General features: G+C 42.0%; 1 protein-coding gene across 1 annotated transcript; it reads left to right on the top strand.

Annotated features, from left to right (window-relative positions):
* Positions 1-24,680: 24,680 nt before the first annotated feature.
* On the top strand, positions 24,681-54,911 carry LOC149272689 (uridine phosphorylase 1-like). The gene is given in 6 exon segments (XM_089506811.1): positions 24,681-24,736; positions 26,406-26,523; positions 48,083-48,256; positions 48,258-48,297; positions 52,535-52,681; positions 54,760-54,911. Coding segments are annotated over 6 exon segments (687 nt in total).
* Positions 54,912-72,089: the final 17,178 nt, after the last annotated feature.

Here is a 72,089-nt window from a genome sequence, read left to right as displayed (position 1 = left end):
GTTTCTTGAGTGATCTTCTAAGTCTGCCAGTTTTTGTTCTAATATTTGGAGTTTTGTGTTATTCTGTTTAATATTATCTTGGTGGCTTAAGTCCATCATCATTAGGTTTTCAATTTTTTCTTCATTAGATTTTACTCGAGTTGCAACCGCTAAGAGATCTATTTTCAGGTCTTGAATCTGTGTGTGAATTTCTTGCTTTATTCTTTCAAATTGTGTATCAAGCGCTATTTTCAAATGTTCTTGAATTTGAAATGTAAGTTCTACTGATGGTACACTTCTAATATGTTGTTCCTCTTCCCCCGAACTAGATCTGTTCATCATGAAATCTGGATCTGATCTCTCTGTTTCAGGTTTAGAGGTTTGAGGAGAGAAGAAAGACAATCTTTTGTCTGGTCTATCCTTCTTTTCATCTCTCTTTTCTCTCTTTGAGGCTTTTTCAGTTACCCTTTTTGTCGCCATCGTTATTTCTTCTTGGGTATTCTCTTATACTTTGATTTCAGTTTTTTCAGAGCGTATTTATTTAATATTTACTTAGAATACAATTATTACAAGACTTATTACTTGCAGGGAGGTCAACAAACTCCAATAATCTTTAGATATATGTAACAGTATATCTAGAAAATGTATATATATCCATATGATTAAACAGAGTATATAGTTAGTGCTTGTAATTTTATCCTGATTGAGCCTTCTTGAAATATACTTGAAATTCACACACAAAAGTGCGTATTATAAAATATCTAAGACATTCATAGATCCATATAATCGGCTTAAACAGTCAACTCTTCTTGGGAATATAAAAAAATAAAAAATAAAAATATATATAAATATGATTCTGAGAGTCTATATAGCTGTATCCTTGTGCAATCTTGAGATTTGAGCATATAGATTTATATTAGAAGTATCTTCTTAGTATAACTTAAATTTCAAGTTCATAAAATAATCTTGAGGAGGTGTATATCAGAGATTTTAGTATGCACATATATCCGTTAGTTATACTACCATATAATAGCTGTAACCTTGAGCAATCTTGAGATTTGAGCATATAAATTTATATTAGAAGTATCTTCTTAGTATAACTTAAATTTCAAGTTCATAAGCTAGTTTTGAGGAGGTGTATATCAGAGATTTTAGTATGCACAAATATCCATTAGTTATACTACCATGTAATAGCTGTATCCTTAAGCAGTCTTGAGATTTGAGCATATAAATTTATATGCGAAGTATCTTCTTAGTGTAACTTAAATTTCAAGTTCATAAGATAATCTTGAGGAGATGTATATCAGAGATTTTAGTATGCATATATATCCGTTAGTTATACTCCCATATCATTGCTGTATCCTTGAGCAATCTTGAGATTTGAGCATATAAATGTGTACTAGAAGTATCTTCTTAGTATAACTCGAATTTCAAGTTTATAAACTAGTTTTAAGGAGATGTGTATCAGAGATTTTAGTATGCACATATATCCGTTAGTTATACTACCATATAATAGCTGTATCCTTGAGCAATCTTGAGATTTGAGCATATAAGTTTATATTAGAAGTATCTTCTTAGTATAACTTAAATTTCAAGTTTATAAGATAGTCTTGAGATTTTAGTATGCACATATATCCAGTAGTTATATTGCCATATAATATTGAACACATAATTTGTTGAAAACATTTGAGAATTTAGGTTTAATTTAATGATGAGGACTGAGGGTTAATTTAATGAATTTAATAAAACTAACTTAAGGTGCAGTTACAGATAAAGGGGGGCAACTAAGAGGAATCTAAATCCTGGGGGCAGTGAAGATTTACCCAGTACTTATTTATAAGAGTATTGTGTCAGTGTGCTGCGAATGCGTCTGTGACTCTGTGAGGGGACTATGAGATATCTGGGGGGGTATAAGGCATACTGGGGTATAAGGCATATCTGGGGAGGACAGAGTGACATATCTGGGGGTATTAGGCATATAGGGCATATAAGGCATATGTGGGGAGGGCAGTGTGACATGTCTGGGAGGCAGTGTGGCATATCAGGGGAGGACGGAGTGGTGTATCAGGGGGTATAAGGCATATCAGGAGGCACAGTGGCATATCTGGGGAATATGGAGTGGCATATCCGGGGGTAGAGTGGAGTGGCATATGTGGGTAGGGCAGTGTGGCATATCTGGGGGTATGTATCATGTGTGGGAGGCAGTGTGGCAAGCCTGGGCTCAAATGTGCATAGCTATGGGGGGCAGGTTGGGAAATAAAGACATGAAATGCATTTTATGCAAAGTTTTTTTTATTCTGCTGTTTGTTTTTAGCATAATTTGTTTATTAAATTATTTTAAATAAATGAAAAATTTACCTTTACTTTTTTCTATGTATACTAGGCAAAATGTATTTATTATGTTTTTTTTGTTGTTTTTTTTATTATAAATACATACAAAATTACATATAAATAAGCCATACAAAATATATATTACATAACTTAGCACATTATGTTAATAGTGTTGCCTTATTTCAGTTATATGATATTTATAACTAGAAACATATTATACTTTCAAGAAAATAGACTTTACTAAGTTAGACATCCATTAATAATCTTCCCCATCTCATTTATTACCATTCATTTGAAAAATAAATAATATTGGTATCGTTTAAGGTTTTTTAGGTCATCTATTTGTATTTTTAATCCTGTATTTTTTTCTCTCGAATGTGCATAGGTCATCCATGGAGACCAAATTTCTAAATATTTCTTATATTTATTTATACTTAAATAATAGGCCTCTTTCATTTTACATTGAAATTCCCAGGGTATCCTTCCAAATGTTTTCCAATTTCTTGCTATAATTAACTTACAAGCTAATAATAATTGTATTATCATTTCGTTATAATTGTATTATCGTTTTATGTTAAGCGTGTTTATGAGGTACGTTATTAAAGTTAGAAAGTCTCATGTGAAAAATAAATATTTGAGACATTATATCAATTTTACATTTCAATATATCATTGATAACTCTTGAGAGAGTAACTATTATTTGCCCTACCTCTTCACACTCCCACCGCATATGATAGATATTTCCCTCTTTATTTTCACATCTCCAACATTGATTAGATGTGCTTTTATTACATTTTACAATCTGTACCGGTGTCCTGTACCATATGTGTATAACTTTATAATGTAATTCAAGCATACCCAAACAATGTGTATATTTCCTGATTTCATTATATGCTTTTAACCAGTCCTCCATTTGATAATTTATTCCAGTATCTTTTTCCCATTTTCCTTTATTTAATAGGTAGTTCTTCTAATATAAAACTATCTTTCAATACTTTTAATTTGTGGATTATTCTTGATTTATAATGTTTATTAAGAAATTCCTCCACTCTTTGAGATCTCGTAACTCCTACCGATTGCAAAAAAGATTTTATTCTTATATAATTAAATATATCGGAAGTCAATAGATTCCATTTCTCTTTAAAAAGAGGCCAAGTTAAGAGAGTTTCTGAATCATACATATCAGATATATATTTTATATTAGATCCTCTCCAATTGCGTAGATCTAAACCGCTTATATAGTTAGTCAATACTTCGATTGGAGTTGAATAAAGAAGACCTCTATCAATTTTCATATAGTTTTTCCACTTTTCTAAAGTTATTACTGAGTCTTTAATCACTGCATTATCGCAATTTACATGTTTAGTCCTTTCATGGTTTAACCAAATAATATTATAGGGTTGTACGAGATTCATTGCCTCTTTTTCCATTTCAAACCATGTGGTGTTATCGTTCTTTGATTTATCCCATGAGAGAGTATGAGCTAGCATACAAATCTCGTGAATCTCTTTTATATTTGGTGATGCTAGACCTCCTGTTTGGTTACTTCTAAGTAAGTTTTTATAAGAGATTCTTGGAGTCTTATTTTGCCAAACATATAGTGAAATCAGACTTTGAATTTGAGAAAGAATGGAATAGGGAACCCTCAAAGGTATTGCTCTTAAGACATATAATATTTTAGGAATATAATATGCGTTTAATACATTGATTCTCCCTAACCAAGAAATTTCAAGCCCTTTCCATTCGGAGAGTTTTTTTTTTCATTTTATTTATAAGAAGGGTATAGTTTTCTCTGATCATTTCTTTTAAATTATATTTTATTTTGATTCCTAAATAATCTAAAGTATTGTTTCCCCAATCTACATTTATATATAACTTCATTAACTTGGCTTGTTCCTCTGTTTGATGGAATGAAATGATCTGAGTTTTATTAATATTTAATTTGTAATTTGAGAGTTTACCGTATTCGTTAATAATATCGAGTACGGATTTTATTGATTTATCACGATGTGGGAGTGTTAAAATAATGTCATCTACGAAGAAAGTTATCTTATACTCATTATTTCTGATTTTAATTCCCGTTATCTCCAATGAATTCCTTATTGATTGAGCTAAAGGCTCAATCGATGAGGCATAAGCAATGGGGCTAAGGGACAGCCTTGTCTTGTACCATTACTAATTTCAAACTTATTTGATATAAACATAGAACCTATTATTTGGGCTTAGGGAGTTTTATATAATGCTAATACATTTCTTTTAAATTCACCCGAGATGCCGAAAGCTTCCATTGATTCTGACAAAAATTGCCAGTCGACCCGGTCAAAAGTTTTCTCAGCATCAAGTGCTAGAAATGCGGTATATGTCGAATATTTATTGACCAGATCTATAAGATTCAATATTTTACGGGTATTATCCGTTAGTTGTCTACCTATAATAAAGCCCGCCTGATCCATGTGAATTATATCTGGAAGGTATACCTTGAGCATTTCTGCTAGAATCTTTGAATAGATTTTAATATCGATATTTATTAAAGAAATAGGTCTATAACTAGATACTTTGCTCGGGTCTTTATTGGGTTTTAAGATAGGACATATTGACGCTAATAACATCTCGGGTGGAAAGCTAGACCCTGTCATCACTTCTCCAAAAGAATTAAAAAGAATTGGTATAATAATTTCCTTAAATGTTACATAAAATATTGCTGTATATCCATCTGGTCCTGGAGCTTTCTTCCTTTCTAAATTCTCGATTCTTTTTTCTATTTCTTACTTACTTATTGGGGCATTCAATATTTCTAATTTTTCTTTATTTATTTTTGGTAACTTAGGAGGTCCTGTTAAATTATAGAGAGATTTGTAATATTCTTCAGGATTTAGCTATTTGCTGTGGGTTTAAGAAAGTGTCATTCCCCACTACTATTTTTTTAATAACCTTTTTTTTTGTTCCTGTTTTAATTTATTCGTTAGATATTTTCCTGCTCAATTGTTCCCATAGTACCAATTCTGCTTCATTCTTAGAAGTCCTCTATTCACCCTTTCTTGTAACCTCAGATTTATCTCAGTTCTTATTATATTAAGTTCTGTTGTATCTGTAGTATTGGGATTTTGTCTCTCTTTTTTAGCTAGATTAATGTATAGGTCCACCAAACAATGCCCTTTTTTCTTATTTATGTTATAGGTTGCTTTAATTAAGCATCCCCGCATAAAACATTTAAATGTATTCCATAATGTTAAATTTGAAACTTCTCCATTATTATTCTTCTCCATAAATATATCAGCTTGTTTATGTAGATCTTCCACGATCTCTTCCTTATTTAATATAAATTCATCTAATCTCCATTTCCTGTTAATTCTATAATCCTGGTTATTCCTAAATTCAATAAATACTGGAGCATGGTCAGACCATGTTATTTGTCCTATATTAGATTTTATTATGGAGCTTAAATTGTCTGGTTCTGTTCATATATAGTCTAATCTTGAATATTAAGTATGTGGTTGAGAAAAAAGGAGAAATCTTGTTCTTTAGGATATATCAAAGAGTGAGTTACTTTCTAAAGAAAAATTCATATTTCTTGCTTCCATTTTTATATTTGAATCTATAGTTAATTTAAAGGGTACGTTCTTGTCTTTTTCAGGATCAACAATACAATTGAAATCTCCTCCCATATATAATATACCTTTTTTCACCTGTTGTACTCTATTGTATAGTTTTTTCGTATATCTAGAGGGATTAATATTTGGTGCGTAGATATTTACTATTGTATATGTTATATCATTAATTTTACATATCAAGATTTGAGATCTACCTTGTGGGTCATCTTCATGTAAAATTAGTTCAAATTTTACTTTATTAGAAATTATGATTGCTACCCCTCTTTTTTTGATAGTCCCTTGTAAATTTGAATAAAATATTTCTGGGAAATTTTTATATCTCCATATTCTTTGTGGATCTAATATCCTGTGAGTTACCTGAATTAGAGCAATGTCCACTTTATTTTGGTGAAGCATATCTTTCAAATAGTTTCATTTTAGAGGTGTATTTAACCCTTGCACATTCATAGTAACTAATCTTAAAGAAGTACCCATTTTTGTATGTTCTCTGTAAACCTAAACGATACCATTTTCTTATTTTTAAAACCATTCATTCTACATATAAACATCCATATAACGATTCTTAAACCATCAAATATGCATACAAACATATAAATTCCAATTCTAAGAAACTCTTTCTTAAAATCCATCCTGTTACTATTACAGGAATTTCCCGGCATGGAGGTGAGCTATAGTAAATTTCTTAAAGCTATTGAATAATAATCCTACTCCTGTCCCTCTATCCAGTTCCTCACGAAGTAAGGGACTGGAATAAAGAGAGACAGGGGGAGATAATAAATAGTTTAGTATAGTGAAGGCTTATATATCTATAATAAGATTCTATATCATCGTTATAATTTATATAAAATAAAAGAGGTGAGTCTTTAGTATCTTACATTGTTTTATATTACTTCTTTTATATAGTGTATAGCACAGATTAGATTCAGTTATATATTCAGATTTAACATTTGTCAGGAACCACTTTTTTGCTGCCTGAACCATGGCTTTTTCATACCTGTGGTAAAGAAATCTGCTACCACTAGTGGCCACCCTCCGCCCTCTGGAGCACTCAGAACTCAGGTGTGCCTTGTTACCTGGGTTGAGCCCTAGTCAATACATCCAGCTGGGCCTTGTTACCTGGATTACCCTGCCTTTATGAACCTGCCCGGCCCTTCAGTCAGGGCCTTTGTATTGAAGTCTATGGACCTTCCTGCTGTGGCTCTGCACCTATACTGTTCCTGGCTCCCTGCTTTGTGTCCTGATCAAGTGGATTCCCTGCTTTGTGTCCTGATCAAGTGGACTCCCTGCTTTGTGTCCTTCCAAGTGGACTCCCTGCTTTGTGTCCTTCCAAGTGGACTCCCTGCTTTGTGTCCTTCCAAGTGGACTCCCTGCTTTGTGTCCTTCCAAGTGGACTCCCTGCTTTGTGTCCTTCCAAGTGGACTCCCTGCTTTGTGTCCTTCCAAGTGGACTCCCTGCTTTGTGTCCTTCCAAGCGGGCTGTGTGCCTTTCGTACCCTTCCAAGCGGGCTGTGTGCCTTTCGTACCCTTCCAAGCGGGCTGTGTGCCTTTTGTACCCTTCCAAGCGGGCTGTGTGCCTTTCGTTCCCTTCCAAGCGGGCTGTGTGCCTTTCGTTCCCTTCCAAGCGGGCTCCCTGCCAGACTTATTACTGGTATTTATTTTGCCATACGTCTGGTTTCGTGCTTAGACTGTATTACCCTTATTTGCTGGTCCTGTTATATACATAAAATACACTGCATTACCTGGATTTCTGCTTGTGGTGTCTTTGTTTGCATAATCATGCACTGTGGGTTACAGACGGAACCCCAAGTATCCTCTGCACATGGGCTCCTACCCGACCTGATCACCCGAGTCCTGACAACATTGTTCATAAACATAAAGAGGATATCGGTATTTTTTTTATATTTATACAACTTCCATCATTTGTTTTTACAATCTATTTCTGCATAACAAGGAATATGCTTATTATTAAAGAAAAAAAGGGAAAAAAAATTATGTTGTGTTATATAATGTTATATTGTTATATGCCTTTTATAAAATATTAATATTAAAGTGAATAAAACTCAGAATGTGTAGTGTCTTGAATATCTGGTGTTAAAAGAGAAAAAAAACTGTTATGTTGTATTATGTGTATTATATAATAGCCTCCCAGCAGAAGTGGTAGATGTTAATACAGTAAAGTCATTTAAGCAAGCATGGGATAGGCATAAGGTCAAGCTAGATATAGGATAAGGGCAAGTACTAAAGGAAAGTACTCAGAGGTTGGGCAGACTGGATGGGCCTACTGGTTCTTATCTGCCGTCACTTTCTATGTTTCTATGTTTCTATATGCCTTTTGTAAAGCATTAATATTAGAATAAATAAGACCCGAGTGTTATATACCTTTTATAAACGTTAGTATTAAAGTGAGAAAAATAAAAATGATGATACCGTGAATATCTAGTATAGAGAAAAAAAGAATGAAAAGGAGAAAGAAGAGAAAAAAGAGAAATAAAAAAAAGAGAGATTTTGTGTTATATTATATTGTGTAGTGATATATGCCATTTACAAGGCAATAATATTAAAGTGAATAATACGTAGAGTATGTGGAATCATGAGTACCAAGTGTAGAAGTAGAAAAAAAATATCAAAGGGGTGTTGTATCTTAGAATCAACATTACTCATGTATATTCAATAAATATTTGATGGTATATACTGTATTTGCTCGATTATAAGACGAGGCTTTTTTCAGAGCAAATGCTCTGAAAAATACCCCTCGTCTTAAAATCAGGGTCCTCTTATAATCAGACCTCAAATAGGTCTGACTATGAGACGACTAAGATCCAGATCCCCCACAGCTGCAGGGGACCTGGATCCTCCTGTCTCCCCCGCCCCACTTACCGGTACTTCTGAGTCCCCGGTGTGTAGATGTCTACGCGACTCGCGTAGACAACTTCCACTGCAGCAGGAAGGCGGTGTGGCTAGCAGCAGGGGTTGTCTGCGTCCATTGTGCAGAACTTCCCCGGCTGTCAGAGATCAGAGTTCCTGATCTCTGACAGTCGGGGAAGGTCTGCGCGATGGACGCAGACAACCCCCACTGCTAGCCACGCCTCCTTCCGGCTGCAGCATAAGTGCGTGTGATCTACACGCTGCCCCGGCTACATGACAGGGAAGTCAGAAGCACCGGTAAGTTTGGGGGGGGCAGGGGAGTGTTAAATGGGGGGCATAAGGCATTTCTGGAGGCAGAGTGCTCTGTGAAATGCCTTTTAACCCCCTTAATGCCACTCTGCCTCCAGAAATGCCTTTTTAACCCTCTATACGCCACTCTGCCTCCTGAATGCCTTAAACCTCCCTATATGTCACTCTTCCCCATAATATGCCTTTTAACCCTCTAAATGCCAGAGTGGCATATAGGGGTATAAGGCATTTCTGGAGGCAGAGTGGCACATAGGGGGTCAAAAGGCATATCATGGGGCACAGTGGCATATAGGGTTAAAAGGCATATCATGGGGCACAGTGCCATATAGGGGTATAAGGCATTTCTGGGGCAGATGTGCATAACTGGGGGGTAGGTTGGAAAATAGAAGGAAATAAAACCAAAATATTTTTCTCAATCATAGCTTTTATTAAAAAAAAATAGTTTAGATGAATTAACATTTACTGGTAAAACTTTTTTCCTATAGGGTCGTCTTATATTCAGGCTTTTTCTTTTTTTCCTAAATTAATATTCAGATTTGGGGGGTCGTCTTATAATCGAGCAAATACGGTACTTAGTATATTTGTTCTCTTACAAAATACCCCATTGTTTAAATTTCTCTCTTCCAATTTCTATATTCTTGATGTTCACTTATATACCTTCATATGTCATTTTAATACTAGTTGGAAATCCCCATTTATATTCTATATTTTTTTGCCTTAAGACTGCAGTCAATTCTTCAAATTGTTTCCTTTCCTTACGTATTGTTGATGATATATCTGGATAAAACTTAAAATTTTTAAATTTATCAGTTAACATTGGATTATTCCGTAGTCCTCTGTTAAATTTTTCTTTTGTGTGTAGACTATTAAATCTCACCAAAACATCTCTTGGAAGGTCTTGTTTTATTTGAGTTGGTTTATTAGTTCTGTAATATAATTCCAATGGTGTATACTTAAATATTTGATTCGGTGTTGCTTCTTGTATTAATTCCATTAAATAAGATTCTAATTCATCTTGAGATATTGTTTCCGGTATTCCTCTTATTCTTATGTTGTTTCTTATTTTAGTTTCCAGAATTTTAATCTTCAAATTTAATTGAGTATTTTCTACTTGTATAGTCTTTTGGTCTTCTTTTATTTTTATAATTGTATCATCTTGCAACTTTAACAATACAAATATTTTAGCGACATCCTCTTTAATTTTCTTGTAAAGATTGTTGATTAATTCAGATAGTGTCTCCTCCTCGTTGCCTTGGGGTGGGTCTTTCCCCAGGTGAATTGAATCTCTACGGCCTTCTAATGTTAACCTTCTGTTGATTGGAGTGTTTTCTAAATTATGTATTTTAGGAGAGTAAAAATCATTTATTGGTTTGTTTTTTTCTTGTTTTTTTCCCTGATTTAATTTTTCTTTCTCCTTTTCTTTTTTAGGGCCCATGATTTTCTTTCTTTCTTTCCTCTTCTTATTTGAGTTAGATTAGTTTTAGAGGAATTCCTGCTGATAATTAGGTTCCACTTGTTTCAGCAGCTAATTTCAATAAGTATAACTCAATCTAATTTGAGCTTGTCTGTTGTATCTGTTACACGGAAAAAATAATCTTATTACTAATATTATAATGATTTTCACTGTTATTCTAATAATTTAGTACGATCCAAAATTAAATCATCAAGAGAGCATTACTGGATATAAATATATCTTCCTTCTATCAGCTAATTAAGCATTCCAAGTGATATATTTTCATTTCTAGTATTTTCAAGTTTAAATTTTCCTTCCTTTTCTTCAAACTATCTCTTTAAATTTATTCCAATTTATTCCAATAGCTTTATTTTTGTATAAATAGGTGCAAGCTTTAATATCCACTACCTGCCTCTCCTCTCCTCCAAATATCCATTTACATTTACTCTTAAATGATTTTCTCTGTATTCCACGTGTTTCATCTTATGTCATCCTTAATATGGTACTTAATATGGTGTAAATAATATGTTACATATAGTTTATTTCCTTCTTTATATTCCTGTAAGCATAACATTCTCTTTATTTGCCCCAAGGTTGAAATTAAGTCCATATCCATGTATCATATATCTTATTAAAACCCTCATGGTATCCATAATGTCACAAAAATTCATGTTACTCACGATTAGCAGGTTTGAACAGAGTTTCGTGGTTGTTTTTCTATTCTATTTCTGCAAATGCTTCTGTGAGTGTTGACTTCTTACGGAGTATATTCAACACGCTCATTTCCATGTAAAGGATCAAACTTTAATGGCGTCTTTCATTTGAGATGGAGGAGGAGAGGGGCGGGGTATAGATCAAATTAGGCAGCTTAGTATTGAGAGGTCACTAATCGATTGCCGATTGTTGATTTCTCCTATTTCTCTCACCGGTCCGACGGAACAAAGCAGAGCACTCCACGGATCAATCGGACCCATCGGTTTGCGGACATCGCCGGGGTCCCGAGAGAGAAGCCCTTAAGGAGCGAGAGGGGTAAAAAGTCTCCCCCCGCACTAGTTGCAATCACCGCGGCTCCAGCAGAATCAGGGTCAGGGACGCACCATCGGTTCTCTCGCTCACCTCCTACGCTCGGCGCGCACTCTCACCCGTCACCTGTCACGTCATCACGCATTATTATGTTTTTTCTTAACCAGTACTGTAAAAATGTTGATTGTTTTGTGAATGGATGAGGATGCCTGTAAGGCCTCATTCAGACTGCGGGGCTGCTCATCTCTGGTTTCCTTGCCTTGCTTCAGTTTCCTTGCCTCAGTTCCCATGTTTTGCTGTAATCCATTCCTGGTTTTTCTTTTGCTCTGTTCTGTGGTTCTGATTCCTTAATTCCAGTTCTGCTCTTTGCTTCAGCTCCTGTTTCCTTTATAAGGTGTGCCCCACCCATTTCTTATATTTGTCTCAGTCTGCAGTCTAAAGGTATGTCCTTCTCTGTTCTGTGTATAGATTCAATGTTCAGTTTCAGCTTTAGTTATTCAGTAAGCAGGGTTTAGCGTTACTTTGGCATAGTGGTGGGCTAAGCATACTATGGCCATAAGATGTGACGGAATCTCCAATTGTTCTCTCATAGTCCTAGGCTAGTTCCTGTATTCATGTTTGTCTGTCTCTTATGCACCTTTGTCCTCTATTCCCTGTATCATCTGAGGATCTCAGTTCCTCTCTCCTTCCCCCATGTCCCTGTTAAGATTGCCTATCCTTGCTTAAAGGAGAAGCGTCTGAGGATCTCGGCTCCTTTCTCCATCCCCTGTGTTCCTGTGCCTTGTTTCCTGTCCTTAATTGTGTTCTGTACCAGGTATGTCCGGTTTTTCTATGTTCCTTGCTCGGTCTCCCTGTTCCTTGCTCTGTCCTCGCTTGTTATGTTTCTGCTGTTACTCTGCTTAGCTTCCATACTCTAAGCCTGCAGCATCCTGCACATGATTCTAGTGCTATGTCTCATGCCTGCTCCAGGGTGCCTGCAGGATATCTCCAAGTCCTGCTTTGTCCTGGACTACATCAGCTGCTATGTCAGGGCCCAGGACCCTAGATGCCCACTCAGGAGAGTGCAGTCGCCCTGCACTAGGCCCTGTCCAACTCTGCTTCTGCACAATAGATCCTGAACACAATCTTTGGGCGCTCTGTACATTGCAGTCGTCTGCATGGACCCAGTCTCCTGACAATGCCACTATATATTGATATATATAATTTTTAAATAATATAATAAACAAAAAAAAATTATGTTTTAAATTATATAATATACTCTTTATATTTTCTGTATATATATATATATATATATATATATATATATATATATATATAAATGTTATATATCTTTTTTAGATTGATATATGACGTAGTAAAAGCTTCACCCATAATAATGTATACAAAACACCCATGTAAGGGTTAATGTGGTTTAACGTTTTTAATTGAATGCATGATGTATATAAGAACACCAACTCCTATGAGATATGCACCTGATGAAGCCGAATTAGCAGACGAAATGCGTAGTGCTACACTTATTCTCTGTGAACCTCCGAAGACCCTGTACGTGTGAGACGCCACACACAGGAATCCGGAAGTGACCAGTGCGCTACAGAAAGAAGTTAGACGCCAACAGACTGTCCGAACACCACTATATCCTCTTTTCTCTGGACTCCGATCCTACTTTTTAACCCCTTCGTGACAAAGGCTGATTTTATTTTTTGTACCCTTCATGACAGGCGCATAGTCGAACTGTGGGCCCTCTGGCAAAAACCCAACCAGAATACCCATCCCCCCAAATAAGACACAGACACCAGAATGTCCACAGCTTAAAAAACATAATTTCAAAAATCATTATCATACAAAAAACAATAGAATACTAATAGCCCAACACCACCCACACCATGACAATGACCCAAACAATAAATTAACAGTGACCAAAAACATAGCAATAAAGTGCCAATAATTTACATTTCCAACTCCTAAATAGGGGTATACCCAGATACCCCTACACCCCCAGGTTCTGAGCCACAGACCAGCTCGAAACCTACAAAAGATAACAACCAACAACCTTTCATTAACTTTTTCCACAAAAACCCTCATACAAAACTCTCCAAACTTGCCTCTCCACCCCGCTGCTGTGACAAAACGGGAACCCCCCACCACAAAATCAGAAATAGGGAGGGAGGGACAACAACAGGTCTGACAAGCAGATTATAAATGTGATAACCAAAATGGCTAACACTTATTTATATAACCCAGCCCCTAACTAACCAATAAAATTAAAACAAAACCCTATAGGCCCACCTCCTAGCACTGTCAGGGCCCCCTCCGCTAAGCTGCGCTTGCTCCAGTGGCTTCATCACAATGGCCGTTTTAACATTTCTGCGCTGCTTGTGTTTAGCTGTAATTTTCTTCTTGCCGTTTACTGAACCCACACAAGTTATATATTGTTTTTTTCAGGATAAGAAGGGCTTTCTTTAGATGACATTGTTTTGATTGTACCATATTACTTACTATAAACAAAGTATAAAATATGGTGAAATATGGTGAAAATCTATAAAAGGTAATGAAAAAAACCTGCTAAACAGATTCTACTATTCATCCTGTTTTTTTGCTTTTTTCTGCACGTTATGGGGCAATAAGTACAGGTAGCGTTTTGCTATTTCAAAACCATTTTTTCCAAATTGGTAGTTCTTCCCCCATGTGCCATTTCAGGTATCTTTGAAGCCGGCCAGTGCAATTTACCCCATCAAATCATATATTTTTGAAAACTAGACACCCCAGGGTATTTCAAATGCTAGTATTTCAACTCTTTCCATGCACTAATTCTACCACCAGTCAAACTTTATGGTAGTAATTTTTTTGCATTTTTTTTCACACATGTTTACTTCAGGTATGAATTAACAGGATCTGGTAGATGTCACTATCTGTCACGGTCCGCGTCACGGACCGCAACGTAGCGATTCCCCCGAGTACCCGCGGCTAGCGGGTACTCGAAACTTACCTCTCCCGCAGCTCCGGGACCTTGCTTCGAGGTGCCAGCAGCCAACAAGCACCCGGGGCAGGTCCTTCAGGGTATCCCCATCGCTAGAGATGGGCGGTACGTACGGGGGCGAACCACGCCCCCTCTCTTGTAGCTTGCCTCCCTGGAGACGACGCAACGTAACTAACGTTGCGTCGTCCGCTGGGGGCGGAGCCTGGTCTGAGCGGCAGATTCAAAAGCCGAGCACTGACTTCCATTCAGTGCTCGGTTATTGTTCCTGCTGAGTAGTTCGTTCTGAAATTATACTTACCTGATTGCTTCTCCGTTGCTGACCTGTGCCTGTTCTTGACTTCGCTGCCTTCTCTACTCCTACCCGGCTTGTATGATAACCATCTCCGTTGCTGACCTGTGCCTGTTCTTGACTTCGCTGCCTTCTCTACTCCTACCCGGCTTGTATGATAACCATCTCCGTTGCTGACCTGTGCCTGTTCTTGACTTCTCTGCCTTCTCCACTCCTGACCTGGCTTGTTTGACGATTCTTGATACTTCTGTGCCTTGCTGCATACTGGGTTCCTCACACAAGAACATTGTGACAGAATAACCGAGCCATTATGGAACCCGCAGGATTGGCTGAAGCTGTTGCAGCACTTACCCAGCAGATGAGTACATTTACTCAGTCTCTGCAAGATATCCAGACAGGACAAAATCAACTCAGACAACAGATGCACCACCTGCAGTCCAATCCTAATATTCCAGGAGATCCGTTTCAGGCTCCCTCTATGAGTCAAGAAAATTTGGGTTTCCAGGGAGCATCTGCCCCTGAACCACCTATACCTATACCTATGCCTGAGAAATTTGCTGGTGACCGCAAGAAATACACTACGTTCATGACATCATGCCAAATAATGTTTAATTTGAAACCAAGAACGTATACTTCAGACTATATTAAAATACACACGGTCATTGCTTTGTTGGCAGAGGAACCCCAGCTCTGGGCCCACCATCTACTGCATAGCAACAGTCCTATATTGGAGACATGGGCTTCTTTCCGCCAAGCCATGGATGCACTATATGAAGACCCTTTTAGGACCACCTCTGCTACCAGTACATTGAGAGCTCTCAAACAGGGAAAAAGACCAGTAGAAGAATATATAGCGGAATTCCGACGTGTTTCCATGGAAACTTCATGGAATGAATCAGCGTTACATGATCAATTCCGGTTGGGGTTATCTGATAACATCAGAGACGAATTGGCTCGCACCAGCATTCCTAATTCCCTCGATGAATTTGCCAGACTCTCCATTCAGATTGATAGGAGACTACGGGAAAGAAAGGCGGAACGGCTTACGACTCCTTCTTCTTCATGGCCTAACCTGCGACCTCCCATAAAGACAAGTTCTAAAGAACCTCCTGAAGAACCCATGCAATTGGGCCTCATCAAAGGTCCTCTATCCACAGCGGAAAGAGAACGTCGTACAACTCTTGATCTGTGCCTTTACTGCGGCGGCAAGGGCCATTACGTCGACGAATGCAGAACTAAAGCGCGTTCTGCAAAGGGTAAGCTCAAACCCTTATTCTCTCCCTATATCAGCAAAAGACCTCCACATTTCTCAAACCATCTGTCTCTTTCCATATCCTTACAGTGGAAAGAAAGAACCCTCACTTTGGCAGCCATGATTGATTCAGGGGCCAGCAGCAATATACTGGATTCCAAGCTCATTCAACGTCTTGGAATCACCACCCGGAAGAAAACCACCCCGATATCCATTCAACTAGTAGACGGAAGCCCTCTGAAGACAGGTCCTATCACCCAAGAGACTATACCATTACGCATGTATATTTCTCCTGATCATAGTGAGGATATAGTGTTTGATGTGGTTCCTTCTCCAGTTTTCCATGTCATACTGGGACTCCCCTGGTTAAGAATCAATAATCCTGTTGTCAACTGGGAGAAGGGCTCTGTTCGCTTCTGTGCTAATAAAGATTCTGTTTATCGCAACTCCTCTCTGTCTATCAACGTGGCTCACGACTACAGTTCTCTACCCGTCCCCAAGATTCCATCTCATTACCGCGAATTCTCCGATGTATTCGAAAAGAAGGGAGCAAACTGCCTTCCACCGCACAGGGAATATGATTGTCCCATAGAACTATTTCCAGGTGCACCCATTCCATTCGGTAGAATTTATCCTATGTCTGAACCAGAACTCATCAACCTCAAGGAATATATAGATGAGAATCTTGCCAAAGGGTTTATACGACCCTCCACATCTCCTGCTGGAGCAGGCATATTCTTTGTATCTAAAAAAGACGGTGGATTAAGACCTTGCGTGGATTACAGAGAACTGAACAATGTAACTGTAAAGAACAGATACCCCTTACCCTTAATACAGGAGTTGATGGAACGTGTTAGCTCAGCATCAGTATTTACGAAGATTGATTTAAGAGGAGCATACAACCTGGTTCGTATCAAAAAAGGTCATGAGTGGAAGACAGCATTCAGATCACGATATGGACACTTCGAGTATATGGTGATGCCATACGGCCTATGTAATGCACCCGCCACTTTTCAACACTTTATGAATGACATTTTCAGAGACATGTTGGATCTATTCGTGGTGATATACTTAGATGATATCCTGATATACTCCTCCTCCTTGCAAACACATAGAGAACATGTGTCTAAAGTATTGATGCGACTAAGAGTAAATGGATTATATGCCAAGCCAGAGAAATGTGTGTTTGAGACGCAATCGGTGGAATTTCTGGGCTTTATTTTAACACCTACTAAAGTCATGATGGATCCTAAGAAAATAGCTACTATTCTACAATGGCCACCTCCCACAGATAAAAAAGGTGTGCAAAGATTCGTAGGATTTGCTAACTTCTATCGGAAGTTTATTAGGAACTTTTCAAAGGTCATTCAACCCATTACATCTCTCACATCCATTAAAAAGAAGTTTTGTTGGACGGAAGCTGCTCAGAGAGCATTTGACTTCCTCAAAGAACGGTTCACCACAGCACCAATATTGATTCTTCCTGTGCCACAAAGGCCCTATGTACTGGAGGTGGACGCCTCTGATTCTGCTGTGGGGGCTATCCTGTCCCAAAGGGATGACACCGACAATCAACTTCACCCACTTGCCTTTTTTTCCAGAACTCTGAACCCTGCTGAGAGAAATTATGGTGTGGGAGAAAAAGAGATGCTGGCCATGAAAATGGCCTTAGAAGAGTGGAGACATTTATTGGAAGGAGCACTTCACCCCATAACGGTCTACACTGACCATAAAAATATGGAATATTTCAGAACTGCCAAGAGACTTCAAGCCCGACTGGCCAGATGGTCTTTATTTTTCTCTCGATTCCAGCTTCATATAACTTACAGACCCGGTTCCAAGAACACCAAAGCTGACTCTCTCTCACGCATGTTTGAAGTACCTACGGCACATCCACAAGTGGAAGACACTGTATTGCAAGCAGGTCATTTTATGACTATCACACAATCATTGTGGGATCTCATCCGTCAACATGGTGCGAACATAGATCCCTCTGAACTTTCACAGCTGCATCCTCCTGGGGTACGCCTGCAGGTTCTACAACAATTTCATGACTCTCCTGCAGCTGGACATGGAGGTATCACTCAAACTACGGATCTTATACGTAGACAGTTCTGGTGGCCTACACTTCAAGAGGATGTACGACAGTTCATAATCTCTTGTACTATATGTGCCAGAGCAAAGAACTCACATATTAAACCTGCCGGCCTCCTGTGTCCCCTGCCTGTTCCCGTAAGACCATGGACAGATATATCCGTGGATTTTATAACAGACTTACCAGCATCAAAACAACACACCACGCTTATGGTCGTAGTTGATAGATTGACGAAGATGGCTCATTTCATCCCTACCAAACACTTACCTACAGCAGACGAAACATCGGTGTTGTTTGTAAAAGAGATCTTCCGATTGCATGGACTACCAGAACATATCGTGTCAGACAGAGGGACTCAATTTACATCCAGATTCTGGAAAGCCTTTTGTGATGAGCTTCACATACATCGCTCCCTCTCCACAGCCTTTCATCCCCAGAGCAATGGACAGACGGAGCGCACAAATCAAACCCTTGAGCAATACCTACGATGTTATACTTCGCATTTACAAGATGACTGGTACCAATTTCTTCCGCTCGCAGAATTTGCATTTAATAACCACATACATTCTTCAACACAGAAATCACCCTTCTTTTCAAATTATGGTATCCATCCATCCATGCTACCAGGTTCTCCGATAACCAGCTCAGTTCCTTCTGTCACTGAACAAGTCACAAGGATGATTGCCATCCACAAATCCTTGCACAGCACACTTACCAAGGCTCAACAAAGATATAAAAGGTTCGCTGATACCCATCGTTCTCCTGCTCCTGTATACAAACCTGGGGACAAGGTGTGGCTGTCAACTACTCATCTGAAACTATCCTGTCCTACTAAGAAATTGGGACCTAAATTCATTGGTCCATATACCATTATTCGAGTCCTTTCATCTGCTGCTGTGGAATTACAACTACCTGGTTCAATGCGAATACACCCCGTTTTTCATGTTTCCCTCCTGAAGCCTTGGAACACCAATCCTTTTCCGGGTCGACATCCTGATCCTCCGGCTCCTATTTCTATTGATGATGCTGAAGAATACGAAGTCGAACAAATTCTGGATTCTAGGAGATTTCGGGGTCGTCTTCAGTATCTCATCCAATGGAAAGGATATGAGATCAACGAGAACTCCTGGGAGAATGCTGAAGAGGTTCATGCAGATGAGTTGGTTCATGAGTTCCACTCACGTCATCCTTTAAATCCTGGTCCCCTGAGAGCCCGGAGGTCTCTCCTTAGGGGGGGGGCCTGTCACGGTCCGCGTCACGGACCGCAACGTAGCGATTCCCCCGAGTACCCGCGGCTAGCGGGTACTCGAAACTTACCTCTCCCGCAGCTCCGGGACCTTGCTTCGAGGTGCCAGCAGCCAACAAGCACCCGGGGCAGGTCCTTCAGGGTATCCCCATCGCTAGAGATGGGCGGTACGTACGAGGGCGAACCACGCCCCCTCTCTTGTAGCTTGCCTCCCTGGAGACGACGCAACGTAACTAACGTTGCGTCGTCCGCTGGGGGCGGAGCCTGGTCTGAGCGGCAGATTCAAAAGCCGAGCACTGACTTCCATTCAGTGCTCGGTTATTGTTCCTGCTGAGTAGTTCGTTCTGAAATTATACTTACCTGATTGCTTCTCCGTTGCTGACCTGTGCCTGTTCTTGACTTCGCTGCCTTCTCTACTCCTACCCGGCTTGTATGATAACCATCTCCGTTGCTGACCTGTGCCTGTTCTTGACTTCGCTGCCTTCTCTACTCCTACCCGGCTTGTATGATAACCATCTCCGTTGCTGACCTGTGCCTGTTCTTGACTTCTCTGCCTTCTCCACTCCTGACCTGGCTTGTTTGACGATTCTTGATACTTCTGTGCCTTGCTGCATACTGGGTTCCTCACACAAGAACATTGTGACACTATCATACCATCCCCCCCAATATGTGTTCAGCAACATCTCCTGAGTACAGTGATACCTCATATGAATTATTTTGCCTGGCTGTTTGGGGGCAAAAGGGCCACCTTTGGGGCATGTGCATTTTTCAATGTTGAACTTTGGCATTTGGTGATCCACTGCCCATGCCCTATTTGGTACATCTTTGAGCCGGGCCATTTCAGTGTGCCAAACAAAACCATATATTTTTGAAAACTAGACACCCCATGGTATTTCAAATGCTGGTGTTTTAACTATTTGCATGCACACATTTTACCACCAGCATTTTTTCAAAGTTTACAGTAACATAGTAACATAGTAACATAGTTCATAAGGTTGAAAAAAGACCAAAGTCCATCAAGTTCAACCTATATACATATTGTGTCCCTACTGTGTTGATCCAGAGGAAGGCAAAAAAAACCCTTATGAAGCAGATGCCAATTGCCCCATACCAGGGGGAAAATTCCTTCCCGACTCCAAATATGGCAATCAGAATAAATCCCTGGATCAACGTTCTGTCCCTATTAATCTAATATCCATAACTTGTCATATTATTGCTTTCAAGAAACACGTCCAGGCTCCTTTTGAACTCTTTTATTGAGTTTACCATAACCACTTCCTCTGGCAGAGAGTTCCATAATCTCACCGCTCTTACTGTAAAGAACCCCCGTCTGTGCTGGTGTAGAAACCTTCTTTCCTCCAACCGTAGAGGATGTCCCCTTGTTATAGATACAGTCCTGGGTATAAATAGGTCCTGGGAGTGATCTCTGTACTGTCCCCTTATATATTTATACATAGTTATTAAATCCCCCCTAAGCCATCTTTTTTCCAAACTAAATAACCCTAATTCTGATAATCTTTCTGGGTACTGTAGTCCTCCCATTCCCCTTATTACTCTGGTTGCCCGTCTTTGAACCCTCTCCAGCTCCACTATATCTTTCTTGTACACTGGTGCCCAGTACTGTACACAGTATTCCATGTGTGGTCTGACTAGTGACTTGTATAGTGGTAGAATTATTTCCTTCTCGTGGGCATCTATGCCCCTTTTGATGCACCCCATGATTTTATTTGCCTTAGCAGCAGCTGCCTGACACTGGTCGCTACAGGTAAATTTACTGTTAACTAAAACTCCTAAGTCCTTTTCCATGTCAGTCGTCCCCAGTGTTTTCCCATTTAATACATATTCCCAGCCTGGATTTTTCTTCCCCATGTGCATAACCTTACATTTATCTGTGTTGAACCTCATCTGCCACATCCCAGCCCAAGCCTCCAACCTATGCAGATCCATTTGTAATCTTGCACTGTCCTCTATTGTGTTACAGAGCTTAGTATCGTCTGCAAAGATTGATACTTTACTATACAATCCCTCTACAAGGTCATTAATAAATATATTAAAAAGAATAGGACCCAAAACTGACCCCTGTGGTACCCCACTAGCAACAGTAACCCACTCAGAGTATGTACCATTAATAACCACCCTCTGTTTCCTATCACTGAGCCAGTTACTTACCCATATACACACATTCTCCCCCAGCCCAAGCATTCTCATTTTATGTACCAGCCTTTTATGTGGCACCGTATCAAATGCTTTGGAAAAATCAAGATATACGACATCCAGCGATTCACCCCGATCCAGTCTTGAGCTCACCTCCTCATAAAAGCTGATCAGGTTAGTTTGACAGGACCGATCCCTTGTAAACCCATGCTGATATGGAGTCATACACTTATTTTCATTGAGATACTCCAAAATAGCATCTCTTAGGAAACCCTCAAACAGTTTACACACAACAGAAGTTAAACTAACAGGCCTATAATTCCCCGGGTCACTTTTTGTCCCCTTTTTGAATATTGGCACAACATTTGCTATGCGCCAGTCCTGGGGAACAGACCCTGTCACTATAGAGTCCTTGAATATTAGAAATAGGGGTCTGTCTATTACATTACTTAACTCCCTTAGAACGCGGGGGTGAATGCCATCTGGACCTGGTGATTTGTCTATTTTGATTTTTTTTAGGCGGCACTGCACTTCTTCCTGGGTTAGACAGGCGACATGTACTGGGGCAATTATCTCATCCTGCTGTATATTACCTGGCATTTCATTTTCCTCTGTGAATACAGCAGAGAAGAATATATTTAATAGATTAGCTTTTTCCTGATCCCCGTCTATAACTTCTCCCTCATTACTTTTTAAGGGGCCAACGCTTTCATTTTTAACCTTTTTACTATTTATATAGTTAAAGAACATTTTGGGGTTTGTCTTACTCTCTTTGGCAATGAGTCTTTCTGTCTCCACTTTTGCAGTAGTATTTTTTTGTGTGTATTTTTCCCCACACACCTACTTTAGGTATAAATTTACAGCTCCTGGTATATGTCGCTGTCACACGACACCCCAATATGTGTTCAGCAACATCTCCTGAGTACAATTGTACATGCATGGGTTTGTCGTTTTTTGGGGGAACTAAAAGGCCACATTTGGGACGTGTGCATTTTTCTAATTGGAAATTAGGTGTGTGGCCATCCTTCCCCGTGTTATTTGGGACATTGTTGAACCCGGCCAATTCAATTTACCCCATCAAATCATACATTTCTTAAAAGTAGACACCCCATGGGCATTTAATATGCCAGTATTTTAACTTTTTCCATGCGAGAATTGTTTTTAGATAATGTGCTAATTTTAGGACTTGCTCACAAAAATATTTTTTATATATATATATTTTATTTGTTTTGCCTTTTTTTAATTTTTTTAAAAAAAAAATTCAAACTTGAAGGTTCCCCTGATGGTGGGAAATAATTTTTACATTTTACTGTTTTTTTTAACTATTTTTTTCTTCTTCTTCTTATTATTATTATTTTATTATTTTATTTTTTAATTGATTTTTACTAATCACACTGTGATTAGAAAGCTGGGCTCCATTGACTTGCATGGATGAATGCAGTACCTGTATTCAACCTGCAAGTGGAGCCAGAGTTCTCTAGAGGGTCTGGAGACCAGTACCGGCGGGCTTGCTCTCTTCCCCGGGACAAACACTGTAAAAGATCGAAGGGGTTAAGCTCCACCCCCCTTCCCCTAATACTGCACGTACCGGCGATCGCCATTCAGTTGTTTTTTGTCCCGCTGGGACGAGCACTGGGGCTTCTGCTCCACACTTGGATCCGGATCGGTCGGCACACGGGTTGTGTCCGGCGAGAGGGGGTTCCTGCAGTCCGTTCGCTCCCCAGGTGGGAGCTCGGCTGGTCTCTTCGGCAACGCCTTACAAAGTGAATCTGTAGCGGTGATTTGTAGCAGGCAGAGGAGGAGCATGCGCAGTATAGTGGAACGCACGCCCGGGTGGCTTTGTGTTCCACTGATGATCCGGCCGTGCTACAGCGCATACGCGGCTCGGATCATCCGATTTTGGTGTCAAATTCAAAATTTGGCTGCCTATTTATGCTGTGCAAACCTGTCTGACCACAAGAGTGTGTGTCAGGACAGGTTTCCGTGTTGTCTGACCCCCCACACGGTTTTTGGTGATCTTTATATTGATACACCGAAAAATATGTTAACCCCTTCATCTCCAGAGAAGGATAAAATGCCTTCTGCTCCTCCCAAAAAGGCTTCATGCAAGTCTAAACATTTGGCTTGCCTTGAATGTAACACTCCTCTCCCAGACGGCTACAGGAGGAAGACGTGCCAGCAGTGTTTAGCAGATATCCTGGCAAAGGAGAAACAGAAGGATATGCAGTCCTTTCTATCCTTATTCCAGGATAATTTGTCTCAAACATTTCAAGCATTTAAAGAGGCTGCCAAACCAACGGTGCACGACAAGCCAAGAAAAAAACGCAGGAGAGAGCGAAGTTCATCCACATCAGAGTTGTCATCTGGGGAATGTTCTCATTCATCTATGGATGTGTCTAGTTCTGAAGATTCAGAGTCCGAATCCGGGTTTCCTTCTCAAGAGCTGGGGAAATTCGTTAAAGAAGTAAACCAGATATTACTGAATCCAAAAGCGAAGAAAAAGGGTTTTCCAATTTTGCCTCACCTAATGGAATTTGCGCAGCGTGAGTGGAAACATCCAAGTAAACGAGCATTTGTTTCGAAACACTTCAAACAAATTTTCAAGCTTCAAGATGACATCATGTGGGAAGAGCTTCCTAAAGTTGATGTCCAGATTGCTCAGTTATCTAAGAAAACTACGTTGCCGATTGGAGAGGTTTCCGGCCTCAAAGATACCATGGACAAAAGAGCAGAGACTGCTAATAGAAGAATCTTCCAAGCATCAGGTCTTCAAAGCAAAGCAGCGTCAGCTGGGGCACCAGTAGCGAGAGCGCAAGGCTTATGGCTCCAGAAATTGGAAGATCAGGTTCTGGAGGATGCAGATAAGGATCTTTCTCAACTGTTGAAAAATGTGAAACTTTCTAATAAATTCTTGATTGACACAGTGGAAGAATTGGTTAAGCTATCCGCCCGTAATATGGGGCTTTCTACGGTTGCCAGGAGAGCAGTTTGGCTTAGATCCTGAAACGCTGATTCTCCATCAAAGTCTTCACTGTGTGATCTACCGTTTGAGAGAAAAAAGCTTTTTGGTTCTCCTCTGGAAGAACTTTTGAAACAAATGTCGGACACCAAGAAAGCGCTGCCTCAAGATGTCAAGCGTAAATGGAACCGCAGGTATCCCTACAATAGGCAGAGATATTCCAGGCCATCGGATAAATCTTCCTTTCGGAAACAAAATAAAGATTCCAGATTTCACCCTAAAGCGGCTAGACAAGATAGGGCGAGACGGTTCTGAGAAAGTGGGAGGTCGCCTTCAGATGTTTCGGGAAAGATGGTTCCAGACTACCAGCAACCCATAGATCCGTCAGATTATATCGGAAGGCTACACCATAAGATTTTGCAGGTCTCCACGCAATTGTTTCCTAGTCTCCTCTTACCCATCATTGGACAAGAATGCAGCGTTAATCATGGCAGCATCGAAACTCCTCAAGCAGGGAGATATAGAAAACGTTCCAAAGATACAGCTATTTCAGGGAGTTTACTCTCGCTTGTTCCTGGTCCCAAAGCCGGGTGGCACTTTTCGTCCCGTACTGGATCTGAAGTCCGTCAACCAACATATTCCATATCAACACTTCCGTATGGAAACCATCTCTTCGGTTACTCAAATGATTCAGAGAGGGGATTATATGGCTTCTCTAGACCTCCAGGACGCTTACCTGCACGTGCCAATAGCAGTAAAGTCAAGAAGATTTCTAAGATTTGCAGTAAATACAAGCAAAGGCTTACAACACTTTCAATTCAAGGCGCTACCCTTCGGCCTATCAACTGCTCCAAGAGTCTTCACCAAGATTCTCACACCTTTGGCTTCAGAACTGAGATTGAGAGGAATAGCTGTGGTTCCATATCTGGACGACTAGCTGATAAAAGCTTCATCCGCTGCACAACTTTTACCAGATCTTCAAGTGACGATCACTCTTCTCAAAGAGCACGGCTGGCTTCTGAACGTAGCCAAGTCACACTTAAACCCAACCACAGAGATCAAGTTTCTGGGGTTTCGGGTAGACTCAAGATCTCTACGTCTCTATCTTCCAAAAGACAAAGCCAAACGCGTTCGGCTAAGTGTCGCCGAGCTACAAGCGTATCCCCTCTGCTATATCAGAAGGGTAATGAGCATTTTGGGACTTATGACTTCCACCATGCCGGCGGTAGCCTGGGCACAGGCAAGAATGAGGCCTCTGCAATGGCACGTTCTGTCCCACTGGTCCAGGAACGACGAGGACCTAGACAAGAACATTCTGATATCTCAGGAAGTACTTCAACAACTAGAGTGGTGGAAGATCAAAAGAAATTTGACAAGCGGGCTGTCATTCCAGCCCAAGCAGTGGCATCCCAGACTGGTTGGGGAGCTCATTTTCAGTTTCACACAGCACAAGGGAAGTGGTCAGCGCAGGAAGCACGTCAATCCTCGAACTTCAGGGAACTAAATGCCTTCTTCAAGGCTCTAGTATTCTTTAAACCGTGGATATTGGGCAACCCGGTGAAGATTCAGTCCGACAATGCCACAACAGTGGCCTATATAAACAGACAAGGAGGTACGAGAGCAACCAGTCTCCAAAGTTTATGCACCAAAATCATGCTATGGGCACAAGAAAATCTAGAAGCTATCTCTGCGGTCCATATCAGAGGTCAGAGCAATGTACTAGCAGACGATCTCAGCAGAAACAGATGTTCTCAAGCAGAATTGTCCCTTTCAAAGGTTGGTGGCAATTGTAGGCCTGCCAGAAGTGGATCTCATGGCGACAAGACTGAATCAGAAAGTCCCTCTTTTTGTCTCTCTATACAGGATGGATTACCCTCCTTTTCTGGATGGTCTGGAGATCAAGTGGCGATTCAACCTGGCATACATCTTTCCTCCGGTGTCTATGATTCCTCGAGTCTTGCTCAAGGTCAAGATGGACAAGGCAAGAGTGCTGGTAGTTCTCCCATTCTGGCCAAACCGGAGCTGGTTTTCAGACCTTTGCCAGCTTTCGGTAACTTATTGGGAACTTCCGTTGTCCTCAGACGTTTTGGAGATGAAAGGAATTCCACTCCACACCCTTCAAATGTTCAGATTGACGGCTTGGCTGCTGCAAGACTGAGCCTGAAAAATCACGGTATAGACCCTGTTATGACTAATCTCCTCTTGGGTTCAGTAAGACTATCTACATCAAGAATTTATCTAAGAACCTGGAGGAAATTTCTTGAATGGTGTTATTCTCAAGACCTGCAGACTTCTGGTCATTTTACGCTTTTTACATGCGGGATTTAAAGTGGGCCTCAAGGTTGCAACACCTAAAGGTCAAGTGTCTGCTCTCAGTCATTTTCTGCTACTCGATCTGGCGTCGGATCGTTTCATTCAGAGATTTTTTAAGGCCATCACGATTAAGAGACCTCCAGTTAGATCGTTTTTTCCACCATGGGATCTTACCATGGTACTCAAGGCTCTGTGCTTGACTCTGTTTGAGCCTCTCCAGGAGGTTTTGCTTAAATTCCTTTCCCTAAAGACAGCATTTTTAGTAGCTATCCCATCAGCACGATGGATTGGGGAACTCCAGGCTCTCTCAGCCTCAAACAATTTTCTCATCTTTCATCAAGACAAAGTGGTTATGTATCCCAGACCGTCATTCCTGAATAAAGTGTTATCTCAGGCTAATATTAATCAACCTATAGTCTTGCCAACATTTTATCCAAACCCTATGACACCAGAAGAAAGTGACTGGCACTCTGTTAAGAGAGCTCTTACCATATATTTGGAGCGTACCGCTTCCTTTCGTTCATCTGACCATCTGTTCCTTCAGTTCCATGGAAGATCTTCAGGTCAAGCTGTGTCTAAATCTACTCTGTCCAGATGGCTCACAGATACCATCCGGGTGGCATATGACTCCTGTAGTGCCTGTCCTCATGGAACACTTTCATTAAACATTACAGACTGGATATGTCTTCTACTGCGGCAGCTGAGTTTGGACGTCAGGTACTTCACGCTGTTAAGGTCTAACTCCCTCCCTTTTTTGGGGGGATCTTGATATATCCCGCCGGTACTGCCACTATACGCCGGGAAAAACAGTAATTTTACTTACCGTAAATTCTCTTTTCTCAAGTATAGTGGCAATACGGGTTTCCCTCCCAAATTTCGGTAATAAAGATCATTTTTTTTCCATCCTTTGGTCCTCTTGTTATTTAACTGATTGGCGATCACCGGTACGTGATCGGCTTCACCCCCTCGATCTTTTGCAGTGTTTGTCCCGGGGAAGAGAGCAAGGCCGCCGGTACTGCCACTATACTTGGGAAAAGAGAATTTACAGTAAGTAAAATTACTGTTTTTCAAATTCAATACAGGGCGGCCACCATCTTGCGGCTGGCGAAGTCACTCGCAGTGGCGGTCACAGCCTGTCCTGGGGTGAGTGTTTGGTGTTGCTGAATGCCTCGTGATCGAGGCATTTCAGCAACACCATTGACGTTTAGGAGGTGATTGCTGATCGCCTCGAAGTCAAGGCATTACAGCAACACCGTTTGGGTGCAGAAAGTGAACGTAGATCGCTTTCTGCACCCGTTTAAAGTCATGACAGCTGGTGTGGGTCTGCGCAATGCGCACAGCCAGCCTCCGTTACTGCCCTTCACTTACGCTGAGGCTGCAGTGAAAGTGCCTGTCAGTAACGGAGTCGGGAGAGAGGCAGAGTGATGTATGGGAGGGGGGAGGAGTCAGAGGGGTGTATGGGAGGGGGAGAGAGACGGAAGTGAGAGACCGGCCGACAGTGAGGGGAATCCAGGTCCCCTGCAGCGTTGCGGGGGATCTGGATTCTAGTGTTATAATCCGATCTCTGTTTGAGGTCGGATTGTAATTTTTATAATCGATAAAAATCGATTCGATTAATCGATAATGAAAATAATTGACAACGATTTTCATTATCGATTATTATCGATTAGTTGTTTCAGCCCTAATTGTGACATCACTGGCATGTTCAGGAGGTCCCTAGGAGGACCTCTAACCATTTCTGTATAAAAATAATATATAAAAAATAAAAAAAAATGTAAAAAAATGAAAATTAAAAAAAAAAAAATGAAAAAAATATATAAAAAAAGATAATAAAAAAATGATTAAAAAAACCTTACTTCCCATTGCCCTAGCATAAAATCTAGCCAGTATAACCCTTCTGCCCCCGTTCACAACCCCCAAACCCGTTAAGCCATAGGCATAAAAATTATACAAAATTGTACACCTTATAGTATGCTCCCTGGTGCTGGGAAAGTCTGGAAAATCTATATAAATTAGGTATTTCTGAAATCAGGACACCTGAATTGATAAACTTGGAGGGGATTTTCCATCACTTTACCTAATTTTGTGAGGATTCAGAGGGAAAATGTAAAAAATTTTTCTAATTTTCTGATCGCTAGTTTTTACTAAATTTCTCATTCTAAATTTTTAGCTAATCATCCAACTATGGTATCAAACGAAAGCTCTATCTCTCCTTGGAATAACAATTTATAGTTTATATGGGTACACTATTCACAGGAAAAGAGAATCATCGCTAAACCGACATACCCCAAAAATGGCAAAATTGCTCTGGGCTTTGAGGTACCAAAAACCCCTGGGATTGAAGGGGTTAAGAATTACTGCTCTGTTACGTTTTTATCTGTACATAACAAATAAAAAAAACAGTAACAGGAAAAATATATCTGCATATGAATTGTAGTAGGTTACAGCGTAGTTCCTGAAGCAACGGTAGAAGTCTCATGGAACCAAAACCAACTGAGAATCCAGCATAAGGTAAAAATATCATTTTAAAAAGGCCAGCTTTACAACATATTGACTGGTATAAACGCTTTAGTTAAAAAAAACAAAAAACAGAGGAAGAATGGAATATCTTCAAACAAATATTAGAAATGTACACGTCTCAGTATGTACCATTGGGTAATAAATATAAAAGAAACAGATTGAAACCAATTTGGCTTAGTGGGGACATAAACCAAGAAATTTAAAATAAGAAAAGGGGCTTTTAAATCGGACAAATCAGCGGCATTCTATACAAGATATAAGGAAGCCAATAATGCATGCAAAAAGTGGATTAGATGGGCTTAACTAGAAAGTAAGAAAGTGATAGCCAAAGAGAGCAAAACCAACCCCCAAAAATATTAAAAAAAAAAAAAAAAAAAAGGTGTAGGTACACTGAAAACAGATGAGGGTGTTAGTTAATGAGGACCAGGAAAAAGTAGAAACTTTAAGTAACTATTTTTCCTCAGTATATGTTAACTAGGAAACTATGGCAAGGGATATGCAAATGATTACTGCAAAAAACCTGGAAATTTAATTGTGATTGGCTGACTCAAAACAAGGTGCTGCAGCAACTAAAGAAAATTAATGTGAACAATGCTCCGGGGCCTGACAGTATTCACCCACGAGTATTTAAGGAGCTGAGTCAGGAAATAAGTGAACCTTTGTTTTTAATCTTTCAGGATTCTTTTCTTTCAGGAATTATACAGGAGGATTGGAGGAAGGCAGATGTGGTTCCTATATTCAAAAAGGGTTTAAACTAGACTTGCGCATTAGTCTTCGGGCGAACATGGAAACGAGCAAAACGTAGGTGAAGACGAAGACTCACAACCACGAAGAATCGAAGATTCTTTGTGATCGTCTTCCTTTTTGCTGCGCAGCCGCCAAAATTTCAAACGGGAGTGAGCTGATCCTCGTCTCTCCAATCAGCTCACTCTTGTGACGTCACGCTAAGGGTCTCGTCCAATGCCTGTGCTGCTGTTTTTTGAATTCTGAAAGCGCCTTTATAGACCAGAGCTTGCCTGAGAGATCCATTCATTTTTCGCTGTGACTGCTTTGGCCAGGGGCGTAACTAGACGCCTCAGGGCCCGGGTGCGAGAACCCCCTCACCCCCCCAAAAAAACATGATTTTTACCCAACAATTTTTTTTCAACTAATTCAACAAATTCAATTTACATATTGAATCATATCTGTAAAAACATCAAAGAAAAAGGGGCGCATGTACAAAGGGCATAATCCAGGGGTGTCCAAGTTTTTTCTGCAGTGGGCCACTTCATCAGAATTGTATACATGCGCGGGCCGCACTCATTTTTCACTGTGACAAAAAATATGGCCTTTAATAAAATATACAGATTAAAATAAAGTAAAATGACACAAAACCTATACTCTTCCTCTCACTGATTTCTGGGCCTTGAAAGTTTTGCGACTAGAAATTCAGGATTCCCTAGATTTATTCTAGGGATGAACTAAAATGAAAATTCTGGACCAAAACATTCAGGGTTCACTTAGCCAAAACCGAAAATGACCTCCACCTTTAAAAATAATAATAAAAACTCACATGTTTAATAAAAGTAGGTAACACACAATTGGACAAAATTAGCAATATGACTTGGCATGATAGAAGTGTGATTGATAACAGCAATCACACTCCTATCATGCCAAGTCAGCCAGTACATGCTGGTACAGGGTGGCTGTAAGTGATGTGCAGACCCCATACTGCTGGCAGCATCACTACACAAGGGGGGCAGCTAGCTAGGTTTCAGCATGTACTGGCTGACTTGGCATGATAGGAGTGTGATTGCTAACAGTAGTCACAGTCCCATCATGCCTAGGTTCCAGCACTTACACATCCATCCAGTAAATGCTGGAACCTAGGCATGATGGGACTGTGATTGCTGTTAGCAATCACACTCCTATCATGCCAAGTCAGCCAATACACGCTGGTACAGGGTGGCTGTAAGTGATGTGCAGACCCCATACTGCTGGCAGCATCAATACACAAGGGGGCAGCTAGCCAGGTTTCAGCATGTACTGGCTGACTTTGCTGTTAGCAATCACACTCCTATCATGCCATCACAGTCCCATCATGCCTAGGTTCCAGCACTTACACATCCATCCAGTAAATGCTGGAACCTAGGCATTATGGGACTGTGATTGCTGTTAGCAATCACACTCCTATCATGCCAAGTCAGCCAGTACATGCTGGTACAGGGTGGCTGTAAGTGCAGACCCCATACTGCTGACAGCATCACTACACAAGGGGGCAGCTAGCCAGGTTTCAGCATGTACTGGCTGACTTGGCATGATAGGAGTGTGATTGCTAACAGCAATCACAGTCCCATCATGCCTAGGTTCCAGCACTTACACATCCATGCTATCACACACACACTCATTTATTCATATAATCATTCATTCACAGATTCATTCCCTCAATCACACACACTCATTCAAACACCCTCCCCACCCCCTTACCTGCACTGCAGCTCCTCGATGCCGCTCACAGACTTCAGCAGGGGGCGCGGCCTCCCTCTGCCTTCTCTGCTAAAGCACAGAGGAAGTAGGATGTCACGTGAACTCCGCTTCCTCTGTGCAGTCTAGAAGACCCTCCCACAAGTAAGTAGCAGGGCTTGAGGTGCGGCTCGCGTAAGATCGGTTGCCCTGGCTGCCGATCTTACGGGGGCCGCACCTCGAGGTCTCGCGGGCCGCATGTTGGACACCCCTGCCTTATTTAAAAAAAAAAAAAATGGAAAAAAGATTTCGGGCGGCACCTTGGCTTGGGCCCCCCTGCCGCCGGGGCCCGGTCGCAGTCGCGACCCCTGCGACCCCGGTAGTTCCGCCACTGGCTTTGGCAACACTGCTGTGCTGCATCCGAGCGGTACAGACAGATTGTTCTGTTCTGTGTGAGACTGGTAAGCCTCAGCCTGCCATTTCTCAGTGTACTTCATCCTCACTTCAGTTCTACTGAATTAATATTTAATAATAATAATTTGATTAATTTTATTTAATGTCATCAACTGTGTAGTGCTGTTGAGTTGACAGTGCACTCAGTGCCTCACTGGCACTGGGGTGCCCTTGCCCTGGGCTGGCACTAGTGCCTACTGCCTGTCCTGCTTAAATAAATTAAACAATAAAATTTATAAATAATTTAATAGAATATATTATTAATTGAATACATATAAAATTATATATACTTGTCAGTTATATATACTATAGTTAGTATAGTATTAGTAATAGTATACTAGTGTAGAGTGTACTGTAGACATTCAAGACATCTACTTAATCATATTAAAATCATTAATATCAATAATTCTTATCTTAATAGTTAATTAAATTAGCTATAAATAAAATTAATAATAATTACTACTAGCTTATAGTTCAGCTAATCTATTAGTACTGGTGCTGCAGCTCTATAGTTTGTGCTTTGTTTTAGCAACAGCAAGAGACCAAGTCAATTTTTCTTAATTAATAATATTTAATTTTATTTCATTTGTTTTGCTCACCTCAGTCCATCAGTGAAGTGAACTTGTTGGGCTAGTGAGTGCAGCTGCATAAGTGCTGTGTTCTTTTTTGATCAGCAAGCAGTGACATTAACTGTTTTGCAAAGATTTTCTCATTTATTTTACATTTTATTTTAATTTTATTAAAAGTACCCTTAGTGTTTTGCTCACCTCAGTCCATCAGTGAAGTGAACTTGTTGGGCTAGTGAGTGCAGCCGCATAAGTGCTGTGTGTTTCCGCAAGCAGTGAAGCTAACTGTTTTGCTGTGACATTTTATTTTATTTCTAATTTCTTTTCAAGAAAAATTGACTGCGTGACGACAACAACTGTACTGAGCAAAGCTTCAAGCTACTAGCTGTAGTACTAAAATAATTCTAATCTTTAATCTTCTTAATCTATAATATATTATATAATATAAATTCTAATTCATAATCTATAATATATATAAGTAATTCTAATTCATAATCTATATTTTATCTATAATCCAAAATATAAGTAGTTCTAATCTATTAATAATATAATATTATATATAACTTAACCTCACTTTAGTTTAGTGGGCTTGAGAGCGTCTGCCTTTTGCCCCAAGCAGCATCTTCCCCATCCACGAGCAGCATGCAAGGTACCAAGCAGAGCCAAATTAGCAGCAAGACTCAGAGGGGTCCCAAACCAAAGCGATCTCATTCCTTTGTAGGGAAAACCAGACCACCTCTACCGCCTCTACCACCACTAGTGCTGCGCCTACTGTTCCCACCGGTACCGCCATGCCATGTCCTCCTAGTACCTCTAGCAAGCCACCAAGTCCTTTCAATATTTTTGTGAAGACAGTTAGAGAGAGGGCTACACATAGTGGAACTCCACCTAGCGAGGTAGCAGAGGAGCCTGAGACTGAGAGGCCAAGTGCAGAGTCTGTTCTTCATGCTCGCACTACTACTAGTCATGAGTCTCACAACGATATCAGTCTTAGCTCCAGCTCCTAGCAGGAATTCCATTTGATCTGGCTAATGAAAAACTAGACTATGAGCCAGAGGAAGTAGAGGAGATGAGTGGTCAGGAATCAGATTCCTCAGGGAGCAGTGTCCAAATGACTAGTGCACAATTTTCCCCTGAGCCTCCACCTTCTCCGCTACGATCATCACCATCACCACCACCAGCAGCAGCAAAACCTAGCAAATCTAAAGTTAAAGCAATTAGCAGTCCCACTATTGCCAGTACTGTTACCACCAGTCCCACCACCACTAGTTCTGCCTCTGTTCTTCCCCCCAGAGCAGTAGGAGCCGCACCCAAGGCACACTCCAAGGCTATGCGCGCCCCAATTTGGAAACACTTTTAAAATGTTGAAGAAGGGCGCTATGGAAAGTGCAAACATTGTGGGAAGCTAATAAGCAGAGGGAAAGTGTCTGGCCATTTTACCAGTGCTAGCATGAAGCATCACCTCAGCACTCAACACAACGCTGTGCTATTTGGGGAAAGATGCAGAAGTTAGTGCAGGCAGCATAGCTGGTGGCCGTGGAAAAACCCCAACAGCTGCTTCTGAGCCAATAGCAGCAGCAGCTAGTGCTGGCAGCCAGAGACCAAGGCAGGTTGGAGCACTGCATGTCCAGCCCAGCCTGGAACATGTTGTGGCATTCCACTCCAAGAGAACAATGCCCAAACAGCAGGCCAATAAAGTAACGCGACTTATTGGTCAGTTCATTGCTGTTGGAGGGGCATCTTTCTCTATGATCGAAGTGGAGCCTTTCAAACAATTGATGGCGGCTGTGGCTCCACAATATACAGTTCCGTCACGTTCCACTTTCAGCAGGAACATTGTCCCCTTATTGTATCGGTCCTGTGTTGCAGCAGTGAAAGAGGAGCTTTCCAAGGCTGCTGGTCAGTCTGTTCATTTCACAACAGATTTGTGGAGTGCACCTAGTGGGCAGCATGCCTTTCTTTCTATGACAGCACACAGGTGGCAGCCCGGTGTGCCAAAGGAAGCTGCTGCAGCAGGCTACCGATCATTCTTTCTGCATGCAGAAGTGATGGATGAAAAGCACACTTCCCAAAATATTCTGCATGCGATGAGGAAAATGTTTAGCCTTTGGGTGGGAGCAGAGGCAGGCACCAATGTTGAAGTTGGTTTTGTGGTAACTGACGGAGGTGCCAATATGGTGAAAGCGCTGCGAGATGGTCATATTGTTGGTGTGCGCTGTGCAGCCCACATAATCCATTTTGTAGTGAAGGCAGCAATGTCAGAAGGAACTAATGTGGCAGCAGTAGTTCTGTCCCGCTGCAGAAAGATCGCTGGGCACTTTCACCATAGTGTTAAGGCTAGCCAACTTTTGAGGGAAGAGCAAGAGAGGTCAGGTCTTCCCGTACACTGCCTACATCAGGATGTCAGTACACGGTGGAACTCCACGTCAGACATGCTGGAGAGGATTTTGGAGCAGCAGAGGGCAATCCATAATCTTGCCTCAGAGCACAATATTGGGATTACATCTCCATTGAATAGGGAGGATTGGACATTGATCGCCCAGCTAGTGGCAGTCCTTAAACCATTCAGGGATGCCACAGAAAATTTAAACTCAAACACTGCCAGTCTGGCCCAGGTAATCCCAGTGTTCTCCCATCTAGGCAGCAAGATGGATGTGTTCCTTGAAAACCGTGAGGCTGTTCAAGGTGGCACTCTACATCTAAAAGTACACCTTCGCAAACGCATGGAAGAGTCCCGAAATGATGCTAGCGTGCCTTTGCGATCCAAGAATTAAGGGAAAGCTAGCTTTGAAATTCAATGTTCTCAGTAGCTACCGGGAGCAATTGGTCAACAAGGTGCGTGACTGGCAGCATAAAATGGGAATGCTGTCCGAGGAGGGAGAGGTGCAGGAGGAGGAAGAGATTATGTGGTCTGCTACTCCTAGCAGCAGTGCCACAAGCATCACAACAACACAGCTGAGTGGAGCAGCTGCGTTTTGGGAAGAGGCACTTGGGAGTATAGTTGGACCATCTGACAGAGCTAGCAGCAGAAAGGAGAGTAGTTGTCACGAGCTGAGAACACAGGTTGATAAGGAGCCCAGGTGCAGGGGATACGAGGGGCTCTGTCTGTACCCCACGATGCATTATGGTCTGGGGTTGTTACAGACAGGCGCAGGATTAAACCACAGACAACAGATCTGGATTAAGAGTTGTATTGACTGCAATGGTACATCAATAAATACAAAGAAAGTCACTCAACTTGGCAGGAAGCCCACTTGCGGGGCACACGGCAGATAAGCCCTCTTGCGGGGCACACGGCAGATAAGCCCTCTTGCGGGGCACACGGCAGATAAGCCCTCTTGCGGGGCACACGGCAGATAAGCCCACTTGCGGGGCACACGGCAGATAAGCCCACTTGCGGGGCACACGGCAGATAAGCCCACTTGCGGGGCACACGGCAGATAAGCCCACTTGCGGGGCACACGGCAGATCCTGGAACAAGGCAGGTACTGGAACAAGGCAGGTACTGGAACAAGGCAGGTACTGGAACAAGGCAGGTTCTGGAACAAGGCAGGTTCTGGAACAAGGCAGGAACCAACCAGGTAGTCCTCAAACATTAGGTACAGGAACAAATCAGGAACCAAACAGGTAGTCCTCCAACTTCAATGTCAAGGCCCAGACTGCAGGGCTGGGCAGGTTTATCAAGGCTGACTTGATCAGGTAAGCCACTGCAGCTGGACCTGATAATTAGTCAGAGTGGTCTGAGTGGCAAGGGCGGCCACTAGTGGTCGGTAAATGAAAATGAACAACAAAGTTTGAACAAGTCCAGCTAGCGCATGGTGAAACGTGACATACCCCCACTGCAAGGAGCAGCCTCCGGATGCTTACGGAACCACGGAACGGTGGTCTCACCGTTTGCGGTGAGACTTCTTTTTTTTCTTCTTCTTCTTCTCCTCCTCTCTAGCACGTAGTGCTTTCTCATATGCTTCCAGATCTACACGACATATTACATTGCCGTTGGATGTCACTACACGATCTGATGGCAGAGGTTCTGTTGTGCCGAGTTGGGCTGGATAGACAGATGCGAAAGTCCCGGTATGTGCTTGTCGTGTCCTACTTCTACTCCTGTGAGTGGTAGGAGTGGTGCTTCTGGCTGCACAAACAGCCGGGGGGTTGATCTCCATGGATGTGTCCATGACCTCTGCATCAGATGACGCACTGTCCATATAGGGCCACTCGGGGGTGTCAGACAAGGTCTGGAGGTCTTCTGACATTGTGATGGAGGGCGTAGGAGTCACAGGTGCCGAGGACTGGTTAACCCCTGCATCACCTGTCTGTGGATGTGACAGGGTATGCTCCTGCTTTGTGACGTTGCTGGCGTCATGTGCAGGTTCTGGGGCATGGGGTTTCTCCAGGTGGGTTGCAGATGTCTTGACTGGTCTGTGCGGACAATATGTAATCCTGTGGCCAGTCCCTCCGCAATAAAAGCATAAGTCGTCCTCTTGTCTCCTTTGTATTTCTTTTTTGGTGAGCGGCTCTCGCTTAAAGCTCTTAGCAGCCTTCTTTCTTGGTGTCTGGGTCTTGGTTTTTGTGTCCACGCAATCGGCTTCCACCACAGTCCTTACCGACTTGCATAGGTGGAGTACACATTCTGCCAACAATTCCAGCACTGCAGGTATCCCCGCGAACTCCTTGTGTGGGCCTTGACATTCTGTCACGAGCTGAGAACACAGGTTGATAAGGAGCCCAGGTGCAGGGGATACGAGGGGCTCTGTCTGTACCCCACGATGCATTATGGTCTGGGGTTGTTACAGACAGGCGCAGGATTAAACCACAGACAACAGATCTGGATTAAGAGTTGTATTGACTGCAATGGTACATCAATAAATACAAAGAAAGTCACTCAACTTGGCAGGAAGCCCACTTGCGGGGCACACGGCAGATAAGCCCACTTGCGGGGCACACGGCAGATAAGCCCACTTGCGGGGCACACGGCAGATAAGCCCACTTGCGGGGCACACGGCAGATAAGCCCACTTGCGGGGCACACGGCAGATCCTGGAACAAGGCAGGTACTGGAACAAGGCAGGTACTGGAACAAGGCAGGTACTGGAACAAGGCAGGTACTGGAACAAGGCAGGAACCAACCAGGTAGTCCTCAAACATTAGGTACAGGAACAAGGCAGGTACGGGAACAAGGCAGGTACGGGAACAAGGCAGGTACGGGAACAAGGCAGGTACGGGAACAAGGCAGGTACGGGAACAAGGCAGGTACGGGAACAAGGCAGGTACGGGAACAAGGCAGGTACGGGAACAAGGCAGGAACCAAACAGGTAGTCCTCCAACTTCAATGTCAAGGCCCAGACTGCAGGGCTGGGCAGGTTTATCAAGGCTGACTTGATCAGGTAAGCCACTGCAGCTGGACCTGATAATTAGTCAGAGTGGTCTGAGTGGCAAGGGCGGCCACTAGTGGTCGGTAAATGAAAATGAACAACAAAGTTTGAACAAGTCCAGCTAGCGCATGGTGAAACGTGACAGTAGTGCTGCTGAAATGGTCAAACTTTACCTCTGTGAAGTTCCTTCTGCACCTAATGTTGATCCTCTTAGCTACTGGGATGAAAAGAAGAGTGTGTGGCCTGCACTCTCATGAGTTGCGCAGCAGCTTCTATCATGTCCGCCAACCACTGTTCAAAGTGAGCGCGTGTTTTCTATGACTGGAAACATACTGAGTCCACAGCGCTCACGCATGGCACCTCATTTTAAATTCAATCTGCCCAAGTTGGGTTCCCCAGCTCTTAGCTTGGAAAGTTAATTTTCTTTCTCTAATGTTCAAGGTAGTTTCTCCCCCTGGTTGCACGTGTTTGTGGTGTGGCAACGTCTGCTACCTCCGCCGGTGTAGCCAGCTTACGCTAGGTCCTTGTGTCTGAGTTCTGTAAGTCCGCTCCCAAACGCCAAGGACTGACAGTGTTTGGATGCTTTGCCCTGGGGTGAAACAGGTGAGCGGGTCGCCAATTGCCCACTCATTCAACTTTCCCAATGCTGCTGGTGATGGTGGTGCCTGCGTCTCTTCAATGCCAGTTCGCTTCCTGGCTAGAGTCATGTCTAAAATGTCCCTAATGATAAGGGTAGTTTCTGCCCCCTGGCTGCGTCTGTTTGCAGTGTGGCAACGCCTGCTACCTCGGCCAGAGTAGCCAGCTTACGCTAGGGCCTAGTGTCTGAGCTCTGGAAGTCCGCTGCCAAACGTCTAGGACTGACAGTTGTTTGGATGCTTTGCCCTGGGGTGAAACAGGTGAGTGAGTCGCCAATTGCCCACTCATTCGCCTTTTCCATTTTTCAATGCTCCTGGTGGTGGTGGTGGTGCCAGCGTCTCTTCTTTGCCAGTTTGCTTCCTGGCTAGAGTCATGCCCAAAATGTCCCTAATGGTAAGGGTAGTTTCTCCCCCCTGGCTGCGTCTGTTTGCGGTGTGGCAACGCCTGCTACCTCCGCCGGTGTAGCCAGCTTACGCTAGGGCCTTGTGTCTGAGCTCTGGAAGTCTGCTGCCAAACATCTAGGACTGACAGTTGTTTGGATGCTTTGCCCTGGGGTGAAACAGGTGAGTGGGTTGCCATTTGCCCACTCATTCGCCTTTTCCATTTCCTTTTCCATTTCATTTTTTTCCGTCTGATACACAACCTACCAAACAGAACACACACAATAACACATATAACACACATAACACACACGTACTATTCACAAATCACAAGGACCTTTCCTCCTGTTATTTGCCCTGGCCTTCACGTCTACACTCACTAGCATTAACGCTGTAACTCACACTTCACCCTATAACATTTTTCCACCCACATAGCTGCCAACAGACCCAACTTTTTCAGGGACAGTCCTGCTGTCCCATCAAATTTAGCTAAACTAGATATGCTGGGCAGGGTAGCACTACAACATTAAATAAATATAATAACGTAAATAATAATAAATATAACTTTAAAATAAAATTCAATAAACCCATTAAAATTAAATTATTATTTAGATATAATACATCTTTAATCAAAACAGTGCACTGCTAATAATCCTAACCATAACCATACATTAACCCTAAGCTATTTTTTAGTTCTTGTCCAACATTTTTCCATTCGCATACCTGCCAACACACCCAACATTTTTGTGGACAGTCCTGCTTTTTTCCAGTCCTGTCCAGTAAAAGTTGGGTTGTTGCAAAGTATGCCATTATAAATGTTAGGCATGTATTACAAGTGGTCCAAAATCAATTTAAAAATGTAAAATAATCCCTATTCTTTTATTAAACATCTATGGATGTGTGACTGTGTATGATAAAAACAAAGGAGGCCAAGTTCCTTGGAGCATTTGTCTAGGTCATTTTGTGTACAGTACACCTTGGTACGTGTGTGCAACTCTATTGGTCGTTTCGGCAGGGGGCTCGCCTGCCATCAACGAATGAGGTGCATTCTGCAGTTTTGCAATTCATTTGTTGATGCCAGACCAGCCCCCTTCCGGCGACCAATAGAGTCGCACACACGTACCTTCACAGCGCGAACGCATCTGCTGCTGCTGCTCCGATGTGTTCTTAACCCCGTATTAACCCCTGCTACGCAGCCAGGAGGAAACGAAGATGAAACGAGCACGAAGAATGGCCACTAATATTCGCCCGAAAAGAAGACAGGAACAGGCGAATATTCGCGGAATACGAAGGTTTTTTTGCCTCCGAAGACGAGTACGAAGACGAACACAAAGAGCCCCCTGGTGCCCAAGTCTAGTTTAAACTCTGCCTGGAAATGATAGCCCTGTGATCTTAACTTCTGTGCCTGGGAAAGTATTTGAAGGGTTATTAAGGGATAATATTCAGGAATTCACATGAATTTGTCGGGATGAACAGGGTTATTAGCTTTATGAAACATAGGTTATGTCAAACAAACTTATTTGCATTCCAGAAGTAGAAGTGTAGATCAAGGTGTTGCAGTGGATGTAATCTGGTTCCACACAATAGGTTAGTATTCAAAGTGAAAGAAATTTGTGTAGATGGAAATTCTTGTTCTTGGGTAGAACATTGGCTTAGAGATAGAGAACAGAGAGTTTTTATAAATGGTAAATTTTTTGAAGCTGGACAAAATTGGTAAGTGGTGTCCCTCAGGGTTCTGTTCTGGGATTTTAATCAACATATTTAATCAACATATTTATAAATGATCTTGCGATAGGCATTGAAAGTCATGTTTCTGTGTTTGCAGATGACACTAAGCTATGTAAAGTAATACAATGTGAGTAGGATATTACTTTGCTGCAGATGGATTTAGATAGAATGGGGGACTGGGCACACTGGGCGGATGATATTTAATGTAGATAAATGCAAAGTTATGCACTTCGGGGTAAGGAATGCACAAGCTATTTACACCCCAAATGGTAGTGATTTAGGAATAACAACAAATGAAAAGGATTTGGGAACAAACTAGGCAACAATGTGCAATGTCATTCGGAAGTTGCTAAGGCTAGTAAGGTATCATCATGTATAAAAAGGGGCATCAATTTGCAGGATAAAAATATAATTTGGGAAAAGTGTAGTATGCCTTATTCTCGTGTTCACAAGTGTTATTAAAAAATAAATAAAAGTGATAAAGTTGTGCTATACTTCCCTAATGACCGCAGCAGCCCAAAAGACACTCTTCCTCAGGGTGTGAATATACAGATATACTGCACTATTTTCAGTTTTATTTTATAGATTCTGTATGAAGACTCATTAAAGATATTTTTCAACATATTCTGAAGGGCCTGAAGCATCTTATCCGTTTGTGAGTGCAACCACAACATCACCTATTTTATTAGAATTTATACTCTTTACACTATATATTTATTTTCTTCCCTTACATGTACCTGCGCCCCAACCATTTGCTTATCTAAAAATATAATTTTGCCTCTTTATAAATCAATGGTAAGACCACAACTTGACTATGCTGCGCAATTTTGGGTGCCTATTCTAAAGAAGGATATTATAGTACTGGAAAAGGTGCAACAAAACTAATAAAAGGAATGCAACACTTTAGTTATGAAGAAAGTTTAACAAATTTAAATCTGTTTAGTTTAGAAAAACAGCACCTCAGAGGGGATATGAAAGCATTATATAAATATATTCGAGGCCATTATAAACCATTGTCCGGAAAACTATTCGTAAACAGGACTATGCGTAGGACAGGTGGTCACGCATTTAGACTAGAAGAAAGGAGATTTTGTCTAAGGCAAAGGAAAGGTTTTTTGGTTTTTTTTTGTTGTTTTTTTACAGTAAGGATGTGAGTCTGTACAGACGTTTAAACAGCAACTGGATGAATAATTGCAAAAACATAATATTCAGGGATATAACTTTTAAATTACAAGGAAATGGCTTGATCCAAGGAGAGATCTGACATTCTGGGGTCAAGAAGGATTTTTTTTCTTCCCTAGTTTGTTGCAAAATTGGAGTTTTTTGCCTTCTTTTGGATCAACAGCAATTAACGGATATTGGAAAGACTGAATTTGATGGATGTAAAAAAAAAATTGAAAGTTTATTTTTAAGTGCTAAAATCAGTATTGTAGCTTCCCCAAAATCCCGGCATGGAAAGAGTTAAAATACTAGCATTTAAATTACCCATTGGGTGTCTAGTTAAAAAAAAGTAGGGTTTAATGGGGAAAAGAGTGCCTGAGCAGATGTCAAAATGAAAAGAAAAGGGCATGGTATCGTCTGAAAAGGGCATTATCGACAAAATGCTAAAATAAAAAACGGCCGAAAATAATCGTCCGCAGGGGCCAGGCTGGTTACGTGTGCGGTGGTGGCACAGTCTGTGAGCAGCGTCTCTATTGTACCAGTCAGGGGAAGAGGAACCCAATGGAGTCATGTGAATGAACTCCACGTGACTCTGCTCTGTTCCTTCTTCCTCCCCTGGGGGGGGCAAGAGAAGTTGTTCGTACAGCAACACAGAGGGAAGCAGCAGGGCCCCTGCAGAAGTCTGCAAGTGAGAGCGCTGCAGTTCAGGTGGGGGAGGGTTATGAATGAGTATGCGTGATTGAAAGAATGAATATCAGTAGGAGTATATGAATGAGTGAATTAATCTTTGTAGGGCTGCAACTAAATATTTTCTTAATCGATTAGTTGGCCTATTTATTTTTTCAATTATTTGGATAAAAAAAAAATTTACATTTTTCATTTATTTAAAATAATTTAATAAACAAACAGGATGTTAAAAACAAACAGCAGAATAAAAAAACTGGTAAAAATGCGTTTCTTTGTCCCAGATATGCCACATACCCCCATGCAAAATTATGCTAATATTTAAAACACAATTTAGACAAAACACATCTAACAATACAACAACACATTTGATTCAAGAATACAGTTAAATAATGTAAAGATGAATACCAAGAGATGTTATGATATATGATATACTTTATTAACCCCTTAAATCCCATATGGACGTACCGGTACGTCCAAAAAACTTATGTCCAGAAAGCTGTTACATTTCAAACTGCGCTATCGGGCATTCCCTTCCGGGTTGTGTCACTGCTGACGTAACCCGGAAGTTCATTGGAGGCACAGAGACGCTGCAATCTCTATGCACGTCTGTGAGGACTTGCATAGAGATCACAGTGTGATCTGTGCAGGGGGATCACGGGGAGGAGAGTGAGTCTCTCACCCTCCTCCCATGCTGCAAAACAAAAAAGAGAAAAAAAAAACGGTTATTTAAAAAATAATAAAAAAATCAAAATATAAATAATGTAAAAAAATAATAGTGAGCTAAGTGATGTCATTGTGACATCACTGGCATTAACAACATGTTCAAGAGGTCCCTAAGAGGACCTCTAACCCGACAAACCCATGCATGTGGTACTCAGGAGATGTTGCTGAACACATATAGTAAGGCTGGGGGAGTTAGAGGAGTCCGGTATGCAGGCGAGATGCAACAGGAACAAGTGAACTAAATGCAGCGATATCGGTACACGTAGTCGGGATCAGGTTCATGGAGAGCAGCGTAGTCCAGTACATAATCTAGGTTCACGGAGAGCAGCGTAGTCAAAACAAAAGCCAAGGTCGGTACAGAAGAAATCAGGAAAGCCGTTTAGTAGCCAAGGGTCGGACAATAGAAGGCAGCAATGTCAGAGGAATAGCCAGGTTTGGTATCTGGAATCAGGAGACATCACAAAGGAATTCTGTATTCGGCAAAATAACTGAGCACTGAGCTAAGCTCAGTGCTGGGTTTTGAACTTGCCGCTCAGGGGATACTCCTCCCCTGAGTGTGATGTCATCCAGGCATGTTCCCCGGCCTTCAACAAACGCATAAAGTTTGTTAAAGGCGCGCGCGCCCCTAGAGGCAGTCAGGCTGGCTGTGGAGAAGGAAGGAGGCGCGTCGCGGGATCCGGTACCCTCAACTAACGGGTACTCCGGTGAGTGGCTTTGTCGGGGTCCAGAGCTCAGACCCTGACACATATTGGGGTGTCATGTGACATATACCAGGAGCTGTAAGTTCATACATAAAGTATGGGGAAAAATACACACAAAAAATACTACTGAAAAATGCTGGTGGTAAAATGTGTGCATGCAAAGAGTTAAAATACCAGCATTTGAAATACCCTGGGGTGTCTAGTTTTCAAAAATATATAGTTTTATGGGGCACACTGAAATGGCCAAGTTCAAAGATGAACCAAATAGGGCATGGGCAGTGGATCACCAAATGCCAAAGTTCAACATTGAAAAATAAGCATGCCCCAAATGTGGCCCTTTTGCCTCCAAACAGCCAGACAAACCCATTCATGTAGGGTATCGCTGTACTTGGGAGATGTTGCTGAACACATATTGGGGTGTTTTATGATAGTGACATACACCAGGACCTGTTAATTCATACCTGAAGTAAAATGTGGTGGTAGAATTAGTGCATGGAAAGCGTTAAAATACTGGCATTTGATATACCCTGGATGTCTAGTTTTCAAAAATATATGATTGCATTGGCCAGCTTCAAAGATACCCGAAATGGCACATGGGGGGAAGAATTACCATATTTGGAAAAAATGGTTTTGAAATAGCAAAACGCTACCTGTACTTATTGCCCCATACCGTGCAGAAAAAAAGCACAAAAACATTGGGTATTTCTAAACTGGACAAATAGTAGAATCTATGTAGCAGGTTTTTTCATTACCTTTTATAGATGAGTGAAAAGATTTTTCAACTAGAAGTTAGAAACAGTGTTTTTTTTCTAAATTTTTCACCATATTTTATACTTTTTTTTTTAATAGTAAATAATATGATACAATCAAAACAATGTCATCTAAAGATAGCCCTTCTTGTCCTGAAAAAAAACAATATATAATTTGTGTGTGTTCAGTAAACGGGAAAGAAGAAAATTACAGCTAAACATGAGCAGCGCAGAAATGTTAAAACAGCCATTATCACAAAGGCTACAAAAAACAAAATCAGACTTTGTCATGAAGGGGTTAAACAATTGAAATAATTGATAATGTATTCGACAGTTAGGGGAGTGGTTTATCCAAAGGGAGATACAGATATTGCGTCTGTCACATGAATCCCTTATACCCTTATACCCCAGTATCCCTTACCCCCCCAGATATGCCATAATGCCCTTATAGATACATAATACTTTTATAAATACAGGATTGATCTTCACTGCCCCACCGTTATTTAGATTCCCCTTAGTTTGCAGCCCTTTACCTCTAACTGCACCTTACGTTAACCTTATTAAATTAAATAAATTACCTCAGTCCTCAGCATTAAATTAACCCTAAAGATCCCATCAACCATAACTGCCCCTAAATTAACCCTAAAGACCCCATCAACCATAACTGCCCCTAAATTAACCCTAACGACCCCATCAACCATAACTGCCCCTAAATTAACCCTAACGACCCCATCAACCATAACTGCCACTAAATTAACCCTAACGACCCCATCAACCATAACTGCCACTAAATTAACCCTAACGACCCCATTAACCATAACTGCCACTAAATTAACCCCCACCTCCCCTAACTTTCAGCAACCAAAATGTTAATTTTATACTTACTGTTATGAGTTGCTGAGCAGTGTGGATGCTATAAGGAAATGGGCGGGAACAATCGTCAATGTGACTGCAGGGAGGGACTGTAAGTAACTGCTGTAAGTGACATTGAATGAACCAGATTATAAAACGGGGGATACCCTCATCTTATAATCGATAAAATTGATTCAATAATCGATAATTAAAATCTTTGCCAACAAATTTCATTATCGATTTTATCGATTAGTTGTTGCAGCCCTAAAGTTGGCTGTGGCATATACCAGGAGCTATAAATTACTGTACTTGCTTGATTATAAGACGAGGATTTTTCAGAGCAAATGCTCTGAAAAATACCCCTCGTCTTATATTCAAGGTCGTTTTATAATCAGACTTAAAAAGAGGTCTGACTACGAGACTAAGATCCAGATCCCCTGCAGGAGACCTGGATCCTCCTCTCTGGCAGCCAGTGGACGTCTGCACGATGCACGCTGACAACCTCTGCCGCTGCCAGCACTTCCGCTGGGGCTTCTATTATGGAGCGCCAGCATTACATGACCTTCCGGTGCTCCGGCGGAAGAGGTTGTCTGCTGAAGGCATCCACTGGCTGCCCCCACTTGACACCAGGGAGTCTGGAGCATGGGGAACAAGCCTAGGGATACATCGGTAAGTCAGGGGGGACATATAGGGGGTTATAAGACATACTAGGTGGGGCAGAGTGACATATAGGGGGGGTATAAGGCATATCTGGGGGTCAGATGTGCATAACTGGGGGGCCGGTTGGCAAATAAAAGGAAAATCATAGTTTTTATTAAATATGAAAAAATAGTTTACATGTAAATTAATATTTACTAGTAAAACTTTACTATAGGGTAGTCTAATATTCAGGCTTTTTTTCTAAATTAATATTCAAATTTGGGGTGGGGTCGTGTTATAATTATGGTCATCTTATAATCGATCAAATACTGTAATACCTAAAGTAGAATGTGTAGGAATAACACATACACAAAAAATACTACTTCTAGCTTTGCTAAAGGCTGGTGGTAAAATGTGTAGGTCTGTAACTAATGATTATTTTCATAATCGATTAGTTGGCTGATTATTTTTTCGATCAATTAATCGGATAAAAAAATAAAAAGTAAAATTTTTGTTTATTTTAAATAATTTAATGAACAAACTGGATGTTAAAAACAGCAGAATAAAATGCATTTCTTGTTTTTATTTCCCAATCTTCACATCTGAGCCCAGGCTTGCCACACTGCCTCCCAGATATGCCTTTAACCCCCAGTATGCCTTATGCCCAAATATATGCCACTACGCCCACCCCAGATATGCCTTATACTCCACTGATGTCTTATCAGTGATATGCCTTATTTCCCCGATATGCCTTGTGAGCGTTGTGCATATACAAGCCTCTGCTGCTACCGGCACTTTCGCTGGAGCTTCTATGACTGAGCACCGGAAGGTCATGTGACGCCGGTGCTCCATCATAGAAGCCCAAGCGGAAGTGCAGACAGTAGTGGAGGTTGTCTGCAGCACTGTGGCGGATCCTCCTCTCTTGCAGCCAGCAAACATTGTGCAATGCGCGCAGACAACCTCCGCCGCTACTGGCCGGTACTTCCGCCGGGGCTTCTATGGTGGAGCACCAGAAGGTAATTTTTCAGCATTTGCCCTGAAAAAACCCTCATCTTATATTCGATAAAATTCATAATGAAATTCATAGGGGCAGATTTACCAGATTTGAAAATGGTTTTAAAATAGCAAAACGCTACTTGGAATTATTGCCCTATAACGTGTAAAAACCTTTTTTTTTAAAAGAAACAAAACTGGGTATTTCTAAGCTCAGGACAGATAGTAAAATCTATTTAGTAGTAAAAGTCAGAAAAAGTCCTACATTTTTTACCATATTTTATATTTTTTTATAGTAAATGATATGATACAATTAAAATAATTGCATCTAAAGAAAGTCCTTCTTGTCCTGAAAAATAAAACCAATATATAACTTGTGTGGGTTCAGTAAATGGGAAAGAGAATTACAGCCATTATAACAAAGGGGTTAAGGGATTATTGTAGAGTTTATCCTGTATGAACCAGCTGCACTTATATTTAACTGTTTGCATGGCACTTTTTGCACTTATCAGCACCCTTTGTTTATTTTCTTCACTACATTAAAAGTATTTATAACAGTGCTTCAAATAAGAGTTTGCATTGTTTTTTTTGTTCTTTTATACATCTATTAAATTTTCATCCTTGTTTTAGGTGTTGAGCCAGGTTCTGTTGTGATCACAAGTCAGTCTGTCGATGCAACTTTTAAGCCTCAGTTTGAGCAGATGATACTAGGAAAAACTGTAGTTCGTAACACCGAATTGGATCCTGGTTTAATCCAAGAACTGGTTCAATGTAGCAAAGAGATAAATGAATTCAATACAAGTCATTGGAAACACCATGTGCACAATGGATTTTTATGAAGGTATGTTTGCAAAAAATGTGTTTGCATGTATGTATACACTATATGGACAAACATATTAGGATCTGACCATTAACATGGTCTTTGATGACACTGTATTTTAAATACATAGACATTAACCCCTTCAATCCCAGGGGGTTTTTGGTACCTCAAAGCCCAGAGCAATTTTGCCATTTTGGGGGTATGTCGGTTTAGCGATTATTCTCTGTTCCTGTGAATAGTGTACCCATGTAAACTATATATTGTTTTTTCAAGGAGAGATAGAGCTTTCTTTTGATACCATAGTTGGATGATTAGCTGAAAATTTAGAATGATAAATTTAGCAAAAACTAGCGAAGATTAGAAAAATAAACTAATTTTTTTTTACATTTTCCCTCTGAATCCTCACAAAATTAGGTAAAGTGATGGAAAATCCCCTCCATGTTTATCAATTCAAGTGTCCTGATTTCAGAAATACCTAATTTATATAGATTTTCCAGGCTTTCCCAGCACCAGGGAGCATACTATTAGGTGTACAATTTTGTATAATTTTAATGCCTATGGTTTAACGGGTTTGGGGGTTGTGAACGGGGGCAGGAGGGTTATACTGGCTAGATGTTATGCTAGGGCTATGGGATGTAAGGTTTTTTTTAAGAATTATTTTTATTATCTTTTTTTATATATTTTCTTTTAATTTTTTTACAATTTTTGGATTTTTTATACAGGGACCTCCTGAACATGCCAGTGATGTCACAGTGACATCACAGCTCACATTATAATTTTTTTTAGTATTATTTATATTATTATTTTAATGATTTATTTTATACTATTTTTAAATCACTAACCGTTTTTTTTTTTTTTTCTCAGCTTTTCTGTTACAGGACTTACAGTGGTTTCTCACTCCCCTCCCCGCGATCCACCTGCACCGATCACACTGTGATCTTTATGCAGGTCCTCACAGACCTGTATAGAGATCGTAGCGTCTCTGTGCCTGCGGAGATATCCTGTCTTCCGATGACCTTCCGGGTTACGTCAGCAGTGACGCAACCCGGAAGGGAATGCCCGATCGCGCGTTTGCAACTGCGCGATCGGGCAGTTTACAGCGTAACAGCTTACCGGCTTTCATGCCGGAAGCTGTTACAGGCGATCGGACAGCAGAAAGCCGGCAAAGCCGGCTTCTGCTGTCAGTGGCAGGGATGTGTCCCTGACGCTGTCCCTGACGCTGCACGAAGGGCTGGACGTACCGGGACGTCCATAGGGGTTTCTTTGTGGGCGTTTTTTGGACGTCCCGGTACGTCTATAGGGGAACGAATGGGTTAATATGAAGTTGATCCCAACTTTGCAACAATAGCAGCTTTCGCTCTTTTGGGAAGGCTTTCCACAAGATTTTGGAGTGTTTCTGTGGGAATTTTTGCCCATTCATCCAGTAGAGCCTTTGTACAGTCAGACACTGATGTATAAGAAGCCCTGGCACTCAATCTCTGTTCCAATTGATCCCAAAGGTGTTTTATGGAGTTAATGTAAGGGTTCTGTGGGGGCAAGCAAGTTCTTCCACACCAAACAATATCTTTATGGACCTTGCACAGTCATGCTGAATAGGAAAAGGCTTTCCCCGAAGTTGGAAACATAGCATTGTCCAAAATGTCTTGGTATGCTGGCAATGAGTCCAATTGAAACACCTGAATTTGATAATTAAGACGTCTGTCAATACTATTGTCCATATAGTGTGTGTGTGTGTGTGTGTGTGTATGCATACGTGCATGGTAGATGTCAGCAAGGTTCAGTTGTGAAGCCTACTTGCCTTGATTTGTCATCCTGTTGGGAGGTTACACTACCAAATATACAGTGTGCATATTTACAGCTTTTAAACATGACATTTCTTATAAATTGATTTGGGCCAATTTACCATACTGCCATTTATAATGAAGCATCTAGTAGTATATGATTATACAACCTAGATTTTTAGGCATATTTACAGGCTTTGATTAAGCCAAAGTTGGCAATACAGTATTACAAATGATTATTCTAGAATCATAGGTGTACCCAAAATGTATTTAGCTACTCCTTTTAAGATTCTATGATACCCAACATACATATTTGTGTGTTTGGGTGTTTTTAAGGCTAAAATAAGTACACGCACTTTCTAGGGGATAATTTTTACTTGTGCACTTGACTTAAGTGGTTTTCTTCTGCCTTATCCACCATTGCTGAATGTGACCAGTGATTGCATCCCAGCCGTTGTACGCAAAAGTCTTCAGCAGCAGTGACCTGGAAAGAGTTGTAGGAGCACTTCAAACTGAAACAAAACAAAGATTTTAGTGTGGCCTAGTCAAAGTTCTGACTTAAATCTGATTGAGATGCTGTGGTTAGTGCTCAAAAACCCTCCAGCTATACAATATAGCCAAAAAGAGTGGCCCTGAAGTTCTCCACTGTGATTTAAAACGTTCAATTCTAGTTGTTTCTGCCAAGCCTTTTTACTTTACTTTTTCCCATGAGCTATATACGCTCACTGGCCACTTTATTAGGCACACCTGTTCAATTGCTTGTTAACACAACTAGCTAATCGGCCAATCACATGGCAGCAACTCAGTGCATTTAGGCATGTAAACTGCTGAAGTTCAAACCGAGCATCGGAATGGGGAAGAAAGGAGATTTAAGTAACATAGCATGGTTGTTGGTGCCAGACGAGCTGGTGTGAGTATTTCAGAAACTGCTGATCTACTGCGATTTTCGTGCACAACCATCTCTAGGGTTTACAGAGAATGCTCCTAAAAATAGAAAATATCCAGTGAGCGGCAATTGTGTGGACGATAATGCCTTGTTGATGTCAGAGGAGAAGGGGCAGACTGATTTGAGATGACAGGCAACTAACTCAAGTAACCAATTGTTACAACCAAGGTATGCAGAATACATCTCTGAACGGGCAACACGTCAAACCTTAAAGCAGATGGGCTACAGCAGCAGAAGACCACACAGGAAACTGAGGCTACAATTCATACAGGCACACCAAAATTGGACAATGGAAGACTGGAAAAACATTGCCTGGTCTGATGAGTCTTGATTACAGCTAAAACTCCAAGTCAGAGATATTGGCATGTGAACAAGCCAGCCGGCATGGCTTGAGAAGGACCCTATTGGTTTGAAACGTCGCCACTCATGTGGATATAAAATTGCACTGATTTATTCACATTGCTGTCGGGCGGAACCCTGCTCGAACAATTAAGGTGATGTCTGATCGTCTCCGAAGTGTCTATCAATTCCAGCTACGACATTCAGATGGCAGGTTCAGACATTGGTGTAAACAACATGAAAGCTTGGAGCCATCCTGCCTTGTAGCAATGGTTGAGTCTGGTGGTGATGGTGAAATGGTGTGGGGGACATTTTCTTGGCACACTTTGGGCCCCTTAGTACCAATTGAGCATTGTTTTAACACACCACCTACCTGAGTATTGCTGCTGACCATGTTCATACCTTTATGACCACAGGGTACCCATGTTCTGATGGCTACTTCCAGCAGGATAATGAAATCACATCATCTCAAACTGGTTTCCTGACCATGACAATGAGTTCACTGTACTCAATGGACACCAAATCTCAACCCAATAGAGCACGTTTGGGATGTGGTGCAATGGGAGAATCGCATCGTGGATGTGCAGCTGACAAATCTGCCACAACCGTGTGATGCCATCATGTAGATATGAAAATAGAAAAAGGCTCCAGGCACTCAAGGGTTCCATCAGACAGATTTATTGAAGGAAACGGACAACAACATTTCGACCTCACAATGAGGTCTTTATCAAGTTGATCAAGATCATGTAGATATGGACCAAAATCTCTGAGGAATGTTTCCAGCACCTTGTAGAAAGTATACCACGAAGAATGAAGGCAGTTCCGAAATCAAAAGGGAGTCTAACCTGATACTAGCAAGGTATACCTCATAAAGTGGCCAGTAAGTGTACGTTTTGATTAACTCTTTACCTTCAATAAATGAAATGATCATTTAAAATCTGCATTTCACGTTTTCTCACATTGTCATCTTATATTAAATTAGGTGAAACATTTAAATAAGCAAAAATAAAAGAAATCAAGAAAAGAAAAAATACTTTTTCACACGGCTGTATCTTATAAATACTGCAATATAAGTTTGTGCTATATATATATATATATATATATATATATATATGCATAGTTTTTTACATCGTAGTAATAGGTTTGTGATGTCTGTATAATGTACCCTTAACTTGTAATTTTACACACATAGGACAAGCACGTCTTGATGGTGCATTTTGCTCCTACACAGAAGAAGCAAAAATTGAGTACCTGAAAGCAGCATATGAAGCAGGCGTACGAAATATTGAGATGGAGTCATCTGTGTTTGCAGCAATGTGTAATATCAGTGGCCTGAGAGGTAAAACTGCCCATCCAATAAAATAATAATAAAGTTTGAACGTGGTTTTCCTTTGTAATGGGTGCGTCAAGAGGACACATCTCACGGGCAAAATTACGAAGGCCTGCTTATTGTAAATGCAGGAGACTATAGAGAAGCTGCTGTTGTCACACTTACCATCTGGCAGAGGCGTATCTAGGATATGGCACCTATGGTTCGTGCCATAGGCACCATTTGAAAGGGGGGCGCCAGTGAGCAGTTTTCAAACACCGTCTTTTTTTTTTTAATGCGGCGGAGCGAGCAACCGCTCGGCGCCCCTCATTCTCCTCCACGTGGGCTCTACCTCCGTCCTGGTGCCGGCATTTCATGCTGAGCGCTGTAATATGATGTCAACCGCTCAGTTTAAAAGCCGCTCGCTGGTGCCCACTGCTGAGCGCCGAAATATGACGTTGTATTACGGCGCTCAGCAGTGAAGCAGCGGGCACCGCAGCAGTGCAGGAAGACAGAAGCCTCGTGCTCTCGTCAAGGTGAGAGAACTACAAAGGGGTAGAGGGTAGATACAGGGTTAATATGTCTTATTCAGTTGATTAATACCTGCAATGCTGTTTCCATGTGTTTATTTGATCTATACCTGCGATGCTACGTTTCATATATTATTATTGTATACCTGCAAATACAGGATTTGTATGTCTGATTCTGTTTATTTGATATATACCTTCAGTGCTGAGATCACAAGTGAATTTCAATTGATCTGGGTTTGTGTGTTGATCTATACCAGGGTCTAATATTCATATATATATATCCCTCTCCCTCTCAATAAATATTAGTCCCTGCTGCATATATATATAATATATGGGCAGCAGGGGCTAATAAATGGGCTTTAGATATTTGGACAGGGGCGCAATTTCAGTGCTTGCCATAGGCGCTATTTTCAGTAGATACGCCTCTGCTATCTGGATTAGAAAATGTTCCTACAAAAATCAGATGATCCTTGATTATTTTTATTCGTCATAATAGCAGTTGTAAAACTTAAAATTTAGCTTTAGAAAATTTGTGAACATGCAGTCACTCAAAGAACATGTTACTGTGCACAGCCCATAGTGTAAACTGTATTCAAATGTACAACTTTGAATCAGTACTATGGTATTGAAATGGATCAGAAGCAGATGGGTCTTCAGTTGCATATGTGAAAAACTAGAACTTAATTCTTTAGCTATCATTATATTCTAGAAGTCTAGTTAAAGGCTATGCCCCATTGATAAATAACTATAATTGGTGCTTGCCAATTTAGGTAGCTATGATTGGTGACATTCCATAATCAATCACTGGACTGTTTTTGATAATGCTTTTGTGCTCCTTTCCGTCCAAGTTTTCGTTAGAGGGTTGATGCCATGAGCTATCAAAATCCTAATTTACATTAACAGTGGTTGAAAATACATGGTTTGTCGTTAAACAACATGTCTAAAAACCACAATAGTGGTTGTAGAATCTTCAGTGCGACTTTAAAAAAAAAAAAAAAAAAAAAAGTTACCCAAAATTGTAGTTGTAGGGTATGTACAAAATGTACCTGTATAAACAAAGTGTGTAGTCCCGTGCAGCTATAGGTACAAACACCTCTGCTCCAGCAGGTGTGCAGCATAACGTATAACAAACAGAAAAATCACAGCGCTCAGGGATGCAACACAGAAGTGAAAAACCATTTCCATATTACATGGCAGAGAAGGGGTCCTGCAGATGTTCTGGGGTGTGCAAACCCCTTTCCTAATGCACACCTACAGCATTGACAAGATTACTCTTAAGATGTACCTGAACGTCCTATGTTTTATGTAGCAGGCAAACCAGGCAGTCTATTGACAGCCTTGGCTCCCCCAGCCAGCAGAAGTCAGCATTGCCTGCAGAAATGCAAGTGCTTGAACACTGTTACATAAATGCCAAATCAGGCATTCCCTTCCAGTAGGCATCACTGCTGATGCACATCAGACCCTGCTGGATTCTGCAATTTGTTCCCCATGCATTGGTTGAGTTAAAGCTAGTTGAAGAAAATTATTTGACTTGTTTTAGTTATTTTTGCCCATTTAATAACTTTTATTCTCTTACAGCTGCAGTGGTATGTGTCACACTGTTGAATCGTTTGGAAGGAGACCAGATTTCTTGCCCTCATGATATTCTTGTGCATCATCAACAAAGACCTCAGAAATTAGTTGGTTTCTTTATCAAGAAACATTTCTCTAATCCTGGAATGTCATTTTGACGCATCATTCATATTAAACAATGTGATGTACTTTTATTCCAAGAGCATAGCATATCTCCAGCACATGCAAGTAAGAGTATACTTTTGTGTGCAAAATAATGTTTTTTGTTTTTGTATATTGTTTTTGTCATACATTTTATCGCCATTATATTGGATTATTGTAGCCCTTTGGGAGTTGTGTCCCTCGCCCCTATAACCTTCCCTCATAATACTATGTTTATGTAAGACGGAGGATGTTAAAGTTAAAACAAAAAAACAGTGTTTTAATTTAAGTCCCGGGTAGGGGTGCCGAGCGGTCGCTTGTGAAGTTTTCAGCAACTGCTCGGCGCCCCTCACTCTCCATGACTCCGTCGCAGTGCCGGCGTTTCATGCTGAGAGCCGGAATTATTCTGCCGCTTAGCTGTGAAGCGCGCACCGCGGCAGAGTGGGAAGACAGGCGCCTCCCGCTCCCACCGCAGGACTCCGGCAACAAGGTAAGTAAGGATGGGGCCGGGGGGGGGGAGGCAGTGAGAAGGGGCCGGGGGGGGGGGAGGCAGTGAGAAGGGGCCGGGGGGGGCAGTGAGAAGGGGCCGGGGGGGGGAGGCAGTGAGAAGGGGCCGGGGGGGGAAGGCAGTGAGAAGGGGCCGGGTGGGGGAAGGCAGTGAGAAGGGGCCGGGGGGGGCAGTGAGAAGGGGCCGGGGGGGAAGGCAGTGAGAAGGGGCCAGGGGGGGGAGCCAGTGAGAAGGGGCCGGGGGGGAGGCAGTGAGAAGGGGCAGGGGGGGGGATTTTTTCCATTTTTTGGGGGGGGGGGCACCAGAGGAGTAGTCCGCACAGGGCGCCAGAACACTTAAGGTCGGCTCTGAGTATTACCATTTCTATTGTGATTTTGAGGTTGCGTAGCTGTGACGTTATTTTAATCATGGAAACCATTTGCTTCTTCTAGTGAATGGTAAACTTAAACTAAGATGAGCTTAGGAAGAATAGTAGTATGGTACAGTTTGATATTGAAGAAAGATTAGTGTGTTGCATTGTGTCAAAAAACTAGGTGGTGATGTACTTAGTATGCTTAGAGGCCAAAATAGGCAAAACAAGAGACTATTGACATTTTCTGGCCCTGAGTAAGATGAGAGATTGTGAAAGTGGAAGTAACTGATTTACTTATTGGAAGACATGGTGTAGTGCGTTTTTAATTATATCACTCCTGGGCCTGGTCACGACAGGTTTAATTAGTTAAATATATTTAATAACTTCTCACTTAGGCGTCAGGCATCAACAAGGGATCCTTGCGTCTGAGTGGCTCTTTTTTGAAAGGGTTTTTTTCTGAGGGGTTTCCCAGTCCCTGCTGAGTTGCGAGTTAATCAACTAGAGGAGCGATAACTACTTGGCTTGAGGATGTATTACTGTATTGTAGGGCTGCAACAACTAATCGATAAAATCAATAATAATCGATAATTAAAATTGTTGCCAACGAATTTCATTATCGATTTGATCCGTTGAATCGATTTTTAGAGATTATAAAATGAGGGTTTTTTTCAGAGCAAATGCTCTGAAAAATACCACTCGTTTTATAATCCGTTTCATTCAGTGTGACTCACAGCAGCAGTACTTACAGTCCCTCCCTGCAGTCACTCTGACTCCGCCACTTTCTTTCTCCCAGTCCCTCCCTGCAGTCACATTGACAATTGGCCCCCCCATTTGCTTATACTGTCCACATACTTAGCAATTCATCTGAGTATAAAATTAATATTTGGGCTGCTGAAAGTTAGGGGAAGTGGGGTTAATTTAGAGGCAGTTATGTTTAATGGGGGTCTTTAGGGTTAATTTAATGCTGAGGACTGAGGGTTAATTTAATTAATTCATAAAGTTAACTTAAGGTGCAGTTAGAGGTAAAGGGGGGCAAACTAAGGGGAATCTAAATCCTGGGGTCAGTGAAGATTAATCCTGTATTTTTTTTATAAAAGCATTGTGTCAGTGTGCTGTGAACGAGTCTGGGAATCTATGAGGGGACTATGGGATATCTGGGGGTATAAGGCATATCTGGGGAGGACGGAGTGACATATCTGGGGGGGGTGGCATATCTGGGAGTATAAAGTATATAAGGCATATGTGGGGAGGGCAATGTGGCATGTCTGGGAGGCGGTGTGGCATATCAGGGGGCACAGTAGCATATCAGGGGAGGACAGAGTGGCATATCGGTGTATAAGGCATATGTGGGGAGGGTGGAGTGGCATTTCTGGGAGACTGTGGCATTTCTGGGAGGCATGTGGCATATCTGGGAGGCAGTGTGGCAAGTCTGGGCTCAAATGTGCATAATTGGGGGGGCAGATTGAGAAATAAAAACAAGTAATGCATTTTATCAGTTTTTTTATTCTGCCGTTTGTTTTTAACAACCTGTTTTTTAAATTATTTTAAATAAATGAAAAATGTACATTAATTTTTTTATCCGATTAATTAATTGAAAAAATAATTGGCCAACTAATCGATTTTTATTTATTTTATCCCTGATATCTTGGGCGTTCAATACGATGGCCTGTAAACACCTGAAACGGTCCACGCACAAGCTACAGCAATATTTTCCGAAGCGGGCTAGGCCGCCTTTTTCTACACAAGATGGCGACGATCCGCCGCTCCCAGCTTCTCAGCTGGAGATGGAGGAGGATGAAGCAGTGGATGCTCCAGTTACTACTCACCTTCTGCAGAGTATGCTCGACGGTATGAGAGTGGCGATGACCTCGGAGATTAGGGACATGCTGTCAGACATCAAATCGGACCTTCAGCAATTGGGCTCTTGCACAGACCACATGGAGGGGAAGTTTGAAGACTTTGCCTCCGCGTTCAATGATCTGGTGGATCGCCATAATACCCTGGAAGACCAGGTCCAGTCGATGCAGGATAAGGGTACTGATCTGGAAGACTCTTCGCATTCGAGGGATCTCTGAGGAAGTGACCATGGCTGCCCTACTGGAGTATGTCTCTACTTTCTTTTCCTCTCTTCTTCCTGATGTTCCCCCCTCGACCGCATCCATCACATTCCCAAACCGAAGTCTCTGCCATCGGACATCCCTCGGGATGATATCATCCGTTTACACTACTTTCATTCTAAAGACGCCCTCCTGAGATGTGCCCGAGCTTTCCCTACCTTACCTGAGCCTTATGCCGACCTTCACCTCTACGCTGATCTCTCTGCCGCTACCCTCTGTAAGAGACGCTCCTTCGCACCGATCACTGCTGCACTACGAGCCAACAACATACCTTACCGGTAGGGGTTTCCTGTCAAGCTCCTTGTGACCAGGAATGGGGTACATTCTACCATCCAGTCTCCCGCTGACGGGCTCCAGCTTCTACAACTTTGGGGCATTGTGGTTGATCGTCTGTCTGTCGCTGCTATGCCTCAAGAGCCTGCTCCAGCCCGCGGACTCCCCACGGAGTGGGAATTGGTCGCACCGGGGAAACGCAAAGACCAACGCCGCTTTACCTGTGGCTCCTCTACATCTCAGCCCACCCTGCCTTCTCAGACTACCTGAATTTTCTACCTCCTGGTTTGTTTTGACTGTACACTATATTTGGACATGCCGGGCTCCTCCGTTGTGTGCCTTATAGTTTGTCTGGGGGGTTTGTTTCCTCCCTAAAGTCGTTCCAACCGCTGGGCTCCTATGTTATGTTTCTTCTCTAGGAGTCTAAGGCCTCTTCACCTCCTCATGGGGTTACTCTGCATTTACACGTATGTTTACTTTCTGTTACATTTAGCACTAGTTTCAGTTTGGTTGCCCATTTCCACACCTGACAGTCACTAACGTTTGTCCTTACCAGCATGTCTCATCTGGCCATATACACACACTTTTCTACGGGGTTTTTTTTTTAAAGCTGCTTCTCGGCCTGAGAGGCTTATTCTTTGGTTGGTTGCTGCCGCCTCTTTGCGCTCATGTTGGGACCGGTTGCTCAGTCTCGCACATTCATACATATGACTCCTTACTTTTTGTTTTCAAACACACACGTATACACGACTCCTTGGTTCCTGTTGCCTGGGTACACATATACTCCTCTACGTACCCCTTCCTGTTTTGTTAAACACGCGCACTTCTAATGGCATCTAATGCCCTAATGGCATCTTTATACGTACCCTGTCTGCCTCTCTGGTGGGTTCCGGTCTTCCATTTACGATTGCTACTGTGCTTCTGCTGTTCAGTTTCGCGTACATGTGGAGCTTTGTTTCCTGCCTGGGTTTTTGTTTACCATTTACATACACACACACACGCACAACTACGCATACTCTCCCCTCAATTAAATTTCTTTTTTTTTTTTTCTTCACACTACTCCTCGGCCTGAGGGATTTCTTTCTTTGGTTGGTTGCTGCCGCCTTTTTGCACTCATTTTGGGGCTTGTTGCTCAGTCTCACACATTCATACGTATATGACTCCCTCCTTCTTTTAGAACGCACACATATACACAACTCCTGGGTTACTGTTGCCTAGGTCCACATATGCTCTCCTACGTACCCCTTATTATTTTGTTAAACATGCGCACTTTTACATGCTTGCCTGCCCTCGTCCTGTTGGCCCCCTGCTTATATCTCTATACATACTATGCCTCTCGCATGCATGCAGTGTGGAGTTTGTTCCTGAATGGGTTTTCATCGCCCGTGTACATACACTCACAACTATTCATACTTTCATACCAATTTTGTTCCCAATGACTGGTCTTTCTTCGCCCTCTCTACTTATCTTCCTACGAACCCCTTCGCGCTGGTTTTCTGTAGGAATATATTGTGGCTTAGTTTCGATTAGTTTGATTCTGGCCTAAAACTCGATTGTATAGTTTTTCTCTCCTTCTCTCTTTTTTTTGCCTCTAGTCCTGTGAGTTTTCCCCTCTGTGTGTGTTTTTGTGTTTGCTTTCCTCTGTCTCCCTTGCCCTCCCTCCCGCTGCTGATTATGTCCTCTATTACGCTGCTCTTGATCAACGCTAAGGGCCTTAAAACCTCATATGCTTCTTCAGGAAACGAGATCTCGCAATGCCTCTGTTGTTATGGCTCAAGAGACCCATCTCCTCAAAACGAAACAACCTCGTCTGACCTCTAAATACTACCCACTGGACTTCCGTGCTTCTTCCACTAGTAAGAAACTCGGAGTGGCTATTCTATTTCAAAGAATACAACTCCTTTCAAAAATCTGCGACCCTCAAGGTTGCTTTCTCATTCTCCATGGCACTCTCAATGGTTCGTTTTGCACGTTCCTCAATGTGTATTCTCCTAATAGTAAGCAGCTCTCCTTCCTGGACCGTGTTTTAGCCAAGCTGCGAAAAGTCGCTGATGGATGGATTTTTGTTGGCGGGGATTTCAATTTACTCCAGATCCCGTCTCTTGACTCCTCCGCTAGAATGTCTTCTAAATATTTGAAATCTCTGACCATTCAAGGTTCTCGCTTTCAGGACTTACTGCACCAACATATGTTGTTCGACACTTGGAGGATCACTCATCCACTCGACAGAGATTACTCGTTCTACTCGGCGGCGCACGCTAGTTACTCCAGGATTGACCTGATCCTCGTGGATAAACTTACCTTGCAAACGATCAAAAAGGCGGACATCGGGCCTATAATATGGTCTGACCATGCCCCAATCTGGACAACATTTGATCTCTATCCCCAGCACACCGCTTCCTCTAGGTGGAGGCTGAATGAGAGCTTGTTGCAGCATACAGATGTTTCCACTGAGGTCTCCGATTCCCTTTCAGAGTATTTTCGGCTCAATGATACCCCTGATGTCGCTCCTTCCACCCTGTGGCTAGCCCACAAGGCTGTTGTTTGTGGCTGCTTTATTAAACTGGCATCTCGACGGAAACAAGATTACATGCGATCCATTTCCGATCTGACTCAACGTCTCACAGCTTTGGAACTGGCTAATGAGACCTCGTGGTCTGAAGATACTTATCGCCAACTAACCACTGTTAAGTCAGACATATTCCAACTTCAACTACAGCGTACGGAATACATGCTCTGCAGACTTCAGCAGACCTATTACGCTAAGGATAACAAAGCGGACTCTTTACTTGCTAGGAAGCTCACTCAGCGCTCGGCTCAGATCACGGCGCACTACCTTCAAGCTCCTGATGGGCGACGGCTCTACAACCCTAAAGATATCGGGACAGTTTTGCGGACTACTATGACTCTCTCTATAACTTGCACTCTCAACCGCATACTACCCAGCCGTCGCAAGCCTCCATTTCCGCCTTCTACGTTCGCTTCCTATCCCTGCTCTGCCAAGGACACAGTGGTACTCTCTCATTGCTCCTCCGTCGATAGAGGAGATAGAGGCGGTCCTCCAAGGACTCAAACCTCACCTACCGGGCCTACCGAATTCGTATTATCAGAAATTCTGGCTCCGCGTATATGCTCCCTGTTTAGCCACCTTCTGTCTGCATCGTCCTTACCAAGAGAAATGACGGAGGCGCAAATCGTTACCATTCCTAAGCCTGGTAAATCTCCCACCATCTGTGCTAACTACAGGCCGATCTCGCTGCTGAACACGGACACAAGTCCGGCTTTGTTCTAGGCTGTCAACCATCGGACGATACTCGCAAGATCATCAATATTGTTCATTTAGCTAATGCCACTAAAACGCAGTGCCTTCTCCTGTCCTTGGACGCGGAGAAGGCGTTTGATCGCCTCCACTGGGGAAACTTGAAAGCTACCTTGGAGGCCTTTAATCTTCCGGATACGTTCCTCAATGCGGTCCTCCTTCTCTACAGCGGCCCTTCTGCCAGGGTGTGCTCTTCTGGATTCCTCTCTAAGTCCTTTCAAATACGCAATGGCACTGCCCGCTCCTCTTCACGCTGGCCATGGAACCCTTAGCGATTGCGATAAGAGAAGATCCTGAGATCAATGGGTTCTCTGTTCATGCTACGGATGTGCTCTTGACAATCACGGAGCCTCTAACGTCCTTACCACGGTTGCATGCTTTGCTGGACTCCTTTAGCGCCGTTTCTTACTATAAAATCAATTGGGGCAAATCCCAGGCCCTTAATATAGGGTATTCCTCCTCGCTGGTGGCTGCGCTTTCGTCCTCCTTTCCATACGATTGGCTCTCGGACTTCCTCCCGTACCTGGGGATCCGTGTTACCAAGACCACCCTTACTCTGTTTAAACAGATCGGATTCAAGGGGACCTTAACCTATGGTCGAAGTTGAAGGTCTCCTGGTTGGGGTGTATCACTGCGTTTAAAATGAACGCGCTACCTAAGCTTCTGTACGTCTTCCGAATGCTTCCTGTTGTCCTCCCGGCTGCCTTTCTATGGTCCATTCGGTCCCGCCTCATTAAATTTATCTGGTCTCATAAACGCCCGCGGTTATCCACGAAGCTTCTGCAGCGGCCCAAGTTCTCTGGAGGTTAAGGGGTCCCGAATGTTCAGCTCTTTTGTCTGGCTGCCCATCTTGCTCAGACTCTGCTGCTTTTCTCGGTGGCGTGGGTCGATCAGGAGGCCCTATTTACACGACCTTACCGGATTGGTGATCTTCTCTGGCTCCCTAAGTCACTTCGGCCACCAATGCCTGACGCCTTACCTACTACGAAGCAGTCCCTTGCTGTCTGGGACAAATATAGACTTATCCTACGCTTTCCACCCTTCATGTCCGGTCGATCTCACAACTCTTTACTAAATCGCACGTCCGTTCATTTCAAGACTTATGTGCTGAGTTTGGTCTCCCGTGGCAGGATTTCTTCAAGTACCTCCAGCTCCGTTCTGTCCTTCAAAAATCCGTTTCACCTGATCCGGCTACTCCTATCGTCCAGATGTGTCTCTGGGCTCCGCTGTTTCCCAAAGCCATCTCTCTGTGCTACCTGGCTCTGCTGAATCCCACTACGGATAACAAGCTCTCTTACATGGTCGCATGGGAGCGGGAATTATGCCGCACCTTTGATGTTTCCGACTGGTTTCAGGCTCTATCCACGATTCGAGGTGTATCGAAGAATGTGACCCACTTTGAAACTTATAGGAAAATTCTGTTTCGCTGGTATTATGTCCCGACTACGCTGGCGTCCATATTTCCGACGGTGTCCCCGCTGTGTTGGCGTCAATGCGGTGCCCGGGGCTCGATGACACATATCTGGTGGGAGTGTCCTGCATTGCGTGGCTATTGGAACGACGTTTTTGATCTTAGTGCACACCTTCTTTCTATTCAGATACCGAGGTCTATTGAGCTGGCGCTCCTTGACATGTTCCCGGACGACCTTTCCGGCCCTCGTCGGAAACTGCTGGCTCACGTTCTTATTGCTGCGAAGATCAGTATCGCCAAGAAGTGGAGGTCTTTATCTCCCCCCTCTATTCATGATGTCCTTGCTATGACCTGCCAATATGAGAGAGCAGTCCATTTTGCCGCAAACACGCCGCATATCTTTGAGGAGACTTGGGATTGCTGGATCGAGTTTTATCAGAATCAATTTGGATCACTACGCACACCGTGGTTCCTCAAGGATACTGCAGCTTCATAGGCCCGTTGTGTCAGCAGTTGGTTCGGGCCTCGTTCTCTTCACTCTACCCTTGTCTTCTTTCCTTGTCTCTCCCCCGTCGTGTTCTTTCCTTATGTGTGTTCTTGTCCTCTCTCTGTCTTGTATGGTGTTTTCTCGTGTTTATAGTATACTGTCTATTTTTCTTTTCATGTGTCATTATGCAAGGTATACTGGGTATGTTAGGGGACTCGGGTTCCGTTTGCTTTGGTTTTCACTTTTATTGTTATATCTGCGATATCTGTAGCATTGCTTATCCATTCTTTGCTTGGTCTATTGTAAACCCAATAAACTTTGTGTTAAAAAAAAAAATCGTTAGTTGCAGCCCTACTGTATTGATATTTGACACTGTAGCATTGATTACTGTGATATTGATTGATTGCTTAACCCGTTTTACACACACATATATACATACTTATAATTTTATATACACAACTATTTTCTATCTGCTGTAGTAAGAGTTCTATATTAAAGTTTTGCTTGATCAATTGGCTGATCTGGTTGTGCTGTTATTCTGTATCCTCACTGATTGGGCAAAACGCATGGTAACGTAAGAGGAGTCTAATGCAGGTAAGGATATAAATAATGTCCTTTTAGATTAGATTACTATGCTAACAAAGGATAGAGGGTTGAACTGGGATAGAAAGACAAGGTGATGTATGCTTGAGTTTAATAGTAACCAAGTTGCCTTGTAAAGGCAAGTTTTACTTGAATAAAAAAACACAAAGTAAATACAGAGAAGTGAAGAGACTAGCGCACACTCTATAGTAAAATATATATATTGTGACAAACCCTATAGCATGAGGGCCATACATGTCACTTTTAGGGGTCCTAAGCACAGTCCTCTAGGGCAATCAGAGTCAGGAACAGCAGCTTTAAACAAAACAGCGCTTTATTTTAACCACTTAAACCCCAAAAACCAAATCATAAAAAGAAAACCTAGCTCCCAATTGGAGCCCTCTCTAACTTAACTATGCTGGTCTAAACTGACCAGCCTAATCACCCACTACCTCAACCTCCCAACCAGACCCAGCTACGCCAGGCTCTGGAAAACCTCCCCCAGACAGCACACAAAATGTCCAGGCAGGTATTGCCTCACTTGGCTCAGGGATAGTCTTCTTCAGGGCCTCTCCTTGCCCTGGGAGCACAGGGAACTTCCTCTTCCCCCAACAGTCTCCCTGAGTATCAGGCTCCAGGGGTTTTTAATGCCCAGCACCTGTGCCTGACGCCGGCCTCATAGAAATCCCGGACCGGATCCTGCAGATTTCTTGCCTCCTGGAAAACCCGGCATGGAGTTTCCACAGAATGGGGGAATGGAGCATTGGCCCACCCTGCTCTCCAATTGCTCCACCCCAGGGACCCATATGTATAATCTGCATAGCAGCTGTACTCAGATGCCATGCTAATCATCTCCCTGGGGTTCACACGGTCACAATATACACATACAGATTCAACAAGAGAGCGGTAGATACTCGAATTTAACCCAGGCTATCCTCCTGGTTTGTCAGACAGCAAGAGCCAGACACAATTGCTATCCATTAGGAACGGCAAATTACAACACTTGGGGTCAACACACATATTTTTATGCAACTCGGGATCAAGGGAAGAATGGAGTACATGCCAAGATTAGACCCTTTTATCCATTCAAGTCTGGTGCCAGGTTACACCAGCCAATTGGCGTCTGTCTAGGGAAGGAAGCGACTAATCCCAGCCGACCAGCTCACAGCCAGGCAGGGTGCTAATCTCTTTAACCCGATAGCTAATCGGGAATGCGCCGACGAGTCGCTCTATGTAAGGACATCCAGGATGCAGAAGTTGTGCATCCATGGAAGTCGCTCCAGGCAAGCCCACCGATCGAATTGGTATACTATAGAGAGAGCAGCAAGCCAGGCTTAACCTTTATTAAGAAGGGCTGGCTGAGTTACCCTCTCACCAGGGACACTGTACCGACTCTCTGAAATGACTTTTAACCCCTTAACGACAAAGCCTGTACATGTACAGGCTTGCGGTGCAATGTAATAATGACAAAGCCCGTTCATGTACACGTACATGTTAAAACAGATGCATTGCCGCGATCGGCGGCTTTGCAGCATCCATTGAAATAGCAAAACGCTACTGGTACTTATTGCCCCATAACGTGCAGGAAAAAAACATAAAAACATTGGGTATTTCTAAACTCAGGACAAATAGTAGAATCTATTTAGCAGGTTTTTTCATTAGGTTTTGCAGATGAGGAAAAGATTTTTTTTTAAAGTGAGAAAAAGTCATTTTTTAACAAAAAAACATATTTTATAAGTTTTTATAGTAAAGGACTGCTTCGATATGATAAAAATAATGGTATCTAAAGAAAGCCCTGTTTGTCCTGAAAAAAACAATATATAATGTGTGGGTGCACAAAATGAGAAAGAAGAAAATTACAGCTAAACGGCAACACTGAAAAATGTTACAAGAGCCATTGTCCCAAAACGTACTATGAGTAAGAAACAGTCTTGTCATTAACCCCTTCAATTCCAGGGGTTTTTGGTACCTCAAGTCCTGGAGCAATTTTGTCATTTGTGCGCTATGTCGGTTCAGCGATTATTCTCTTTTCCTGTGAATAGTGTACCCATGTAAACTATATATTGTTTTTTCAAGGAGAGATAGAGCTTTCTTTTGATACCATAGTTAGATGATTAGTTGAAACTTTAGAATGACAAATTCAGTAAAAACTAGCGAAAATTAGAAAAAAAAACACCTAATTGTTTAAATGTTTTCCTCTGAATACTGACAAAATTACGTAAAGTGATGGAAAATCCCCTCCAAGTTTATCAATTCAGGTGTCCTGATTTCAGAAATACCTAATTTAAATAGATGTTCCATACTTTCCCAGCACTAATAGGTCCAAGTTTTTTGTGCAGTGGGCCACTTCATCAGAAATGTATGTGTGCAAGGGCCGCACTCATTTTTCACTGAGAGAAAATACGGCCTTTTAGCCTTATAAGGGTTAATTTGTCGATAATGTGTTGGTTTTTTTTTTAATCAACTTTTGTATGTCATTCTATCAATACTGAATTACTTAAACAGTAAAACAAAGTCAGTCCACAAACCACTTAAAACAAGTTTAGCCAAATAAAACTGCACAAGGCTGGAACACACCGTGGGTACAAGCTGGATTTAAACTATCTGACGCACACTGGAGGCAGGGCCGGATAAAGAGCATCACGGGCTTGGTGCTGAGGATTTTGGTGGCCATTTTATGGAAATAAATAAAATAGAATCTTAACTTCTCGCTATTGATGTGTACTGGATAAAGATGACATCAGTGCAGATAATACAAGATAGTATCTTATGTGATGGCATTGGGGGTAATCAGTACACTAAAAAAGTCATCATACACAGGACGCCTGAAGCCACAATTTAGTGCCACAAATCCTTTTTAATTAAATATGCAGATTGAAACAGAGTAAATAACACAAACCTTTACTTTTCTTCTGACTGATTTCTGGGGGTAGAAAGTTTTGTCCTTTGAAGTGACTACAAATTCAGGAGGGCATTTTATCACCGGATAAGTAAAATTAAATAGTTCAATTTATTCCTACAGAAAGTAAAGTGCCAGGAAACAGATGACCGAAAACACACATACCAGGACAGGCTCTGCCACACCGATACCCAAACACACACACTGGGACAGGCTCTGCCACATCGACACCAAGACACACACAATGGGACAGACTCTGCCACACTGACACCCAAACACATACACACCAGGACAGGCTCTGCCACACCAACACCCAACCAACACACCAGGATAAGCTCTGCCACACCGACACCCAAACACACACACCAGGAAAGGCTCTGCCACTACAAAGCATGAAAGAAATGTATTTTCTACACTGCTTTGTCATTAACCCCCTTTTTATATATTTTTTTCTCAATTCTCCGTTTATTGTACAATAGTAGAATGCATAATCCATGGCATGCATATAAAAATACATTCACAAGAGAAAAACAAGAGTGGTTTGCAGGTAACAAGAGTAGTACATTAGATAGCCCAAGAACTAAATATCATGGGGATGCTAACCTGCTTATAAATCTATCGACGACAAGAAGTTTGATTACAATGTTACGGAGATATAACGTAATTTGTTAAACAGAGGTTAAAAAAAGAACATATCAAACCAAGTTAAATGAGGCAGGGGTCGGTGTGTCGCCATAGAAACAATTAGACCAATGGAGAAAGTGAAGTGTCAAGAAAGTGGCCAAATATGTACGGTAAATTTTGAACTACAACTTATGTATATGAAATTTGCACTAGCGTGATCTCAATCAAAGACCCAACACTAGAGGAGGAGGGAAGGAGAGAAAGTCAGCTCATGTTTGTGTGCTAATCCTCTAGCAGACATAGTTAAATCTTCCATTTGGCAGACAAAAATAATTTTCTTAAGCCAAACCGCAATAGGCAGAGGTATGGCCTGTTTCCAGAATTTCGGGATGACGGATTTGGCAGTGCTTAAGATAAGAAAGGTCAGAGAGCGTTTATATTTCCTGTATCGGATTGGAGTGTGATGGAGGAGAACCGCCACCGGCGATGGTGTAAATTGGGGGTTTTCTACAATTCTAATAACTTTGATAATTTTTTCCCAAAATGGGCATACGAGAGATATGTCCCCACCCTGGAGCCACATCGCCAGCAAAACGAAGGGACCTGAGGGAAATAATGATTAAGCTCGCTGGGACTCCCTGTACCCTCGAGGGAGTCTGAACCAAGTCTACAATGGGCCTAAGAGAATTATTTTGTAATATGTGATAAGCCCTCAAGATTTTTGTGTTAGAGGGAGGGAAAATCTGTATCCGTCCCTGTTCTCAACCTGGCGCAAAGTCGGGATTATCAACTAGAGGTAGAAGCGGGTTGGGAAAGGAAGTGATAAATCCCTTCCGCAAAACTTTCCCAAGAACCCTAAGAGTGGGTGCTACCGTGGGGTGCCCCCCGGAAAGTGAGTGCCTATGTTGGTCTGCCAACCAAGGAACCACTGATATAGGACATGAGAAGAACTGCTTTTCAGTCTGAACCCATTGCTTAAAAATAAATAAAGGCTCCAGGCACTCAAGGGTTCCAGCTCAGGCAGATTTATTAAAGGAAGACAGCAACAATGTTTCGACATCACAATGAGGTCTTTATAAAGTTAACCACAGAATCAAAAGTAAGAGTTTAAATAACACATATCAATATATGATAGCCAATCAAAAGACCAATCCAATCTAGCACCAATCCAATTATGTAGCATAATTGATGATCATGCATTAACATAAGTAAATATTAAAAAGTATACATCCCATAATAAATAAATGAGATACTTGCAGATGTTAAAAGAAACCAGTAACAAATATAAAGAAATATATTAAGATCCATATGCATTAAATGACCAAAGGGAATACAGTGGGGCAAAAAAGTATTTAGTCAGCCACCAACTGTGCAAGTTCTCTCACTTAAAAAGATGAGAGAGGCCTGTAATTTTCACCATAGGTACACTTCAACTATGAGAGACAGAATGGGGGGAAAGAATACAGGAAATCACATTGTAGGATTTCTAATGAATTCATTGGTAAATTCCTCGGTAACATAAGTATTTGGCCACCTACAAACAAGCACAGACCTGTAACATCTTCTTTAAGGCTAGGTTTCCACTTGGTGTTTTTTTGCTAAAAACGCCCATAAAAACGCCAATAGCGCCACCTGGCGTTTTTTTTGTGAAAAAACGCAGCAGCCAGATGTTAGCTGTTCTTCAATAGGAAATCGCACAATGCCATATCCACTTGGCGTTTTTCTGTTTGGCGTTTTTTCAGTCCTCTTTGGCGTTTTTCTGCTTTTTTGGGCTCTGTGGCAGTTTTTCAAAATCGCAGCATGTTGACACTCTGGCGTTTTTTGCAAGGAAATCTTGGCGTTTTTCTCCAATAGAAGTCAATGGGAGAGAAAAAACGCCATGAAAAAGCCATGTGGGTTTTTTGCCTTGGCGTTTTTTATGGCGTTTTTTTCCACAGTTACAATGCAGAGGATGGACCCAGTATCTGTGTGTCCTACGAGAAATAGGCTGGAAACAAACAGTTTCACACAAAACAAAGTTCATATTGAATTTTACACCATTTGGAACAAACATGCCATTACAAACAAACCAACTGGATCCTGCCTGCCAAAAGCAACAGCAAACAATTTGCAGCATCATTTGGGGCCAATCTTCCTAGAGGAGCAGACATTCGGAATAAAGCATGCCTTACAAACCACAGAAAAGATACAAAAGGGTCCGCCGGGGCGTTTAAGTAGAACTCTACCAAGTAAATGACATCAGGGGGCAGATACTTGCCATTTATCCTAATCCCTTTTTTAGCTGGGTGAAATTTCTAACTTGTAAAGGCTGGAAAAACTGCCTAAGGTCAAAAAAAGCAATTTCCACAGAAAGGCTAAAACGCCAGAAAAAACTCCAGAAAAAAACGCCAAAATGCAGGAAAATGCAGTGGCAGTTTTCTTGGCGTTTTTCATCAAGAAAAAAAACGCAGGACAAAAACCCAAGTGGAAACCTAGCCTAAGAGTGTCCTCTGTCCACTTGTTACCTGTATTAATGGCACCTGTTTGAACTTGTTATCAGTATAAAAGATACCTGTCTACAACCTCAAACAGTCACACTCCAAACCCCACTATGGCCAAGACCAAAGAGTTGTTGAAGGACACCAGAAACTTGTAGACCTGCACCAGGCTGGGAAGACTGAATCTGCAATAGGCAAGCAGCTTGGTGTGAAGAAATCAACTGTGGGAGCAATTACTGGAAAATGGAAGACATACATGACCACTGATAATCTCCCTCGATCTGGGGCTCCATGCACGATCTCACCCCGTGGTGTCAAAATGATCAGCAACGGTGAGCAAAAATCCCAGAACCACACGGGGGACCTAGTGAATGACCTTCAGAGAGCTGGGACCAAAGTAACAAAGGCTACCATCAGTAACACACTACGCCGCCAGGGACTCAAATCATGCAGTGCCAGAAGTGTCCCCCTGCTTAATGATGTCTGGGCCCGTCTTAAGTTTTAAGTTTTAAGTTCTGGGCCCGTCGTAAGTTTGCTAGAGAGCATTTGGATGGCTCTGTGACAAGCTTTAAAAAACGTCTAGGGAGGAATATGGGCAGAGATTGAAGAGGATCTAAAAATCAGGGTAGGATATTCATTTTCACAACTCCTATCCTCCCAAACCAGGATATATGTGGGAACGACCACTTTTTAAGGTCCGCTTTAATTTGTGACAGCAGGGGTAAATAATTTAAGGCAGCCAGCTTGGATGTATCAGAGGAAATTTGTAAACCCAGGTATCGTAGAGATGTCTCACACCATCTAAAAGGACACGAACCCTTGATTCGATTTAGCAGAGATTCCTCAATATTAAGTCCCAAAATCTCTGATTTTTGTTGATTTTGTAATTGGAGATGACACTAAAACAATCCAGTTCAGAGACAATTTGGGATAAAGACGTGATCGGATCTGAGTAAATGGCGAGTTTGTGTGATATATCTCCCACGACCATCCCCTTAATATTCAAATTGGCCCTAATGGAATTCGCCAAAGGTTCTAAAGCTAAAATAAAAAGAAAGGTGGAAAGGAGGCACCCCTGTCTCGTGCCATTAGACAGGGTGACCGGCGGGGAAAGGGATCCATTTACTTTAATTTGGGCAGATGGATCCGTATAGAGAGCTCAAATGAGTTGAGTAAAGCTCTGGCCCAAACTTTAAACATATATTGCCAAGCCACCCTGTCAAACGCTTTTTCAGCGTCCATAAAAGGGGATTTGGAGAGGTTCGCCATCGTCAGTAAATTCAAAGCCCTTATTGTGTTATTAGCGTGAGGGCCCAAGGGAACACCCGTGGCTAGAGCACTGAACAGTTTGACCATTTAAGGACCCAGAGTCAGGAGAAACTTACGATAATACACGGAGGTGAAGCCATCCGGACCAGGGCATTTACCCTGCGGCATAGCTTTAATCACCTCCTCTACTTATTCAAGGCTGATGGGGGCCTCCAAGGAAATACCATCTTCTATATCTAGCTTAGAGTGAAGGAACTACATGTGTCAATTGGGTCAGAGGGAAAGGACTGTTGGCGTGAGTTGGATGATAAATTGTATACCCTACTATAATAATCACGAAAACAATCCGCAATTTCTTATCCTACCAAATTCCATGCGTTTACGTTTAGCCCCAAGCTGTATCAAATGGCCTCTGATTACTGATTTGTGCGCCTCCCACACGGTAGGGACAAAGTAGTTATTTAACCCCTTAACGACAAAGCCCGTACATGTACGGGCTGCCGATAAAAAGCTGCAAGTGAGGCCGCCGCCACAGCAATCATCAAAGATCGCGGTCGCTCCCGGCTAAAACAGTTTAGGAAGCGATCGGAATCGCTTTCTAAGCATAAACTGTGTTGCTGACATGCCTCGATATTGAGGCACGTAGCAACACAACTCCCCTACTCCGATAGCCTTGTGATTGCTCCGAAGAGCAACCACAAGTGCCATCATGTAAATGATGTTGCCGTCATTCACACAATGGCATTAACAATAGATATGAGTTCACAGAGGGTCTATCCAGACCCTCTTGAGAACTCTCGCGCTCCTCCTGCAGGTTGAATGCAGGTACTGCATCCAACCATGCAAGGTCAATGGAGCCCAGCTCACTAATCAGGGT

This window comes from Sceloporus occidentalis, unplaced genomic scaffold (genome assembly GCF_023333645.1).
Source record: "Sceloporus occidentalis isolate IW3139 unplaced genomic scaffold, rSceOcc1.0.p SCAF_424, whole genome shotgun sequence".
In the NCBI taxonomy this organism is placed as follows: Eukaryota; Metazoa; Chordata; class Lepidosauria; order Squamata; family Phrynosomatidae; genus Sceloporus; species Sceloporus occidentalis.
Note: the sequence above shows the minus strand (reverse complement) of the source record. Positions and strands in the feature narration are given on the sequence as shown.